Source organism: Mustela nigripes, chromosome 2 (genome assembly GCF_022355385.1).
Source record: "Mustela nigripes isolate SB6536 chromosome 2, MUSNIG.SB6536, whole genome shotgun sequence".
NCBI lineage: Eukaryota > Metazoa > Chordata > Mammalia > Carnivora > Mustelidae > Mustela > Mustela nigripes.
Genome location: NC_081558.1, coordinates 16433892 through 16504320, shown reverse-complemented (window position 1 = coordinate 16504320; position 70429 = coordinate 16433892). Strand labels below are relative to the sequence as shown.

Below are 70429 nucleotides of genomic sequence, written 5' to 3'. Positions count from 1 at the left end.
TTTGGGAAAGTTTATGAGTTTTTCAGTTACTCCATTACTCATCAATACTTGATATTGTCATAATTTTAAAATTTAAATTTTCTAGTGACCATGTAAAAATATTTCCCAATGACTTAAATTCATGTTTTCCTGATTATTGTTGAAATAAGAGTATTTCTTCAAAATGTTGATCGACAATTTGATATTCTCATTTCTGAAGTACTTGGTCACGTCTTTTCCTCATTTTAAAATCTGAGTTGTTTATCTTTTTATATTGGTTTGTTGGAATTTTAAAAATATATTTTCTGTATTGATTCTTTTTCAGTTACATGTGGGACAATTCTATGTTTCATCTCTACTTTGGAGAACTTTACAATGATAAATTTAAATAAAATAAATACATATTACCTAAAATAAAATAATAGAAATAGAGGAAATGAATAGCTTGTTAAAATTATGAAACATTATAATTAACATCTTAAAATATCTGTAATTATTAAAGAAAACTACAAAAACTGGATCTAAGTTGTGACCTAGTTTTGTTTTCTAGGTGAGTGCTATAAAACATTCAAGGAAAAGATAATTTTAACCTTACACAATATTTTTACATGTATAGAAAAAGAATTCATACTTGATAACTCATTTTATTAGCACATTATAACCTTGATTTAAAAAAACAATCAAGAAGACAAATTATAAGCCAATGCCATCTAAGAACTTAATATATATATATTTTAAAAAACCACACAAAATAACAAAAAGCCCAGCAAAGGCAATCTAGCAATGTATTTTAAAATGTATCTCGATCAAGTTGAATTTATGGTAGGAACGCAAGAATGCCTTAATAGAAAGTTTTTATTGTAGCTCACTATATTAACATATAAGCTTCAAAATATACTAAAAAAACAAACAAACAAACAAACACAAATGGGGCATCTGGGTGACTTATTTGGTTAAGCACCTGCCTTCAGGGATGCCTGAGTGGCTCAGTGGGTTAAAGCCTCTGCCTTCAGCTCAGGTCATGATTCCAGGGTCCTGGGATTGCAGGTCATAATTCCAGGGTTCTGTGATCGAGCCCCACATCAGGCTCTCTGCTCAGCAGGGAGCCTGCTTCCCCCCGCTCTCTTTCTTGGCCTGTATCTCTGCCTACTTGTGATCTCAGTCTGTCAAATAAATAAATACTATCTTAAAAAAAAAAAGCATCTGCCTTCAGCTCAGGTCATGATCCTGGATTTCTGGGATAGAGCCCCAGGTTAGCCTCTCTGCTCAACCGGGAGCCTGCTTCTCCTATCCCTCCGCTGCCCGCTGTCCCCACTTGTACTCTCTTACTCTCTCTCTCAAATAAATAAACAAAATCTTTGTTTAAATCTTTTTTTAAAGATTTTGTTTATTTATTTGAGAGAGAGAGAGAGATCACAAATAGGCAGAGAGGCAGGCAGTGCGGGGGTGTGGGGTGTGGGAAGGGGGAAGCAGGCTCCCCACTGAGCAAAGCACCCGTTACAGGGGCTGGATCCCAGGACCCTGAGATCATGACCTGAGCCAAAGGTAGAGGCTTAACCCACTGAGCCACCCAGGTGCCCCAAATAAATAAAATCCTTAAAAAATTAAAACAAATCTAAAAACCCAGTAAAAAACAGTGTTTGGCAAAATCCAACATCCATGTAAGACAAAAAGAAAAAAAATCTTAGCAAACCAGGACTAGAAGGGAATTACTTTGTTTGATGGAGTATCTAATAAAACCCTACAGCAAAATCATTCCATAAGGTGAAACAATAGACGTTTACCCTTAAAAATTCAGAAATGAGACAAGTACACCACCATCATTTAACATGGGGACCTCTAATCAGTGTTGTATTACAACATTGTAATGCAGCCCAATAAGTTGTTAACAAAATGGTTACAGGGATTGGGAAGGGGGAGAGAAAAACTGCAATTATTCATAGACAGTATGACTGTTTACATAGGTAGGGAAAAAATCCCTAAGGAATCTATAGATAAATGATGAGAATTATTCAGATTTCAACAGGTTTCTACATATAGGATGCATAGACCAAAATCACATGCATTTCTATGCACTAACAACAAACCATTAGAAAACAACAAAACAAATTTGTAAGTGACATTTTAAAAAGCAATAACAATAAAAATTAGGGAACTAGGAATAAATCTAACAAAAGATGTTAAAACGTTTATGAAAAAATCCTATAATTTTATAAAAGACTTTTTAAAAAGACCCAAATACCCCTCACCCTAAAGGAGAACTATATCATGTGCATAGGTCAGATGAATCTGTATAAAAATGTGTATTTTTCAAATTAATCTAAAAGCTCAGTGCAGTTTCAATAAAAACTCCTACAGGACTTTTCATAGAACTCTACAAGTTCTGTGAACCTACCTAGAGATATAAGAGAAAGATACCCCTAAAGATTATTAGGAAAAGGTAGAGCCATTAATCCATTTTTCCAATAAATTCAAATCCCTGCCTTACTTTCCTGTAAATTAAGAACCTAATATGAAGAGCAAAATTTCCAAAACCTTTTCAAGTATATACTTAAACAAGACACACAATTTATACATATAACAAAATGTACTATACATCTAACAAAACTTTCTTCCTTAGAAGACACTCTTAAAAATAGGAAAAAGCCACAAAATGGAAGAAGGCATTTTCAACACACCTGAACAAAAAAGGAGTTAATCGCTATATGAAGAACTTTCACAAATCAATGAGAAAAATATAAACAACTCATTAAAAAAGCAAGCAAAAGGTATGAATAGGCAATTTACAGAAGAGAAAGCATGAAAGATCAATGAACATTTGAAAAAATATTCAACCTCACCTGTAATCCAGAAATGAAAATGAAAGTCAAAGCATCACACGCCAACCAGATTTGCAAAACTGGAAACATTGATATACCAAGTGTTTATAAACACGTAACCCATCAGGTATACATATACACTGCCAGTCTTTGTAGAAATTAGAACGCCCACCTTGGAAAGCAGTTCAGTATTAACAATCTACATGCCCTTTTCAACTACTGGCAACTCTACTTCTATGTATACTACTCTGAAAAACACTTACACATGTAGTGCACAGATATAAACCAGATTATTTATAGAAGCATCATTTTAATATCAAAACAATTGGAACTCCTTTTTCCCCTGTGAATAAAGAAATGAATTTTTAGAGTCATCCAATGGAATTTTTATGTATGTATGTATGTATTTTATTCTTCTTCTTTTTTTTTTTTAACATTTTTATTTGTTTATTTGACAGACAGAGATCACAAGTAGGCAGAGAGGCAGGCAGAGAGAGAGGAGGAAGCAGGCTCCCTGCCTGAGCAGAGAGCCCAATGCGGGGCTCGATCCCAGGACCCTGAGATCATGACCTGAGCTGAAGGCAGAGGCTTTAACCCACTGAGCCACCCAGGTGCCCCTGTATTTTATTCTTTCTCGAAGACTTTATCCACTTATTTGAGAGAGAAAGAGAGAGGACAAGTGGGGGTGGAGGGAGAGGCAGAAGGAGAGGGAGAAGCAGACTCCATGCTGTGCAGGGAGCCCTACTCCGTCCTCAATTCCAGGACTCTAAGATCATGACCGGAGTCGAAGGCAGAGGCTTAACTGACTGAGCCATCCAGGTGCCTCATATTTATTTATTTTAAAAGATTGTATTTATCTATTTGAGAGAGAGCATGCACAAGGGAAAGAGGAGAGGAAGAGGGAGAAGTAGACTCCCCACTGAGCAGCGGTCCTGATAGGGCTCGATCCCAGGACTCTGAGATCATGATCTGAGCTGAAGGCAGAGGCTTAACCAACTGAGCCCCCTAGGCACCCCCATCCGGTGGAATTTTATAGAGCAGTACAAATGAATGAACTTGAGTTGAGGTCAGCAAGCTAACACCTGCAGCCAACTCTGGACCAACACCTGTTTTGGTACAACCGAAGAACCAAGAATAGTTTATTAAGATGAACAGTTGCAATAGGAAACATTAACTTTGATGTTAATCAAAAAGAATTTCAGTCTTCTTGTTATTAGACCTATACTACAATTTCCATTCTATTATTATTATAGTTTGAATTTCATCAATAAAAGTTTTGTGGCAATTTGGCTTCCTTCTTGTTATGTAAGTACATAATACCCTCATTTTTGCTTCTTGCTTCATAAAGCCTATAATACATATTACCTGGCTTTTTACAGGAAAAGCCTTGCTGCCTTTGACCTAGCACTACCTATATCAACAGGGACCTATCTTCCAATCATAGCGTTGAGCAAAGAATTCAAGTTGTTGGAGAATAATATAGTGTGATACCACTTATATAAAGAACAGAACCGTAGAACGGTACTCTATGTCACATAGACAACCACTCACTTGCTGTTAGGCATAAGAAGATTCACAAATATAAGGGAGGGTTGAGACAGTCAAGGAGGGGCATGTAGGGGCATTGTCTGTATTGATGATATTCCATTTCTTAAGCTACAAGTCGTCTGATTATTCAATCTTTCCGTATTCATATATGTCTAAAGTATTTTATAATAGATTAAAAGCACAAAGACATCAGATGAGGGAGGCATTACAGAGTCTCTTTAAGGACTCCAAGTTGTGCTTTTTGGCGTGTCCCTGGTCCCCATGCTCTGACTCAGACCTTTCTTCAGGGTCTTTGGAGAGCCGATGGCTGTGTTGGGGTCATGAGCTGCCCCTGCTATGGTCCCGGACAGTGTTTCCATCTCGGGCTGGGGAGGGAGCATGCATGCTTCTAAATGCTGCTGGAGCATCTCTGAGCGAAGGGTGCCACGGCAGCACAGGGAACAGAAAATGCATTGGACTCAAGTGAGAGAAAGTTAAGTGTGACCCTGGGGTCTCTCTGAGCCTGGTTTCCTTTTGGGTCCTGCCTCGTATTACTAGAAGCTGTGCTTAGCCTGTCCCTGAGACCAGCCTGACACAGAGGAACCCACCTGATCCAGGAACATCAGACACACTCTCACCAGCATATATAAAGCCAGGGAGAGGCACCTAGGAGGGAGCCCTGCTCTGTGCCCCCACGGCTGAGCTCCTAGTGAATGCTTAAGGCTGGGATTGGGGAGTGGGAGGCTACCCAGACCAGCGGCTCCTGCCTTCAGCCCAGAGGCAGACCACCAGCCCGAGTCTGCACTTACCATTCCACTGGCTTTGGTCCCAAGGTGCCATCATTTGACTGCTTTATTAAATTAGGTCTCCTTCCTTTGGACTGAGGCCAACCTTCTCTTCCAACGGGAGTGTTCCTAAGGTAGCAGAGAAGCTGATAAAGAAATGTGAACTAGACTACAAGACTACAGAGTGCTGCAGAGCCAAAGGAGAGCTCAAGGAAGGACACACTTGGAAAGGGCCATGTGTCCTTGGCACTGGCAGGGACAGGAGGCCTTCCAAGTGCCTGGGCCACATGGAGGCTTGTACATTGGGCTGCAGGTGAGCGTATGACCCTGGGGCCACAGGTCACTGTGCGCAGACCACGCGGAGGTTTGGAGAGGGAGTCTGGGCACCAGCACACAGCAGGCGCATGGGTCAGGCAGGCTGTGCAGGGCTCCAGGTTGCGAGCTAGAGGGCTGCAGAAAAGATTAGCACCAGACCCAGGCTATCACGGTGTAGCCTGGATGCCGGTCCTCACATCCACCCTGCCCTTCCCCAGCCCTACACTGCAAACAGCCGCACGGCACCTTCCTCCCGCCACGTCCCTCTGGCGCCCTCTACCGAGAAAACTTACTCTAAAATAACCTTGCTCGCTGTAAAGAATGCTGAAGGGTGCATCCAGGGCCGGGAAGTTCTGCTTTATGAGGGACACACATTTTGCACAAATGCGTGACATAACCACACTGACGTGGCTAGGGGGACAAGGCGCCCATCCCACTAACTTTGGAAAATAGCGTTTGGCCTGGACACGGTTGGGCTAAAGATGAAAGGATCTGCAAATATCATACTCTAATTAGTAGATTCATTTCCCAGAGGGGTTGCCAGTTTTTGTGTTTTTTTTTGTTTTTTTTTTTTTAAGATTTTATTTATTTGAGAGAGAGAGAGAGAACGAGCAGTGAGAGTGAGAGAGGTAGACTTCCTGAGCAGGAAGCCTGGTGCTGGGTTTGATTCCAGGACCCAGAGATCAAGACCTGAGCCGAGGTCAGACAGCCGATGGTCAGACAGTTAACCGACTGAGCCCCCAGGTGCTCCCAAAGGAGTGCCATCCTCACATTGTTTCACAGGTGTGCCGGGCTTGAACAAGTAAATACAAGGATGACAAGGGTGGGCCAGGTTGTCTGCGCCATAGCAGAGGGAAGCAGCAGGTGCACGGGAAGGAAGGCTAGGATGGATCCTGAGGGCCGGATTAGAACTGGAGACTGCCGCAGGGAGCTCGTGTCTGCACAGATGGGTAGATAAAGAGACAGCGTCAGTCTGTGGACAGACTTAGGTATGTTCCCCATACACACACCCACCCAGCCCTGTCTGCCAAGAGGTTCTGATAGCAACAAGCACACTCAGTCCTTACAACTTAGTTTCTAAATATCATTCTCTAGGAAAGGAGTGAGGGCACCTTGGGACACAGCAGGACGAAATACGAGATGAGCCGGGAGCATCTTGTAGTGCCAGAAAGGTAAGGAAGGGCTCAAAAATCAGAAAGATGGGGGCAGGGGCACCTCGGTGGCTCAGCGGGTTAAAGCCTCTGCCTTTGGCTCAGGTCATGATCTCAGGGTCCTGGGATCAAGCTCTGCATCGGGCTCTCTGCTCAGCAGGGAGCCTGCTTCCCTTCCTCTCTCTCTGCCTGCCTCTCTGCCTACTTGCATTCGCTGTGAAATAAATAAATAAAATCTTTAAATTAAAAAAAAAGAAAGAAAGAAAGATGGGGGCATGTCAAAGGGACTCCTGGACCAACCTGCCCGAGCTCCTGGATGGCCCAAGTTGGAGCAGTCTGAGCCACAAAGTAACATGGTATGGGATTATAATCCAAAGTAGAACATGAGCATACATGAATTCATAATGGCCGAGTAAATGAAAAGTAAGAAGGGAAGATAAATCTTTCCAGAAGAATTCCAAGTAATACATGTAGAGACTTCCCACTCAGGGAAGTGAGCCTTGGTTCGGTCCCACCAATCTTCTTCTGGGTAGGCTAGATTTGTTTCCAGGGAATAGACCCTCAGCTCTTCTTAGGGGCAGAGCACAAAGTTGTGACTGAGAAGACCAGCGTTCTAGCCTATTGTCACCCCATTTGCTGTGAGCCCCAGGATCTGTCATACCCCTCCTGGCAGAAGGAGATGCTGAGTGAGCATGGGGGGGGGGACACGCTGTGGGAACCCTGGTGGCAGCATTGTTAGAGACAAGGAGGCCGCTAGTCCGAGGTAGCTCCTGTGTTGGGGGGCCCCTACCTACACTATCCAAAATCTAAGCCCATAAATGCCTCAAGGTTTCAAAATGAAAATGATAAGGACGACCATTCACAAATAGCCAGCGGGCCTTTAAACTACAGCCACTCAACAATTCCTGACTTGGCTTCTCGTGCCGGTCTCCGGAGGACTCCTGGGCACTGTTGGCTTGGCGCAGCCCGATTCGGGTGCATTTGTGCTCAGATGAAACTGTGAGCCTGTTTCATATGCCTGAGATTATCTTGTGAGGGTTCCAGTCACGTGCCTGCTCTCGGATGTTGATATTAGCTGCCTCTTCCCACCTCGCTGTCCACTGAGTATCCCCACGAGGAAAGGGATGCTGGTGTGTTGCCAGCCCAGCCAAGGGCTGGAGAAATGCCCCTGGAGTGAAGGGATGGCAGGAGTCCCTCGGCCGCGTCTGAGCCCCAGGGAAGGAGAGCAGGTGGCCAGCTGCCGGGGTCCTCCTCTCCACTGTCAGGGAACTGGCTGAGCTGGAGCCAGTTCCTCCAACTCCTCTGCTGCCACATTGGGAACAGGACCTCTGCTTGTCCTTCTAGAGATACGTTGTGGCTGCCCTTCCCAGGGGGCCCGGGGCTTCCAGGGTCTACAGCTCTCTGCTTTGGGGGAAGGGTGTCTGATCAATTAGAGAGAGTGGGGAGAGAGGCAGAGGAGGGAAAGGAAAAGGAAGGGGGGAGGGGGAGAGGAAGAAAGGGAGACACAGCGCACAGTTGTAGAAAACTTCCACAAAGCAGACCAGACGGCCTCCTGGACCTCGTCACTCAGGCCCTCGTCCCCTGGGGCCAGTGATGGAGGGGAAGAAGCAGGTGTCCCCCTGGAAAGTTCGGCAAAGTTTTCAGGCCTTTGATAGGCCCTCGGGGTGCAGTGGGGTGGAGGGTAGGTACGGGGGATCCCTGGTCTTGGGGATTCTGGCTCAGCCTGGAACCTCCCAGGAAATGCCCTCTGCGGAATTTGGGAGGGTCCGTATTGGTTGGCATTCCTACTATCTACTGTCCCCTTTTCCCTGCATGGCCCCCTTCCCCTCCCCCCCCCGGCCTCCTTTCTCTCCTTCATTCATTCCATCACACATACCCAGTGATCATTCATTCCATCACACATACCCAGTGATCGTAGTGCACTAGCAGCTTTGGTGGGTGGCAGGCAGGACAGAAAGGAAGACTGGAACCCACCTTGCCTTACTGGGCCAGACACCACGTTCAGCTTTTTAAAAAGATAAATGATCGAATCCCCACCGCCACCTTGGAGATCATTGCTCCCCTTTTAAAGATGAGAAAACTGAGGTTCAAACTGGGTAACTGGAAATGCTGCTCCTGTAGGCCCACGCAGGGCTGGAAGCTGAAGGCGGTCGTTCATCTTGTGGCCGGTTTGCGTCACTCTCAAGCTCTGGGTGACCGCCCTGAGATCGCCCCCCCAACTTGATATCATTTGTCTCTGGGGCCTTCCTCCCATTCAGCGCACGAGGGCCCCGCCGTGGGTCAGGAGGCAGGAGAGCTTCCTTGTCCCTGCCCCAGGGGCAGGGGTCTGAAGTGTGGCGGGCAGGAGAGGGGGGTTTCTGGGCACAGACGTGCTCTTGCTCCTTTCACAGTGCTCTCTCCTGTCACTACTAGAGGACAGGCTGCTGCCCTCTCCTCTCGCCTCCCTGTCCTTCCTCTCCCAGGGCTGCACCAGACCTTCAAGCTTCCAAGGACAGTTCTCCAGGACACCTTGTCTCCTGAGTTCCTTACTTAGCCTTTGTGTGGGCAGTGGTGGTCCTCGTGTGCCTTATACGCAAGGTCTCCCAGTTTCTACTCGGCCCATGGTCTCAGCTCCCTCCTCCGCGAAGTGAGCCCCCAGTGTGCACCTGAGCCCATCTCCCATGGGCAGCCACAGCACACACCGTGACCCTGGTCCTGGCAAGGACGGGGGGACAGCGACCTGACTGGGCCTTTGTGTCCACTCCTAGCCAATAATAGCCACAATTAATGTGCCACAAATTATCAGCATGACCACAATGCGCCCTGACCTTTTGAGGAAGAAGTTGTCATTTTCCAAGTGTGACTGCCAACACCCACGGGGAGCAAGGGAGCTCGCCAGCAGGGGTGCGTTCTGTAAAATCTGGGGGAGGGGCTGGGCACGGGGAAGGCTGTGGCCGGAGGGCCTTCTGGGCGGTGGGCACCTTCTGCGACCTCTTTTCTCTGAGAAGGACCCATAACTCTCTCTAGGAGCTGTGTTGGGTCCTTGGAACCTTGACCTCCACCCCCACTGGCCTTGCCTGTGACCTCAGCATCTCTGTGATTGACACTAAGCAAGCAACGGTCCTCCGTGGAGACCGAAATGTGAGTGGACATCCTGTACTTTCCCACCAAGCCTCCTTCCTCACCCCACCACCCCCACTCCTGCTCATTCCCGCTCCCTAGCAGGGAGCCCCAGGGACACGGCGGGGGTAGGCTGCTCTGGACCCAGAGCACAGCTGCAACCTGGGACCTGGCAGAACAAAGCCTGTAGCTCAGTGAGCAGAATCCTTCTGAATCCACCTTCTGGACCACCTTCCTCTGGCTCAACCAGTCTGTGCCCTTGAGCTTTCTGCTACCACCGTCTCTGCTCCCTGCAACTCCAGCTGGGTCCTGGACGGAGGTCAGACTTGACTCAGAGTTTGATCAACAAAGAATGGTAGAAGGTGTGTTCCTCCTGGAGCTGGCAGGGGCTTGGGAGAGCAGGAGGCTGGCCAAGGAGGAAGGAGGGCCCCAGAGGCCAGTCCCAGAGGTCATGGTGACTCGTTCCGGTCTGGAGCCCACTCAGCAGCCCTCAAGGGTGTGGAAGGCTTGTCCTCTCTGCCCCAGGTGCGGGCTCTTGCCCTGCCTCATGAGGTGGCCGGGGGTGGGCGTGGGTAAGGAGACTATGCCTTCTGGTCTCAGCTTTGCCTGGGAACAGGTGGCAGGACCGGCTGGGAACCTTTGATTTGATTTTTCATTTATTTCCTTATTCCTCCTGTGGGCCCCTTTGAAGTCCCTGCTCCATCAACCACAGTTAATCTTGATAAACAGCAGTATGCTGGGGGCCCCAGATCCTAAGAGCTCAGGGCCAGCGTGGGAGGAGCGCAGACGTTGGCAGAGTGTTCTGGGGCAGGGCATTTTGGGCCCTTCTTGGCATTGCCTTCCCCGTGGGGACACGCTGTTTTCTAGGGGAGTAGGGGTAGGGTATGGGGCCTGCAGTTGCCTGGAGGGGCATTTTAGCTTCACCTCACCCCTAAGCCTTGACCTCCTCATCTGTGAGATGGGCAGATTGAGGACAAGGTCCACTGCACGGGGGTGGCCAAGGACCCAGAGAGGAGTGCACGCACCGTATGAAGAACAGGGTCTGACATTGTGCTCAGGAGCTTGCCAGGGTCTGCCAAACATCTTTGCTCCTTCTCTCTCTCTCTCTCTGTCTGTCTCTTCTTTCCTTCCTTCCTTTTCCAGGGCCCATGCTCTAGCTCAAACACCTCCCCCACGGTGATGTGGGTAACCGTGACTCTTGTCCATTAACAAAGATTCATCCCCATCCTTTCTCTCTTTAGCCCCCGACAAGGGTTGACACTTCAGGGAGAGGGTCACTTTTCAGGAAAAGCTTTGTTCTGTGGTTTCCAGAGGGCCCCCGGAGGAGCATTTCTGACACCCCCCCAAGAAGGGTGGTACCTCTGGGGGTGCCCAGGAGGCCCTTCCCAGGACCACAGCCATTCATTACATGGATGTAATAAATGTATGCCTTCATGCTGGTGGCTTTTAAAAATAAGCTTGTTATGCACAAATAACAAACCTCCAGAAAATTGCATCGTTAATATTTTGCAGAGCTAGATGACTTACCCCGAAATGAACCCCCTCATGGGATCACCGCCAATAGCCCACGTTACCAGTACCCCAAAGCCCCACCCCCGTCCCCCGACAATCACTTTCCTGCCTTCCTACTCCCCAAAGTTACCATTTTCCCATCCTGTGGCCTCAGAGGCTAATCTGACCTGTTCTTGAGTTTTGTACACATGCAGGAAAGGCAGCAGGGCTCCTCTGGGTCCCCCCCCTCTTCTGCTCAGCTTTATAGTTGTGGGATTCAGCCATGCTATAGTGGCTCATGGGGACAGGCTCATTCTCCTGGCTTGGTTTATAATATTATTTCTTATTGTGTTTATTTCTTTATCATTTATTCGTTTATCATTTAGGTATTGTGAGTCTACCTCTCAGACATCTGGGATGTCTAGGGAAGCACTCATTTTTTTTTTTTTTTTGAGATTACTTATTTATTGAGAGAGAGAGTAGGAGGAGGGGCAGAGGGAGGGAAAGGAAGAGAATGTCCAGCAGATTCTCCGCTGAGCGCGGTCTTACCACCCTGAGATCACGACCTGAGCCAAAATGGGGAGTCGGACGCTTAACTGACGGAGCCACCCAGGCGCCCCTAGGGAAACGCTCATATGCACATTCCTGTTTATGTTCTTGGTGCTTGTTTCAGTTGGATGTAGTTCTGGGAGACTGTCGAGAATTTGCAAAGTTTTGGGGCGCCTGGGTGGCTCAGTGGTTTGGGCTTCTGCCTTCGGCTCGGGTCATGATCTCAGGGTCCTGGGATCGAGCCCCGCATCGGGCTCCCTGCTCCGCAGGAAGCCTGCTTCCCTCTCTCTCTCTCTCTCTCTGCCTGCTTCTCTGCCTACTTGTGATCTCTGTCTGTCAAATAAATAAATAAAATCTTTAAAAAAAAAAAAAAAGAAAGAAAATCATAAAAAAAAAAAAAAGAATTTGCAAAGTTTTGCCCCATTCTGCCCTTCCTTCTCTTGCATTCCCGGGGCTGCCAAGGTTATATCTGTAATGGTGGAAATTTGGCACAATGTGAGTTACCTTCTCCCTTCCCAGCTCCAAGTTCAGTGACAACTGTCCATGTTGGTAGTGTGAAATCAGTCATGGGGGAGTTTTTACAGCATGCAAATGTTTTACAGATCGAGGCTTGATAGATTTGTTTGGCTGTTGGGCTAGGATGAGCCTGAAGGAAGTGATGGAGAATGTGCTGGCAATGCACGATGGGCTCAGAAGCGTTCCCCTCTAAACAGAGCAAAGGAACTTAGGATATATTACTCCAGTTACAGAAAACTATGGACTGATTAAGGGAAGAAGCACGTTGTTCACACCACTGACGAATGAGTGACATTCGATGCTGTTTCTCTTCCGTGTTACTCTTTATCATCAACAAAAGTATCATCAACCCAAAGATAATTTTGGTGGAGCTGCACTCCCAGAGCCAGTTAGGAAGCGCTGATCAGCCGGCCGGGCACCGGCCAAGGGCGTGTCGTCCCCAGTTGGTCCCCTCAGACCGTTCTCCAAAGTGGTCTTGCCGATTTATACATCTGCTGGTGGGGTTTTAAACAAAATTCAGTTGTACTTTGTACTCCTCTCCCAGGACCAGCACTTTCCTAGAAACTAAGGTTATGGCTGAGCAAACAAGCTGATGTAGGCTTGTTGATAATTATTGGCAAGAGATTCCATAAGCAAATATTACTTCCATAGGGCCGCTATCTGAAGTGTGAGCCAGTCCGTTAGGGCGGTGGGTTGAAGCTGCAACTACTTGGCTTCCTGGGGGGGGCTGTACTCTGAAGGCCCCACCGCTTCAAGTTCGAGTGGGCACGGGGGGCAGCAGGCACCTGGCAGGGTCAGCCTGTGAGTGCTACGGTGTAGGCAGTAGAGCGGGGGCATAGCGAGCTGTGGGCATTTCCATGGGCAGATGTGTCCCTCCTGGGCAGGTGTCCTGTCCTCTGTGCCTCAGCCCCGCTGCCCAACTGGAAGGAAGCCTGAATTGGGCTGTCACTGGGACAGAAGTTTCACTCGAGGAAGCTCTGTTCCCCTCTCAAGGGAACCCCTCTCTTACGGGTTCAATTCTCACGTCTTGTATATCACTGCTCAGATCTAATCTCAATAAATTCTTTTGTGCACTGACATCTGTGAGCAAGACTGAGTGGCCCATAATATGATGAATAAACATTGTCCAGAAATGCACACAAGCCCTTCCGAGGCTTGTGAATGTGTCCGTTGTTCTTGCGGCCGGGGTAGACATTTCCTGCTCTTTCTCTAATGCAGAGGTCAACAATCAATCACAAAGGACTTCTCGCTGTGCAACTCCAAGAGGCAGGCTTTGCATTAGATGTGGACTGTACAAAGAAAAACTTCAGCCTCCTTCTGAGTTCATGTGCAAAGAAAGAACCAACATCCACGAAACAGGGAGATGAGGCAATGGTTGAATGGGAGATTGTCGGCACTCCACAGTCACAGACACAGGAAGGGCGGAGGGTACAAAAAGTCAGAGTGGGGCTTGAAGGAGGGGTTGGGAAAGCTGTGGAATCCCAGACACCCAACATGTGAGAATGATCCACGGACATGTACAGGGTGTTTCATGAGCTCCTAGAGTTGGACACGGGATTTTGCATAACTAGGCATCAACATTACCCTGGGGAGAACAGGGATCCATGGTCCAAAATAAATTTTAGATAAAGTGGCAGACTTCTACCTTTGACTTGTAGCACCAATGCCACACTGGGTGGCAGTGGGTTGGGGAACCTCCTCTATCACCATCCACCTGGAGGTCCAAGGGTCTCTTCTACTGACAGTGTGCAGAACGGAACTTCTGATCTATTCCTCCCAGTCTGCTTCCTCTAGTCTTCCCATCTAGCAACACAAGTCCTTTCTTCTTAACTTCTCAGACCAAGCACCCTAGCAGCGTCCCCGTCTCCTGATGCTACATTCCCTGGTGATGTAAGCAAACCCCATGGTGACCTCCTTTAAAACACATCTAGAATCCAACCTATGCTGCCACTTCCCCACTGTTGCATCCCAGACCAAGCTGTCACATCTCTCTTGCAGATTACTGCTGAGTCCCCACAATTGTCTCTCTGCTCCCCTCCTGTCCCTCCTTCTTAGTCTATTTTTAGGCCCCTCCAATGACTCATCCCTCCCTCAGAATGAAAGCAAAAGTTCTCCCAGCTTTCTGCAAGGTCCCATAATCTCCGATCCCTATAACCTCTCCCTTAATCACTTTGTTCTAGCCAGGCCCACCTTGTGGAGGTTGCTGGAAGATGCCAGGGTGGGGCTGTGTGGGGGCTTTCCCAGCCTCTCCTGGAGCTGCCCCATATGGTGACCCCTCCCCCATTTACAGGGCACTGGGCACAAGCACTGTCTTTCGTGCCTTTTCCCACACATTCTTATCTCCCCTGTGGTAGTAACTCCCTGCTCTCTTGTCTGTTGTCCTTGGGGGGGGGGGGCAGGGACCAAGTCTGATGCAGGTTGGTGACCCACAGTACTTGACAAGGGCTTGGCCCAGAGCAAAGGCTCTGTTGAGATTCTTCAACTGAAGGGAGCTCTGCCTCCCCTCACTCGCCTCCCTCCATTTAGTGCAAGTCAGGAAGCCAGAGTCTGCCTAGCACCGATCAGGGCAGGTCTGAGCAGGCCAAATGTCCCCTCTGTGCTTAGAGAGCCCACTTTTAAAGTAGTATCCAGGGAAACATTCAGCTCTGAAGGTGTCTGATTTTTTGGTTAACTTATTTCATGGGAGCAGTCTCAAAACAAAATATTTCCTAATATCCAAATTGCTCACTTCCGATTCTCTACCATTTCCAAATAACCATCAGGTTCTGGTTCATCTACCAGGTCCCCATCTACTTTGCCCGCCACTTCCTCATTCTACAAGTCATGTTCTGCCTTTGTGTCCTTACAGTGGCCTCTGGCATTCGTGTTGCATCCTGTGGCCACTTTCTCGTCAAAGTGCAACTTCCCTGGTGACCAAGGAATGGTGGTTAAGAAACACCTGGGCCTGGACTCACCTGGGTTCACCTGGGCTCAGTCCTTGGAGCCCTCCAGGGTCCCTGTTGTTGCATACTGATGGGCAGAGCACATCACTTGTCCTTAGTCACCAACACTGTGAACTTCAGCTCCTGGGGAAGAGACCATGTAGCCACATGGGTTCTGGGAAAGCTTCTCCTGTAGCCCAGGGAAGCTTGGAAGAGGGAGGGAGAAAGCATTGTAGAACAGAGATAAAACCTGAGAGCTGAGAGGCAGCTGGCTTAGAGATAGATCAGAAAGTGCCAAGGACAATGAAGAGTCTGCGGTGAGAGGTCACTAGAGGACTTGGAGGCTGTGGAGCTGAGGGAGAGGACAGGAGTGATGAGGGACAGAGAGATATAGAGGGTGAGGCAGAGAGAGAGCTGGAGATGGAGAAAGAGCCAGAAGTCCTAACAGAGAGAGGAGGAGGGAGCAACTGAGTTACAGACAAATAACAGGACAGAACAAAGTATCAGAAAGACAGATGTCCTGGGTCAAACATGAGTGGCATGCTGCCTGGTTCAGCTTCAAGAGGGAGACTGGGAGGAAGGGGTTTCAACTCTGTCCCCTGTCCTACCTGCTCCTCCTGTGTCTCAAAACCCCACTCTCCCATTGAATAATGGGATGCTTAGTTTCTTTCTTAAAAAAAAAAAAAAAAAAAAAAAAGATTTATTTATTTGTTTTGGAGAGAGAGAGCAGTGGGGACATACAGAGAGAGAGGGAGAGAGAATCTGAAGCAGACTCCATGCTGAACATGGAGCCCAACATGGGGCTCGATCTCCCAACCCTGAGATCATGACCTGAGCCAAAAACAAGAGTCAGAGGCTCAACCATCTGAGCTTCCCAGAGGCCCCTGGATGTTTAGTTCTTAAGAGTTCGGAGATTTTTCCTCTTTTTGTTATTGATTTTTAGTTAGATTTAATTCAGATCAGAGAACATGTTTTGTGTGATTTCAGTTTCTTTGTCGAAGTTTGTTTTATGTTCTAAGATATGGTCAATCTTGGCAAATGTTTTGTGGGAACTAGAGTTATATTCTGCTACTGTTGGGCAGAGTGCTCCACAAATTTTGCTTATCTCTTGTTGGTTGATGGTGTTGTTGGGTTCTTCTGCACCCTTGCTGACTTGCTGTCTCCTTGTTCTTTCAGTTGTTGAGAGAGGGGTTTGATGTCTCCAATTATAATTGTGGATTTGTCTATTTCTTCTTTCAAGTCTATCAGGTTTTTTAGGATTTTATTTATTTATTTGAGAGAGAGAGAGAGCAAGTGTGAGCAGGAGGGAGAGGCAGAGGGGAGAAAGAGGCAGTCTCCCTAATGAGCAGAGAGCCCTGAGGCAAGGCTTGATCCCAGGACCCCTGGATCATGACCTGAGCTGAAGGCAGATGCTCAGCTGACTGAGCCACACAGGGGTCTTTAATTCTATCAGTTTTTTCTTCGTGTATTTTGCAGCTCTGTTTTTTGGTGTGTAGACATTTAGGATTGTTACCCTTTTATGATTGCATAATGTCCTTCTGTACCCCAAACCATTTTCTTTGCTCTGAATTTGACTTTTTTGATACTAATACAGCCACTCCTACTTTATTTTTATTAATATTTACATGATGTATATTTTTCTGTCCTTCTACCTAGTTATGTTGTTATATTTTTTGGTGAGTTTCTTGCAGACAGCCAATAGCTGGATTATGTTTTTTTAAAAAATTTATTTGATTGTCAGAGAGAGATCACAAGTAGGTGGAGAGGCAGGCAGAGAGAAGGGCAAAGCAGGCTCTGCTGAGCAGAGAGCCCGATGTGGGACTTGATCCCAGGACCCTGAGATCATGACCTGAGCCAAAGGCAGAGGCCCAACCCACTGAGCCACGCAGGTGCCCCCTGGATTATGTTTTTTAAAATCATTTTGCCAATCCCTGTCTTTTAATTGGAGTATTTAGCCTATTTATATCTGATACAATTATTAATATACTCTAGGGTTGCATCTGCCATTTCATTTTTTATCTGTTTTCTCTGTTTCTACATTTTTCATCATTTTCTTTTTCCTACTGTCCTGTGGGTTACTTAAACATATTTTTACAATTCCATTTTGACTTATCTACAGTGTTTTTGAGTGTATCTCTTCATACAGTTTACTTAGCAGTCATTCCTGTGGCCAGTTTGCATCCATGATGCAACTGGCCTGTTGGGATGAGTAATGGATTACTCATGGATGAGTAACCCCAAAGATGTCCATGTCCTAATTCCTGGGACCTATAAATATGCTGCCTTAGGTGGCAAAAGAGACTTTGCAGATACGATTAAAGTAAAGGTCTTGTGATGGGAAGAGTATCCTGGATTAACCAAGTGGGCCCAATGTAATCACAAAGGCTTTCATAAGAAGGAAGCAGGGAATCAGAGTGAAAGACAGAGTTGGGAAAGTGGAAACAGAAGTGGGAGTGATGTTGGACCAAGACCTAAGGATCTCAGTCAGCCTCTAGAAGCTGGAAAAGGCCAGGAAGTGGTGTTGCCCCAGAGTCTCCAGAAGGAACGCAGCTGTATGTTCTTTAGCTCACTGAGGATGACCTGAACCTCAACATTTAGAACTTGAGGCTGTTAAATCTGTGTTGTGTTAAGCCATGATAGCTGTCATTCCCAGAGTTTTAAGCTGTACTTTGGAGGAGTGAGGAGAGATGTGTCTGTTCCATCTTGACCTAGCACTGGCAGTTGGACGTGCAATTTTGAGGTGCTGGTGAGACTTGCATGTTGAGCTGTCCTGCTCATGGTTGAGCACAACTCCATCAGACTATACAGGAAATCTGGGTGGGCATTATGTTTCCAGGAGTTTTCAACATAGAGAGTAGTTTAATCTAAAGGACGAAGTCCTTCAGGGGCAGAGTATAGGGAGAAGAGAGGAGGGGCAAGGAAAGAAGCCATGGAAGCACTGTGGGCTCTGTGATTTTGAGAGTCCCTTGGGAACAGATGACAATGCGGCAGCAAGAGGTGGAAGGGTGGTCAGGAGCTGAGGCAGGAGCCCAGGGCCATCTCATGACCATGGAATGGAAAGGGGCGCATGGGCATGAAAGGCAGGACGAAGGAAGGTTGAGTGCATTTGGGCACCAGATGGCATCCAGGGAGTGAAGAAGAAGGAGGCATCTGAAAACACACACAAGTGTTGACCTGGAGAGATTGGGAGCAGAGCCCCGCCTTGCCAGACTGAAATGAAGAGAAGACCATAAGGGAGCTAGGATTCCAGAGAGGAAGGAAGACATGAGGAAGAGACAGGAAGGATGAGCAGAGAGAAGCTCTTTGATTGCCGAGTTTCCTTTACAAATGGGGCAACATTGGGCAACATCTCTGTTGGTCAAAGCCTTGCCCTCCTGTATCCACAGCCCCCACCCCTCAGCTTCTTCCAGTCTTCCCTCGAACACCATCCACACCAAGCCGGTGATTGAACGTTAATCTTTTCCCAAATGGATTTCTCTGGTAGTTAAGAGTTAAGACTTTGCTCAAGATCAAGACCTGCTCAGTGGATCAGGAAAAGGGGGCATCTTGGGGCACCTGGGTGGCTCAGTCAGTTAAGTGTCCAACTCTAGGTTTTGGCTCAGGTCATGATCTTAGGTCTTAGCATGGAGTTTGCTTGAGATTCTCTCTCCCCCTCTTCCTCTGTTCCCCCACCCACACAATCACCCTCTCTTAAAAAACATGTCAAATTGCACTTGTTTAAAAAAGAAAAGAAAATGGGGCATCTCGCTTGCCATCTCTGCCCCTCCTCTCACTCAGCGTGCGCACACAGGAGGTTAGGTATGAGCAGACAGAGTGCCCAGGAGAGAACCCCAGGCTAGTGTTCTCTGTAGCCTTGGGAGAGCGCAAGTTCAGTGATAATATACACTCATGGGGTTAAATGCCACGGCTCACGTGCCAGCACCTCCTACAGGGAACTGGGTTTGTGCTAGTTTTACCTCTGTTTTCAGCTGAACAAGAGTAGGGGAGTAGGGGTAGGGAAGAGGAGGATTGACTCTAGAGCTGGGAAGGAGAGGGAAGGTTGGGTATCCCTGGAGCAGAGAGCCCCTAGAAGAAGGAGCTAGAGAAAGCGGTCCTAGGCTGCCAAGGCCCCTCTAGACACTCCAGTGGGCCTTTGGCTGCAAACTAATTCACTAAGATGAGAAAATCTCTGGCCTGAAAAGGGGGGGTGCATTAGGATTTGGGAAGCACTGCCCTCCCCTTCCACAATCTTCCCAGCTCATCACTTTTATTTCCCTGCTGCTCTCCTGGTGTCCCTTCTCCTTGTCTTTGGAAGCTGATGTGGGCTGTAGGGGAGGGAAGAGAACTTTCAGTAGAAGGGGGGGGGCGGTCCTAGCTTCCCTGTAGGGGAGTTCTGGGTATTGGAAGTCATGGAGGAGTCTCTTCTCCAGCCTTTCCTATCAATCCCCTAGCTGCAGTCCTCATACAGATGCTCCTTAGCACTCTCAGGCCCTCATATGCTAGATGCTGCCCAAGGCAGGACAGGGGCAGGACAGGCATGTCCCACCGGCTGGGAGGTCTCTGCAGGGCACGGGGTTGCAGGGAGGGGGAGATAGAGCAGGCAGGTGTCCCCCCCCCCGCACTGGGGCTCAGTGCCCCACTCACTCTCAGGGTCCAGCTTCCTCCTACCTCCACGGGGATGAGAAGGGTAACAATTAGACTTACAACCAAAAGATTTTGGGGAGGGAAATTTAGACCTCTCCTCCTGTTTCTCTTCACACTCAACCCAGTGAACAATCCCTCAGTGAGGGTCTCCCCTGGGCTGGACTTGAGGATCCAGAGATGGGTCAGAGGCAGCCCCTTCCTCCCAGAGCCCAGTGTCAGGGGAGGGGTGCAGGGAGATGGGTCAATGGGATGCACAGCCAGGGTCAGTGGGTTCCCTTTGGCGGGGCACCCTAAAAGAATGTGGACCCGTGAGCTTAGGAGCGAGGGAGGCCAGAGCTGGAGATGGAGAAGGAAGCTAAGGAGAGAGAGAGAGAGGCAGAATGAGAGATGAGGGAAGAGGCAGAGACCAGGGACAGAGACATGGAGAAGGAGCTGGAGAGCAGGCCAGGGTAAGACTGACGCTCTAGAGCACATGGGCTGTTGAGGGCAGCCGCATGCTCTGTTAGAAGGAGGGGCATGTAGGAAAGTAACTCTGCCATTGTTTTGGTTCTAGGGAGCTGTCCCTCCCATGGTGAGAGCTCCCAGCAGCACCTTCCTAGATACCTACACATGGGATAGAGACTCTCAGCACACATAGCCCCTCCTGATGGGCCAAGTGTCCCTAGAGGGCACTGCCTGCTCCCCTGGAGCCCCATGCCTAGTCGGGGCCCACGAAGCTCATGACCGTCCTTCATGTCTGCAAATATGACCAACAGCTCACCCGTACCGAGCACAAGCATTTTAGACATCAGATTTTTAAATTTTTTAAAAGATTTTATTTATTTATTTGACAGACAGAGATCACAAGTAGGCAGAGGGGCAGGCAGAGAGAGAGAGAGAGAGGAGGAAGCAGGCTCCCTGCCGAGCAGAGAGCCTGATGCGGGACTCGATCCCAGGACCCCGAGATCATGACCTGAGCCGAAGGCAGGGCCTGGAGCCACCCAGGCGCCCCTAGACATCAGATTTTAACTCTACCCACTTCATACGGTGGGTATTACTTGTATCCTATTTTTACACATGGGGAAACTGAGTTTCAGAGAGGTTAAGAGACTAGCCCAGGCCAAGGTAGCTATTTAGAGTGGAGCAGGTTCCAACCAGGTGTCCAATCCAAACTCCTACACCTGTAGCCATATTTCCCCTCGCCCTCCTGTCCACCAGGCTGTACAGTGCAGAAGTGAATGAGGGGTGTGTGGGGCAGACGTCCTCCTGGAGCAGGTCAGGGGCCGGCCACTCTTGGCCTGGGGGAGCTGGGGAGGAGCAGTTCCAGCCTTGCTGGGGAGGATGGAAGAAAACAGTGGCTCCTTGCTCCCCTGGGCACCCACCCAACTCCTTCTCAGAGATGGCGTGGAAGGTTTGGGGGAGCAGCCAGCGGAGCTGCCAGAATGCAGCCCCATGGGAGGGACAGCCGCAGGGGCCCCTGGCTCAGGTGCTTCCTGCCTGGGGGTTTCTCTGGCAGGAACCTCATTCCTTCTGGGAAGAAATTTGCATGGCTGGCCCTGGGCCAGCAACTGTCACCCTCCAGGCTCCCTTGGCTGGCACCTTCCAGGAAGACTCTCCCTGGGCCTGGCCTGCTGCATTCTCATCTAGACGTGGTGATCAGGTGCTCATGGAGTTTGGATTTCTGCCAGGGAAATGGGGTTGCTGACCTGGCTGGGAGAATTAAAATCTTGCACCTGGAAAACCTAGGATGTCTCCACTGGCCCTTGGACTACTGGGCAGAATGATGCCATGTCCTTGGGGAGGTCTGCGGGGTGCTGGCCCGAGAGGGGAGGGTCCAGAAGGGCAGAGGGTGCTGATTACGAGGAGAGGGAGGTGGGGGAGAAGGAGGAGGAGGAAGAGCGCTGTCCAAGGACATAGAAGCTCTTTGTCTCTGTGGGTTCTTTGTAAATGGGGCAACATTTGGCAACAAGACGTATTAGTTAATAAAGCCACCATTTTCCTGCCCGCCACCCTTCAGCTCGGCCCCCACCACTCACAGACACTCCTGAAGTCTCACCAGGGCTTTTGACCATATGCAAGGGGCCCACTTGGGGCCCAGTATTCTGGGGACCGTGCTCTGGAGGACCTTGCTCTGGAAATTTTGACCATCACCCTAGCCAAGAAGCGGAGAGCTCTGAACTACCTCACCCTCAGTTTTGTTCACGTTCTGCTCTCTCTTCCAGGTGGTCAGCAAAGGAAGGATGGACAGCCATCAGGGAAAGCCATCAGGGATGGCCGACGGACAGCCATCACTGGCCATCAGGGGTCAGTGGCGGATTTCTAGATCTGACCAGTGGCGTGGCCACGGACGAGTTGCTTTGCCTGGTTCTCCCCATTTGGAAAGCAGGCTTGTGGAGGCACGTCACGGTCCTTCCACAGGGATCAAGAGCCACGGCTGACATGTGGAAGGGGCTGGATGGTACCTGGAGCCACAAGGGGGTCATTCCCTGTGGGCTTTCCTTATTGCTGAGATCAAGAGCTAGGGCTGTCCCTGGACCTCAGCCTTTGCATGCTGAGCTCTGGGAGAGTTCTGGGCCTTCTTGGGGAGCATAGCCTGGCTGTGGGCTCAGGGGGAGACTCAGGACTGGCAGTTCCATCTCTGCATCTTACTCACTGTGACTGCAGGCAACCCTCAGTTTACCTGATTTTAGAGCAATAACCATGACTTCCAGAGCTCTCTGAGCCATGAGAGACAAGGTCACTGGCAGCTCCATTTGAAGTTCAAAGTGCCAACCAAATGCTTCAGGTTATTACCTGGTCTTTCTCCTAGGAGGGCACCCCTGCCCTATATAGCCACACTGACCTGGGCACACTGCCCATGCACAGTGACAAGCCCGGGGCATGATGTTCTATAAACTGTCTCTCCAGGAGAGAAACATGCCCCGATTCACAGCGTTTGCTCATTTCCATGGTGTAAATACTCCCACCATGAATGAGTTCAAGCTACCAATGGTTTAACAACCCGCCACAAAATTCCTGAACATTTAACAAGTGGCTGTCTAGCAAGCCAGTAACCTCCCACCATTGGCAGGGGCGGGCAACCCGGCTGGTGGTCTCCAGTGGGCCAAAGACGCCCCGCTGAGCAGATGTCTGAAGAACTCCTTTCCTTCTTTATTCCTTCTAGAGCTGGCTCTGCCCAGATCCACAGCTCCTTCCCAAAGCCCCCCTTGGGGTTTGAAGCTGGAGGGCACTATAGAGGGCAGGGAGTGGGGCTAATTGTGCACCTGTTGGGAGGGGGCTTTGCTTGGGCCAGTCCTTGAGCTGGCAGAGGGTCCCTGTGTGAATTTCGGGGATGGAGAAGGAGTGAGGATGTGGGAGAAGTTTGTTGGCTTCCCTCACACCAGTCCCCGACATTACACGCTGGTTTGTCCCATCAGCATCCTTCTTTGCCATGCCACGGCCTTGGCATTGCGAAACCTACAGCCTACTTCCCTGCAGGCTCTGTGAGATCTGGCTCAGCTCCTGGTCCCTCAGAAAGCCATGTAGATTGATGCTGAGCCCAAAGGGAAAAGTGGGATCCATGCACACAGACTCTGGGGAGGCCTGGCTTCGCCAGCCCTGGGTCTCCCCCTCTTTCAGATTTGACGATGGCAAGCAGGATGCTTCGTGCTCTGTCCCACCTCCTTGCTCCTTCACTCATTAACCAATATTGATCATCGGGTGTCCATCACACGGACAGGGCTAGCTGGCCAGAGGATTTGAGGACCCCTCGGAGGCTGTTTATTTGGAGGGTTTGGTGGAAGGTGGTAGGAAATCTGAGAGAAGGTGCAGGGCTGGAGTGGGGGATGAGTGCATTTCAGATGCACTGAATTCCAGTGCCCACAGGACCTGCAGGGGGAACTGTCCAGAGGCAGATAGACACCTGGTGTGGAGCTCAGGCCAGAGGAGGTGACTTGGTCAATCCTTCTTCCAAGGAAAGGCCCCAGCCAGAAAGCCCAGATTGACATTTTGTGGTTCTTCGTGCTCAGGTAATTGGTCACTGAGTGCTCACGCTCCCAGGTCCTTTCTTGTCTGTTTCCTCTACCTGAATATTTTTCCTGTAGAAATGCAGCCCTTCCCCCTGCTACCCAGGTCAAATATTATTCCTTGAACCTTTCTGGAACCTTCATGATGGGAACTGGTCAGTCATTCCTCCTCCTACCCTGATTTTGTATATGCTCCTGTGTCTGTGCAGTTGAGGGGTATGCCCCGTGCATGCCCCCAACCATTTGAGAGTTCACTGTGCTGTGAACTCTCAAGGGCAAGGACAGACCCCTCTTCTCCATGTCCCTCCTGGAAGTCACCAGGTCTGGCACGAATAAATGAAGAATGAATGTTGATGATAGTTCTGTAGAACTTCATTGTCTCCTGGGTAGACTCCCACTTTCTGTCCACTTCCTCTGCAGATGGCCCTGGAGTAGCCATGCTCTGCAGGTGTCCAGCTAAGCACATCCCTGGCCTGAGGCCGGGCCATGCCCTACAGACACAGCATACAAGCTGTCTGTCCTGTGACCCGACCTATCCCAGTCCTGCCTCCAGGGCCTATCCCTGGAGCTCAGCCTCCTGATTGTGGCCCCAGGTTCTCCATGTTCCTGCCAACGCTGTAACAGACATAAGAGGCTCCAGAGGCCCCTGAATTTATAAGCCACCCTTTGTAAAATTTGCATTGAGAGACAGACACATGGGTGGTGACATTTCTTAATTCTTTAATAATTGTGGAAGGGCAGAGCTGAGTGGCTAATTTAGGTACCAAGATGCTTCAGCACTCCTGAGAATTAGTCAATTTTGTATTTCTTCACTATTTTTGAAATCGCTTATTGCAATTATCGATGAAAGCAACTTTTAACATTGTGACACTATGTTTCCAAATAATAGGAGGGGCTGGATCTGTCATTCCAAAACCCAGCTGGTGATTCTATTGCTGACCTCCAGGCAAGCAGGATACCTGATCAGACGCTACTCTGTGCCTTGACAGTCTCCATGCCTGGGGCAGAGGGGCCCCACCATCTCCCCTGAGGGTCCCAAGGAGGCCCACTCTGTGACACCCCCAAGCCATGGATGTTGACTTTGCTTCCAGTTGGTTAATGATACACAGTGTGGCCCTGGAGATCCTCATATGTGAGCCGCTGTGCAGCATGGGAGTGCATTTACAAGCTATATTCTTAGTAGCAGAATCCTAGAGTTTACAAACACCTTCCTGAAATAAGATCAGCTTATGTTGACAAAATATGACATTTATCAAAATGAGGTTCTCATCTCCCACCTCATACTGCCACGGAACAAAACAAAAGAAAGACGCAAGTGTTAAGACAGGCTTCTCACTGACAAATGAGGGGACAGGGTGACAGCCGTTGGGCCCTGGGCAGTGGTCGCTTCCTCTGAGACTTCTGGCTCTGTTTTCTGGGAGCTGTATTGTGGTCTCAGTGGGACAGGGAGAGACCCCATGCCTGGGGCAGACTCTGGGCAGGTAGCTGGGTCCTCTGCAGAATTCTGGGCTGGCCGCTGGCCAAGGTGAAGTTGGCTCCCGGGCACTTGGGACTCATCTGTGAAAGGAAAGGCGAGCCTCACAGTTCAGATGATCGCAAATGTTCACCTTGGGATCGCTGCTTTGTGTCCAGTGGTCTAGGAGGCTCTGAGACCCAAGAAAGGACAAGACTGGCAGGCCACGAGTCCCTAGGGACTTGCAACTTGCAAAAGAGAAAGACCATCCCAGTCCCCAGTCACTAGGCAGCACCAGCGGGGACTCACAGAGGTGGCCTGTGGGCTGGGTTTCCTCTCTTACGGCGCTAAGGCTGCTGGGGCACCGGTCCTTCTCTGCTCCCTCCCCTGTTCCCCCTCTGCCCCCCTTTCTTGGCCTCAAGGAACTAGCGGAGGAGGGGTGCGAGAGCGCAGGGCAGGGGATGCGTATTGGGCCACAGGGCGGGGCAAACCCCGTGAGGTCACCAAGCCGTGGATAAAGCAGGGCAGAGCCGGTGGGGGTGGCAGAGCCTTCGTTCGCCAGAGTCGCCTCAGGGACCCAGAATGAAGCTAGTCTTCCCTGCCCTGCTGTTTCTCGGGGCTCTTGGTGAGTGCAGGTACCTGGGAGCGCGCCCCGCCAGGTGGGCGCCCTTGGTCTCCGCGCCCGCTGGCTGGATGCCTGCGTCCCCACTATTCCCCTCGACCATCTACCCCTGCGCCCCGTGGGGTGGGCGTTTGCGCCCCCCCACTCCCCGTGCCCCTTACCCTTCCATCCCTTTGCCTCGGCTCCAGCAGCCCGGAGGCGGTCGGGTCCCGCCCACCTGCTTGGGGAGGAGCCAGAGTAGGGCTCTTCTGAGCGGGCTCCTCCTCAAGCGTCCCTAGAGCAGCGAGCGCAAAGCAACCTTGTCCCATTGTGTCCCACTGGGACCTTTGGTACCTATAGTACTCTTGCAGGCTTTTTAGGTGGGAGGCAAATGAGATCCAGAGACCGAGAGTGACTTGCCCAAGACACACAGGAGACTGGAGTTCAGAACCCAGCTCCTGCCAGGACTGTGTAACTTGGGCAAGACAGAGCCCAGTTGATAAAAAAAAAAAAAACAAACCTAAAAAGCCTGCAAGAGAACAATCCAGCTATCTTCTCAGAAGGGCAGAGGTGGTGGCACAGACCTTCCTGAGGGGACCCCTTCTTCAGAGAGTCTAAGAGAGAAATGATTGATTCCTGGTTTTAAATGCATCCAGGCTAGGACTATCTGAAATAGTTTCTGGGGTGTGCGCAGGGCACTCCACAGTCATGGACATTAGTGACTGGAATGTGTGAGGGCAGGGCCCCCTGCAGTTGGGGGGGTGTGTGTGTGTGTGTGACAGGTATCAGTGCCTAGGCAGTATGTGGGGGGTCGGAGGAAAAGGACAGATGTCCCCTCCCTCCCTGGGCTCCTGCCAGCCAGGGTCAGCCTCCTCCTGCCTTAGAGCATGTACTCACAGCTGGGAGAATCCTGGGTGAAAAAGGGCCACAGAGAACACACTGAGTGTACACCCCCAACCTTAGGGACCATGAAGCCATCCCTGTCCCCATCTTCTGGTTTCCTTCTCTAAATTCCTTCCTATGGGTCTTGTTATCCCTGTCTTCTCTGAGGCAGGATTGGGTCTGCCAGGACCAACTGATCAGGACCAGCTTGCCTTCTGCTCCCTGACCTGTGTATAGCCGGCTGGAAGCAGAGCCCAGGGGTGGGGTCACCTGAGAGAGACCAAGAAGCAGGAAACCTTGCTTTCCTGGAGGAGTTCATGGGCTGTGCTGCAGGATCTGGGCTTAGAGTTGCACCCCTGGGTTCCATTTTGAGGATTCACTTGAATCTTGGGTTGCCGTGGACCCCTGCTTTCGGGGGTCCTTGCCCTGCTCCCCTGGGCGTCCTGGCTGGTGAAGGTTGGGTGGGGTGAGAAGAGTAGCTCCATCCCAGTCCCTGCTCTGGAGGTCAGAGGACTGTCTGTCTGTACACAAGCAATCAGGGGATGCATACTTTGAAGGAGATTCCATCCAGGCTCAGGGGGCAGCATCTGAATGGCTGACAGAGTTCAGGTGTGGGGTTGGGGATACAGGAGGGGGCAGCCCCAGACCTGCTTCAGAGAGCACATGGTCTTGAGGGGGACCCATGGTTTCGGAGGTGGCTGGGGAGGGATGAGTGGGTGTCTGGGGAGGGATGAGTGGGTGGTACATTCTAACCCCGCCCCTGGTGTTTGGGGGGGCTGGGACTGTGGATCTTGAAAAACCCCTCTGTGGTCTGTTATAAAGTTTCCTGGTTCAGCCCTTCCCAAGGGAAGAAACCAACTCTGCCTGTGGGTTTCCCATTCCTGCTGCTATTCATGTCCTCCCCCACCTTGAAGCATGGTCTTCTGTTTTGCCTTTCCTCTACACCCTTTGGTTGCATCTGTCATCAAGCTAATTTCTAACACCACCTCACTATTCCTGCCCCTTGTCCATTCCCAATATTTTTCTGCTTGGTTCCCTGCTTTCAGTCTACCCCTTCCCCATTCTTAGCAAAGCTCTTATCTCTGCTCTCTTCCAAGAGAGAGCTCTACTCCCTCTGGAATAAGACCTCCTTGGACCAGCACCTAGGGCTTTCCATGATCTGACCCCAAACCCTTTACGCACTCCATCTCCACTGTGGTCCGTCTCTAACCTGACCAACCTAAATGGGCGGGCTAACTTTGTGGTAAGAGCAGGAGGTTTTGTGTCTGATTTTGTAGGTTGAAATCCTAGACCCAATACTTCTTAGTTGGGGAGAACTTGGACAAGCCACATAAATAGCTAAAGCTACTATTTTCTCACCTGGAAATGAGGGTGTTAGAAGCACTCACAATACAGGGGGTTGGAGGACTGATGGACAGAGAAGGCGTGAAGTGCTGATCAAAGCGCCTGGCATAAAAGGTGCTTGCAACATTGGGGCCATTGTTCTCACTCTCCTGGACCGCCCTGATTACTGGTTGAGGTCATGGGGACCTCACTTCTGGTTTGGTATTGTTTCTTCTAGAGCATTTATCATCCTTAGCTTCCTCTTTTTTTACTTTCTCCCTCTCCAGAAGGGAGGTAAGATCTAGTCCTCTCTGCTTACATGTTCCTCTGTATGCTGTGTATACAGATGGCATCCAGTAAATGCTACTGGGTCACAAGTGGCTGAATATGACATGGTTGGTTGATTTAAAAAAATATATTTTATTTATTTATTTGAAATAGAGTGTGAGAGAGAGAACATGAGCAGGGGGACAGAGGGAGAGGGAGAAGCAAGCTCCCCACTGAGCAGGGAGCCCGTTGTAGGGCTTGATCCCAGAACCCTGGGATCATGACCTGAGCCGAAGACAAAGGCTTAACTGACTGAACCACTGATTTTATGGCAGTACAGTTGCATGAGAGCCTCATGCTAGATTATATCCCCTGGGATTTTTTGGGACATGGCTGCCCTTGAGCCCCTTCTGACTCTGCCTGGGAGCCTCAAATACCTTGGTGGGTCTGATTATACAGGGGATGGTTCACAATTATGCATGGGTCTGATTATGCTAGAGATGGCAGAGGGCTGAGTGTTCTACTCTAAAGCACATCCAAACGGGAAGGGAACTTTTGCCAACAAGTGGGTTTTGTTTGTTTTGCAATAGCTTTATTGAGGTATATTTTACATATCCTCCAATTCACCTATTTTAAATGTACAATTCAGTGATTTGTAGTAATTTTACCAAGTGGCACAACCATTACTGTAAATCAGTTTTAGTACATTTCTTCTCCCTAATGAGTTTCTTCATGTCCGTTTATAGTTACTTCTCATTCCCACCCCCACATCAGGCCATCACTAATCTATTTTCTGTTTTATAGATGTGCCTTTTAGGAAATTTCACACAAGTGGAATCAAACAATAGGTAGTGTCTTGTGTCTGCTTCTTTTTCATTTAGCATAAATGAAGCTCATTTGTATCATGGCCCATACCACTAGTTCTTTCCTTTTTACTGCCAAATAATGTTTTGTTGTGTGAATGTACCACATTTTTTTGAGCCATTCACCAGTGCCTGGACTTTCAGGTTGTTTCTAGTTTTTTGGGGGTGGGGGAGCTTTTCTGGATAATGCTGCTATGAATATTCATAAAGGAGTCATTATGTGGATATATATTTTTATTTCTTTGGGGTATTTATCTAAGAAGTGGATTGCTGTGGGTCATATGGTAACTCTCTGTTTAACATTTTGAGAAACTGACCATCTATTTCCTAAAGTGGCTCCAGTATTATACAGTGTACAAGGGGTCCCATTTCTTCACATCCTTACCCATACGTTATTCTCTGTTTTAGTTACTATAACTAGTTCCAGAAGGTGGGAAATGAAGATCTCATTGTGCTTTTAATTTGCATTTCCCTGATGATTAATGATGTCAAACATCTTTTCATGTGCTTATTAGCCATTTATGTATCTTCTTTGGTGAAATGTCTGTTCATATCTCTTGCCTATTTTTTGATTAGGTTATTTGTCATTGACTGAGTTGTCAAGATTCTTTGTAAGTGTTTCCCCCCAAGCTGTTGCTTGTGTTTGTATTTTCTTAACTGTCCTTGAAACACAAAAGTTTTGAATTTTGATAGGCCCAATTTATCAATTTTTTTTTCATTTGTGGACTGTGTTTTTGGTGTCATAGCTAAGTAAACTTTGTCTAAGCCAAGGTTGCATTGTTTTCCCCTTGTGTTTCCTTCTGAAAGTATAATTGTTTAACTCTTACACTAAATTTTATGATCCAACTTTGAGTTAATTTTCTGTGTGTGGTGTGAGGTAGGGCTCTAAGTTAATCTTTGTATGAGCCTACCTGTGTGCTAGCACCATTTGTTAATAGACTATCCTTCTGCCTATTAACTGCCTTAGTGCCATTAACAAAAATCAATTGAATGTAAATGTAAGGATTTACCTCACTCAGGACTCAATTTTTTTCATTATCTATATGTCTGTCTCTATGCTAAGATCACACTCTTGATAACTGTAGCTTTATATAATTTTTTAAAAGATTTTATTTTATTTATATTTATAAATATATATTAATATATATTTAAAAATCTTTTTAAATATTTTATTTATTTATTTGACACAGAGAGAGATCACAAGTAGGCAGAGAGGCAGGTAGAGAGAGAGGGGGAAGCAGGCTCCCTGCTGAGCAGAGAGCCCAATGTGGAGCTTGATCCCAGGACCCTGGGATCATGACCTGAGCTGAAGGCAGAAGCCTTAGCCCACTGAGCCACCCAGGAGCCCCTATAATGTTTTGAAAGTAGGAAGCAAAATTGCTCCAGATTTGTTCTTTTTCAAAACTGTTTTGACTATTGAATATAAATTATATGGAAAAATTATAAATATAAGTTATATAAAATTAATTTGGTTATTTTATATCAATTTATTTATTTATCCTATATACATTTTCAAATCTGTTTGCCAATTCCTCCAAAAATAAAAAAGTGGCCTGCCAGAATTTTAATAGAATTTGTGTTGATTATTTGTATCAATTTAGGGAGAATTAGCATCTTAAAAATATTGAGTTTTATAAAGCATGAACAAAAATGTTTCTCCACTTATTTAGAACTTCTTTCATTTCCCTTAGCAAAGTTTTATAATTTTCAGTGTAACAATCTTGCATTTGTTTTGTTAAATATTTTTCTAAGCATTTAATTACTTTTGATGTTATTATGAATGAAATTATATACTTTGTTTCATTTTTGGATCAACCAATGCCTATATGCAAAAAATAGAATTGCTCTTTGTGTATTGATCTTGTATCCTGTGACCTTGTTTTACTTGTGTATTAGTTCTAATCGCATTTTGTGCACTCCTTAGGATTTTCTACCTAGAGGATCATGTAATCTGCAAATAAGGACAGTTTTGCTCCTTTCTCTCCAGTATGGGTGTCTTCTGTTGCTTTTTCTTGCCTTATTTCTGTGGCTAGGATCTCCAGTATTATGTAGAATAGAAAAAGTGAGAGTGGATACCTGATCTTAGGGGAAAGCATTCAGTCTTTCACCATTATAATATAATGTTCACTGTAAGTTTTTCATTGATATGGTTTTTAAGGGATGTGAGCAAATCTGGTCTAGCCTCATTCTTAATTGCATAGATTCTACTAACAAAGCAGTCTCTGCTGGAGAACCAGTCTTCTTGATACAGGGTGAAAGGTGGTAACTCAGACACACTGACCCACTTGGTACACCACTCACTACTACTGAAAAGGATTCGGGTGTGTTTTAGTTGCTTGGGCATCATCTGGGGATATTCTTGTCAAAGCAACAGTCTAGAGGGACTTGGATTCTAGGCTGGATTTTGCCACCGCTGAGCAGACAATCACTCAGTTTCCTCAAGAGCCAGTTTCCACCTTAATAAGACAAGAACAATAATCCCTTTCCTGCTTACCTCTTGACTTCAAGTGGGTCAAAGCAGGTGAGAGAACCTCACAAATGGATGCAAAGGGTCATCATCATTTTCTAGAGGTAGGAAATGTGTCAGGTACAGGAAAGAAAATAATCCAGAGGCTCTGACCATCTCCTTTCATTTACTGAGAGTCACAGCCCTCTGGCCAGCAGAGAATGCTCATTAGACCATCAAGACATCTGCACTCGAGGACAGTGGCCTAACTTTGGCACTGAGTGAGGGGTAAAGGGGAGGAGCAGAGAGATGGAAGAGTCTGGAAAACCCTGTCAGAGGGTGAGGTGGTGTCTCCCGTGGGCAGTGCTCGAACCCTGACTCCTTGGTTTCTCTCTCCCAGGACTGTGTCTGGCCGCGCCTAGGAAAAATGTTCGGTGGTGCACCATATCAAAAGCAGAGTGGGCAAAATGCTCCAAATTCCAACGGAATATGAAGAAAGTGGGGGGCCCTACAGTCTCCTGCACAAAGAGAACCTCCCACCAAGAATGTATCCAGGCCATCAAGGTAAGTCACTGCCGTGTGTCTGGGTGGGACGAAACTGAATGAAGGGAATGAAATGGAGTGAAATAGAAAAAGTGTTTCCCCCCACTTCTTCTGCTTTTCTTTTTGGGTATCTGTTAGTTGGGAGTGCTCCTTCCTTATAGGACACAGGGCCATTTTGAGAGAAGATATTAACATTTCAAAGTTGAGAGACGAAAGGTGGGGAATCTGGGGTTTGCAACACAAATTGTTAAAAAGAGTGTTGCAAACACAGAAGTAGTCACATTGGATGAACAGGCAACATCAGGGTTCCTCTGAAAGGTAAAACCTCCAGATGATCATTACCACCAAACCCTGAACAAAGTAAGATCAGCTGATCTGTCATTACCGGACCACAGGGCTTGGGAAGGGCTGGCCAGGGCACCAGGCATTGGAAGGACATTTGTGCAAAACATACTCAGAGAGAGAGAAAAGGGAATCATGACTTCCGGATGATCGCAGATTCCTTTTGTTTTTTTAAGATATAACATCTACTGAAATAATTTCTACTCATTCACTCAACATATATGTTCTGTGTCCCTTCCCTGTGCCATTGTTGTGGACACTTGACTCTAGCAGAGTGGATAAATTGTGTCTAAGTTTCTAATAATATCTAGAGTTATCAGAACAATACGTAGGGGTAAAAGATCTAGCTTAAACAATGTTTTAGGCTATTGTTTTATAACTATGGCCTGGGGAAAAACAGCACCAGCATACATTGCTCATTTAAAATGCAGAATCTTAGACTTCGTTCTAACCTATTCAACTGAGTACCTGTGATGGGGTCACAGAATTTGCCTTTTTAATAAAAACCCCCTTCAAAATCAGTTCTAGATACCACACATCAAATGATGTCATTGGAAACAGAACACACATTTTTGAAGAACCAAGGGACAGGTTAATTCTCAGAAATTTGGAGGACAAGAATGCTTGTAGCTTTTAAGCAATGAACAAAATCATAAGGTAAACTGACAGATTAAAAAACATAAAAAATTTAATTTATAGCCATTGAAAACATTCAACCAAAAAATTTAGAAAGCACCAGAATGAATATGCAGCAGCTCTGACAAGGGGTTCCTATTTACTGTACACTCTATAAAGAATTAATTCAACCTGGTCAGAAAGGTAGGGTCCTATATGAAAAATAATATGAGCCAAGCATGCTCATAGTAGGAGGGCATGCATAATTACTAAAATTACTAAAATTACATAGTAGTAGGAGGGCATGCATAATTACTAAAAATACGAAATGTTTGTTCCCTTTAGTAACCGGAAGAATATACACCTAAGCAATCCGTTAGCATTTACATTTTTAAAAGTAATAGCAGTAAAACAAAAGCCTGTCCTGCTGGTGATTTTATAGCAAAACTGATCTTCCTGGTCGGTGGGATTCTAAATTGCCATTACGGATCTTCTGGAAAGCAGAAAAACAACAGTGGCCAGGGCCATGAAGATAAACAGACTCACCGTCTGGGTGATTCCCACCCTTGGATGCCTACCCCACGGTGACAGATCATCGGAAGGAAAAAAGAAACCTATGAGGACAAAGCGATCCATAAAAGCATAGATATCATAGCAAAAAAAAAGAAAGTGCTGAACATTTGAGGAATTACTGGATAAGCCATGGAACAACCGCACTATCCTAAAATATGAGGAGGTCAATGAAGTCAATAAAGACTGCAGGAGTAAGAAAATGTCATGCGGTTTTAGATGAGTAAAACAGTGCACCAAATATTGTCTCTACCAGATTGCCAATATAAAGGTGCAGTTGTTAATTGGTTGCCTTCCGCTCAGGTCATGATCCCAGGGCCCTGGGATGGAGCCCCGCATCAGGCTCCCTGCTCGGCGGGAAGCCTGCTTCTCCCTCTCCCACTCCCCCTGCTTGTGTTCCTTCTCTCGCTGTGTCTGTCTCTGTCAAATACATAAATAAAATAAAAAGAAATAGGTAAGTTTATGAGAAGTAATATGCCCAAGAGAATGCACATGGTTTATTAGGATAATTTAAAGATAGCATAATAGTTCTATTTTCTTTTCGATAAAAAAGGAACTTAAAAGAACCAAATATAGAAAAGATGGGAGCAAGCATCTCGAATAAACAAGTTTGGATATAAATGAATGAAATGAATGAGCGATACGGGCAGGGGGTTCGTACAAAAAAGAGAATATAGCGATATGGCTGGAAGATCCTTCTAGCCACAAAGACCTGTGACATCCTGGAACTGAGTGGCCTGGATTAGGGTGGGCTCTCTTCTGAAGCTTGGCTGGCCTCTTTGCTTTCAGGCAAACAAGGCAGATGCCGTGACCCTGGATGGTGGTTTGGTGTATGAGGCTGGCCAGGGCCCCAACAAACTGCGACCCATAGTAGCTGAGGTGTATGGGACCCAAGCAGGTGAGTTCTCCCTGGAGATCCAGAAGCTGGGGTGGCCCTGGTCTTGGCCCTGGGCTCCATGTAGTCAAAGGGGCTGCGTTGTAGAGGTGGGGTCTCAGATAGCATTCCACTTGCAGGGGTCAGAGGTCCTGGGCCCTTTGGGCCAGATGCCCCCCCCCCAGTTAGGGAGGACATGTGTGTGCTCCCTGGGGGACAGAGTGGACCAGAGGAAAAGGTAGCCTACAGCTCCCCTTTTCACCCGGGGAAGGTCAAGGTGGGCTGTTTTTCTCTCTCTAAGGCTTTTAATTATCCGGTTAAGAGCTTTCAGTTCTCTCTGTCCCTCTGCAGAGCAACGAATCTACTATTATGCTGTGGCCATAGCCAAGAAGGGCACCAACTTTCAGCTCAACCAACTACAAGGCTTGAGGTCCTGCCACACAGGCCTTGGCAGGTCCGCTGGATGGAACATCCCGATGGGTACCCTTCGTCCATTCTTGAACTGGGCAGGGCCACCTGAGCCCCTTGAGGAAGGTGAGAGGGCTGGGGGATGGAGTGCCTCTCCGGCGGGGGTCTCCGGCCCAGCTGCACACACAGGTTGCTTGGTACACACGTGTGATGAGCCCAAGGTGGGTCTCTCTGCACCAGCGGCCCTTGGAAGGAGGCAGCTGAGTCTGCCATCGGCCAAGGGCATCTCTGAGCTCCCAGCCTCACGAAGAGGTTGTCCAGCAAGGATAGAGGAAGTGGCTCTCTGCCCACAGGAGCGACACAGGGGGGTGTGACGTGCTGTGGCTGGGCTGGCTCACCCCATGTGGTCTGTTTCTCTGTGTTTGACAGCTGCGGCCAAATTCTTCTCCGCCAGCTGCGTGCCCTGCGCGGATGAGCAACGGTACCCCAACCTATGTCGCCTGTGTGCGGGGACAGGGGGAAATAAATGTGCCTGCTCCTCCAAGGAACCATACTTTGGCTACTCTGGTGCCTTCAAGTGAGTGAGAAGGTCGTCTTCTCCTGAGTGCCACGCGTCCTCAGCCCAGGAAGCCTTTTCTCTGGCCCCAAATACAGCTCAGCCTGCTGGCCGGGCCCGCTGCGGTGTAGACAGAAGTACTTAGTAGAAAGAGGGCATTGACGTTGCCCGGCGAACGTGCCCCTCCAGCCCCCACCCCCGGACTCCCCCATGGTGCCCCTCACCCCTACACCAGTCTGGTGGTGTCCTCAAGATACTCAGACTTTACTTTCTGGTGTAGAGTCTTCAAACCCTTTTATACAGAAAGACCCATTTTGCCCTTTCAGCCCCTAACACAGGCGATGAGGGGGGTGGTCTCTGGCCAGCACCTGAGCCCTTCTTCTTCACCATCTACCTGGACGTGGCTCTTGCTCCCTCCCCAGATGGGGTGCCCCAAAGCCTCAGAGCCTTGACCACTGTGGGTCGGACGCCCACAGGAGACAAACCCCGGGACCCTGTTTCCCTGGGAGGCACGAGGAAGAAGCTGGGGAGGGCCGCTTCGTGCTGACCCTTCCCGTGCTTTCTCATTCCACAGGTGTCTGCAGGAAGGGGCTGGAGATGTGGCTTTTGTCAGGGACAGCACAGTGTTTGGTAAGAGGCAGGAGGAGAGCCTTGGGTACTCGCTCCTTTTATTTTATTCTACCATAATTCTGAGTATTGAGCTAATCGGATGCCTCATCTCTTAGCACACTATTGTTGGGGTTCCCTACAGGACATGCCTCTTTTTATTTTCTTTTATTTCTTCTTTTAAACAATCCTTTTCTCTTAAATCCCCCATACCCACTGCCTTTCTTTTCCTCCTAGACAGCCCCGCGGTGGTACTCGACACGGGTCCTTCGAGACGTATGGGGTCTTGCAAAATGCAGAGCGCCCCTTGTATTTTGGCGTATTAAGACCGCAGACGTTTCAGCATTAGAAACCATGCTGCTGCCCAGATTTTCCACCCAGCATTTTGTTCCAGAGATGTATCTGTGTTTTGGGTCTGTCTAGTTCAGTGGTTCTGTCTGTTGAGGAATGCTCCATGGAATGTGTCTACCAGATTCGAATGCTTTCATTTTCTTCTGTTAGTAGGATTTTGCTGTAGTTGTTGGGATAGATGGCGTCTGTCAAGGTCAAGAACTTTACCAAGTTCTCCATACTACTAGTTTTCTGAAACTAAAAAAACAAACACAAGTAGATGTTGAACATACACGTACTTGTTCTGCATCTATTAAAATTAAGATGATCTCACGGTTCTCTTCCTTTTCTCCATTAATGGCATACATTGCTTTAGCTTTTTGGATGATTGACCATTCTTTTGTTAATGGGATAAACTGACAAACCATAATCCTGATCTGCTAGTTTTTTAAGATGCTCTGTTAGACGGAATTAGCTAATGTATATTTGAGATTGATGCTTTTATGCTCATAAAGACAAGAGGGCTGTCATTCTCTGCTGTACTTCTCTCTCTGATTTTGAGATCAAGGTTGTACTAATCTCATAAGAGGAGCTGGGCAGGTTCCTGTCACTTTATATATTTGGAAGCGATGTATATACGAGATACATCAGCACTTCCAAATCGGGCTGAACTCTCTCATAAAAACAGTCTTTCCCCTTCTTTAGATAGCACCCAGCGTTGGGAAGTGATTCAACTGTATCTCTCGCCGTAAACGTGTTTGTAATTTTTATTCTTTCTAGAGAGATGGGTGAGGCATCTCCCCCGGGATGGCTACCTGGGTTACCTCTGCCAGCTGGCCCTTTTCTGGGCAGAGTTGCCATGAAAACAGATGGGGTCTGGTTCTGCCTTCTTGACCAGCCAGGCAGCAGTCTTGATCCCGGAGCAGCCTGTCTGACCCAGAGGAACACTGGGCTAGCCCCCGAGGCTTTCTGGGCATTGGAGCAATCCACTGCCTTTCTTACCGCCCAGTGCTGTAAAGTGCCTCCGATGTCTCCCCTGACGGAAGCTCATGGTTAGTGCCTCCACGAGGCTCATCTGACCTTCCCTTTACTTCTGCCCTTCCTCCAGAGAACCTGCCAAACAAGGCTGACCAGGACAAGTATGAACTGCTTTGCTTAAACAACATTCGGAAGCCCGTGGACGCTTTTCAGGACTGTCACCTGGCCCGGATCCCTTCTCATGCTGTTGTGGCCCGAAGTGTGGATGGCAAGGAGGACTTGATCTGGGAGCTTCTCCAGAAGGCACAGGTATCCACCCCTCGTCCCCCCCACCCCCATCCCTGGAGGCCCTCCGCACCTCCTTGGATTTATGTGGGGAGGTGCTTTCCTTCCCTAATTTCCTGCTGTTCCAGAAGTCCTACTGCAGCCTCTCTTCCCAAAAGGTGACACATTCAGGGAACTGCCTACCTCGGCGGTGCTCTAGACAGCAGAAGCAATCAAGATCTCTCCAGCATTACTGATGAACATTGTCTCGTGGGCTGGAGCAGAAGCAGAGGGAGGATGGGGCAGTATTCTCAGGACCTTAAGGTGCTGGGACCCTAGCAGCTTTCTAAGAAATAAGCCACAGCAGAACTCCTGCCACAGGGAAGGCGCTGGTCCCTACGCAGGAGGAACAGAACCAAGGATCATCCCCGGGCTCCGGATGCTGTTTTTCAACCTGATATTTTTCCTTTCCTCTCTATTTAACACTGAGACTGTGATTCTTATTCTTCCCGAATTAGGAAAAGTTTGGGAAAGACAAGTCATCTTCGTTCCAGCTCTTTGGCTCCCCTGCAGGGGAGAAGGATCTGCTGTTCAAAGACTCCACCCTTGGGTTTTTGAGGATCCCCTCGAATATAGATTCTGAGCTGTACCTTGGCTTCAACTTCATCAGTGCCTTCCAGAGCCTGAAGGAAAGTGAGTGAGGCCCGGGGCAGGACCTGGGTGAGGAAGTTGGGGGTTGGGGTGGAGGGGTAGAGGGAGTAGGGGGGTGAGGGGTGGGGAGGCAGGCTGGCAGCAGGGGCTGCAAACTGCCGGGGAGACCTTCCAGGAAGGACCCTGCACTCCCTTCTCAGGCAGTGCGGCCCTGCTCTAGAGCGGTCACTTCTCCACTGGAGGCAGAGGCCAGTGTCCTGTCAACCAAGTGGTGACTGCCCAAGGGGAGTTTGAGGATGGGCTCAACATCCCCTAAGCCATCTCCTGGGACTGCCACTGTCTCTGTGTCCTGGAGCTTGTGTCCCATGGGACCGAGACATTAGACGAGTTATTGCACTAAGGCTCAAAGGGTGGATTAGAAACCCGGGAAGTCTCCAAAGGAACGGAAATGAGAAGCCCGGTTATGAGCGCGCCTGGAGAAGGGGTTGTGTCTAGGAAGGATGGCGGGAAGGCAGCAGGTGCCCGGGCGCTTCTCTGGGCTGGCGGGCGCTGGGCAGCGCCGGGGTGTCCCCGCTGGGCTCTGGACCCCACTTCGGCCTTGTTCCCGTGAGCAGAGGCTTCGGAGACGGCAGAGCGGCGCGCGCGGGTGGCGTGGTGCGCGGTGGGCCCGGAGGAGCTGCGCAAGTGCGAGCAGTGGAGCCGGGCGAGCGGCGGGACCGTGAGCTGCGAGTCAGCGCCCAGCGGCGAGGACTGCATCGCGCTGGTCATGGTAGGGGCGCGGGCTCTGCCGGGAGTGGTCCAGGGCCCCGGGACGCTGCGCGCTCCGTTCAGAATTGCTTCTGGTGGCCATTCCACCCCCCTCCCCACCCCGCCCAAGCCTGCTTTGTCGCAATTATTGCAGGGGACCGAGGAAACCTAGACAGGTAGCATGTCGGACACCACTAGCAGAGCTACACCGCGGTTCAGGGGTTGAGAGCTCCCTACCCCCGGATTCCTGGGTACACGTGTGCATCCCGGATTGCACCTGTTCCGTAGGCTTTGAGTCCTTGTCACTTGCCGATACGTCGTGGCCATTTTCCCACGTGAACATAGTCTCTGAAAACACTTAAAAATGATGTTTTGGTATCTTTCCTGTGTCTGTGGCTTGGTTTAGCCATGATCCTATTCTGCTTAGTCCCCTTACTTCATTATTATCTATAATTCGGTGCCCCATCCCTGAATTGAAATCTTCAGCCACGTCTCCAGTTATTTTTAGGAGAGTTGTCAAAAAAAAAAAAAAATTATTACTGAGCCAAAGAGGGAGTTAGTCTTGATGAATCCATGTTCCATTGTTGGAGTGCAGGCTTGTTCATTTCCAGGATGAGGCAGATCAGTCATTTTGGCTCATTTGTCAAAATGACCTTTTTTTTTTTTTTTTTTTTTAAATTTACTGATTTGAGAGAGAGAGAGAGGGAGAGAGCACAAACAGGGGGAGGGGCAGAAAGAGAGGGAGAAGCAGACTCTTCACTGAACAGAAAGCCCCACAAAGGGCTCGATCCCAGGATCCTGGGATCATGACCCGAGCCGAAGGAAGATGCTTAACCCACTGAGCCACCCAGGCTCCCCCATGTGGAACAGCTTCTGTGTAGCTCTTTGAGTGTGGTGCCAATGGGATGAGAACAGACCAGGCCGGTTGTTCGCATGCATTTCCTCCGTGAGTGAGGCTGGTCCGGGAGGGTGTCCCAAGAGTGCTTGGAGGACAGAAAATCTGTGCTGGAAGTGACAGCCTGAAAGGCATAGAGGGCTGGTGGAGAATCAGTAGTGCCCATACATAGTCTTTCCTTGGATGCTGTGTTCACACAAACCCCTGTCTCTTTCTGCTGCTTTATCGGAACACCTGACATTCTCCGACGTATAGCCATGCTCCAAGAGACCCTAAAACAGATGGGCTGGGAGAGAGCCTCCCTGTGTGCTGCTGACGATTTGCTTTGGTTTTGCAGAAAGGAAAAGCTGATGCCTTGAGCCTGGATGGAGGACTTATCTATGTTGCGGGCAAGTGTGGTTTGGTGCCTGTCTTGGCAGAGAACCAAAGTAAGTTGGGGGAGTGTCTTCTCTGGTTTATTCTGTCTGGGCCATGGGAGGAGTAAGCCCACTGGGTGGGGTCCAGGTGGAGATGCTGAGACGGGGGATGCATTCAAACTGGAGAATCGGGGGGGAAAGGGTAAAGGAAAGAGGCTTTTACCTGCTGTGTTGAGAATCATGGATCGAGCATGGACAGAGCATAGATTGGCATGGATTGGCTTCTTCCTTCTCATTTTAAAAAAAGGTTTTAGGGGCACTTGGGTGGCTGAGTTGGATAAGTGTCTGACCTTGACTCCGGTCATGATCTCTGGGTCCTGGGATTGAGCCCTGTGTCAGGCTCCATGCTCAGTGGGGGAGTCTGCTTCTCCCTCTCCCTCTGCCCAGCCCCCAACTTGTGTTCTCTCTCTCTCAAATAAATAAAATCTTTAAAAGAAGAGTTTAGTTTAGTATAATATACATACAGAAAAATGCCCATAGGCGTGCAACTCAGTGATATTTCACAAACCGATACATCCTGGTGTGCTAGTGCCCAGATCGAGACACAGCAAATTCCACGTGGCCCTGGGTGCCCTCCTGCCACCAGCCCCCTTACTCCAGCCAGGGTAATGACCCTTGACCTTGGACAACACAGAGCAATTCTGCCTGATTTTAAACCTTGCATGTGAGGCATGTGCTTTGTACGTCTCTCGCTCGGTGCTCCGTTGGTGTTGTTCCTCCAAAGGATGGACTCTCGTGGCTGTGCGGTGTTCTGTGCCGTGACTCGACCAGTTACTTGTCCCTCCTAAGGCAGAGAGGCATTTGGGTCACGTCCAGCTGGTGGCCGTTGTGAGCGAGCATCTGCGAACACAAGGACGGATGCCTTTCTGGTGCCCGGGGCTGCTGCACCGTCCCTTCTCCTCGGATTTGATCCTGTGTCGTTGAGATTTTAAAAAGTTTGCGATTTCTCCACAAAGCTCAGGGTTGAACGGCATTTTGCTTGTTTTTGTCCTTTCAGAATCACAGGACGTTAATGACGCAGGTTGTGTGGATAGACCGGCGGAAGGTGAGTTGGAATCTGTTCCCTTTCCGGTTGGAGGTTAAGTCCTCATTGCCAGAGGGGGGGGGGATGGCAGGAGCTCTAGAAAAACTCAGAGAAAGGGATGCAGCTGGAGAATCCTGAAGTTCTTTCGAAGATGCATATAATTCACAGATGCGTAATGGTAATGAATGTTCTGCTGAGAACTTTCAGAATGGCTCAATGTGTCCTGATCGCAGGGCAGGAGGGTGGTTACATCCCTGTCTCGTATGGCTGGGTCAGGGTAGGTCCCCAGCCACCGCTTAAAGGCTCGGCTTGTCTTCTTCCTTTCATAGCCTAGCTCGGGCTCGCCTTCACATAGAACAGTCGCTTAAGTTTCCGACAGTGGCCAGATATCTGGGGGGTATCCCTGATTGGTGGGGCTCCTTGACTTGTTTTGGCTCTGGCTGCAGATAGCTGTGCTCAAGTCCAATGCCAGATGCCCCCCGCCCACCCCTCTTCTGTTGTTCCAGGGTACCTTGCTGTGGCCGTTGTCAGGAAATCAGACCCCAGTCTCACCTGGAACTCTCTGAGAGGCAGGAAGTCCTGCCACACCGCCGTGGGCAGGACCGCGGGCTGGAACATCCCCGTGGGCCTGCTCTTCAACCAGACGGGCTCCTGCAAGTTTGGTAAGGCGTCCTGAGGGAGTCGTGCGTGGGTAGGTGCGCTGAGCTGTGGGACCTCAGGGAAGGGGGGTTGAGGGGCCGACTGTGGCCCGAAGGCCTCTCTTGGGGTCGGCATGTTGTCTGTGTGGCAGACTGGACAGCAAGGAGTGGGTCACCCCACCCCAAGATAAAAAACTGGAGGACCAGTCAGCTTCTCTGCACCCTAAGAATAGATACAGGTTCTGAGAAGTACAGAATTTTGTTTAATCTTTTGAAGTGTTCCATCCAAATTTCTCCTAGGCGCACCTGTTTGCCTTAGGAAACAGACTTCCTCCATGCTGCCAGGAAACCAAATTAAGAGCTCAAGGGTTCTGGCTCTGCCTGCTTCTGGGGCCTTCTCTCCCTGCATGCCCCATGTTCCCCCCGCCATGTGCAGGCCGTGGCCCACCTGCTGTGGGCCTGCTGTGTGGCATGTCCTCACCGGGGCTTGCCTCTCGTGCAGGTGTCTCCTCAAGGAGGACGCTGCTGCATTTTGAGTGGATTTGGGAGCCCGGCTCAGGCAGACTTCCATGGGGCTCTTTCCCAGCCCCGTGGCTGCCTCCAAGCAGGGAGAGGGGACCTTAGCAGGTGCTCCCCGGGCCTCTGCGGAGGTTGACACATGGTGTGGCTCTCCCAGGGGCAGGGCCCGCATGAGTCGGATAATGGGTGCTAGCTGCTCATCGAGGCAGGACCTTCTCGTCCCCAGCATGCCCTCTCGCCTTCACCCATACAAGTCCATGTTAACTCCTAAACGTGGGTCAGATCACAGGGGGGGTTAGTCGGATCAAGTTCAGCGGCCAGGAGAGAAAAATCCCAAGTAGCAGAGGCTTCCACAAAGCAGAGGTTTCTTTCTCATGGAAGTGAAACCCAGAGATTAGATTGTCCGGAGCTACTGTGATAAGCTCCCAGGGTCAGAGCCCGGGCTTCAAACACAGAGCTGTGATCTGTGTGGCTGCTGTGCTCAAGGTCCCTTCATGGCCCATATATGTCACAACTGGAGTCCGGGTGCCCACTTTGGCAGGCTGTGTGCAGAAGGAAAGAGAAGAAGGGGAGAAAATCTGGGCCAACTGTCTTCGAAGGGTGTTTCTAAGGAACTTGCTGGAGAGTTCTGTACTAGCCACAGGGCATTTGGTAAGGCCAGTCTTTCTTTATTCTAACGGACCGGATGCCCAGGTAAAAAGGAGGGCTTCTGTTTCTGAAGATAGGGGAAATCAGATCCTGGAAGGCGGCCAGCAGGTTTGGCTGTGGGTCACTGCCAAGTTCATCAGTTGAGTCTCAGCCCGAGGGTGTCACAGTGGGTCCCTCTGCCCAGTACTGGACCCTTTTCTCCAGCCCCCGGGCAGACTTCCTGTCAGTGCCTCCGGTGTGAAGCTCTTCTGATTTCTGCTGGGCCCTCTGTGAGTGGCAGCACCAGCTGGTGTGTGACATCGAGGGTGTGGTGTCCTTGCCAGGCTGTGGAATGGACCCAACCCAAGCTGTATGGCCTGCTGGGTGGAGAGACCTCTGATCTCGACTCAGGTGGGAAGCGCTGACTCCTGTGTTCGTTCTCTCCAGATGAATTCTTTAGCCAGAGCTGTGCCCCTGGGTCAGACCTGAAGTCCAATCTCTGTGCGCTGTGCGTGGGCGACGAGAAGGGTGAACACAAGTGTGCGCCCAACAACAATGAGAGATACTTTGGCTACACTGGGGCTTTTAGGTGAGTTCTGCAGCCGAGCCTGCCCTGGGTGGGGCTTTGTTTTTCATACCTCATCCTCCAGCATCTTGACTATGCGCTTCTAAGGAGGCAGACACGGAGACACGGCCTGTCACAGCAGAGCCAAGGGGCGGCCTGCGGGCCCACAAAGGGGCTGCACCCATCAGGGCCCCTCCACTCCTTCCCAAGGCTGCCACGGGGTTGCTGCCATGGGGCTGCATGACCTCAGCTCTGCCGGGCCCCTCTCTGTGGCCTGGCACCCAAGTCAGCCTCAGTGGGCCTCAGCGTCATTCTCCTCAAAATCAAATGGGTCGTGTCTGTGGCCTCTTAAGTCCTTTCTACAGTTCAATTTTATGGGCAAGAATTCTCTTTCCTGTAGCCGCCAGCCTCTTCACCCTCACCCCCCATCAGGGTTGTTCTTATATCTCACAGTTTACTTTTCTCTCTGATTTCAGCCTTAGAAATGGCCAAGACAAAGCAGTAGTGCATTGTTATTTTCCACAAGAAAGTGAAAGATAAACCAAAAAATACGTTTTTAGAATTCACCAGTTTTAACCACTTAGCAATCCACAGTAATTATCCATAATTCAAAATTGCAACCCCGTTCCTACAGAGGTCGGCTTCTCAGGGGTCCTCCCCAATCCCCTTTTCTCTATTCACCAAGAATATATTGCACTTGGGGCTCCTGGGTGGCTCAGTCAGTTAAGCGTCTGACTCTTAATTTCAGCTTGATCTCAGGGTTGTGAGTTCAAGCCCTGCATCAGGCCCTGCGCTGGGTGTGGAGCCAATAAAAAAAAAAAAAAAAAAAAAAAGGATATTGCACCACCAGATGGCGTCATGGATCTGACAAGGAAAGTGGCCAAAGTGGGGTCTTTGAACTTTTCATATATAAATTCAGTAGCCTTCTCTCCCACAATGGGACGATACAGATGTAACTTTTACTATCGTGTGAGTGACTTATGAAAATATTTTGTGAAAGTATGAGAATATCTTTAAAAGACTAAGGATTTGCAAATAGAAAAGCTGTGATGTGATTCTACTCAGAAATATTGAGTAGACACTGAGAAAAACCCAGAGGAATCATGTGGTTTTCTCTTTATAATCACGGGAAGGTATTATTCCATTGGAAACATCTACACCTTAGTCTTCCTCTTTATTCAAGAAGGAAATGTTTTGTCTTTTGTCTAAACTGAAAGCTGGACCCAGAAGTCCTAGCATGGCTACATTTCTAATTAACATTCTTATATTGCTGGTTCTTAATTTTCACTTTTCAGCTATTTTTCTGCTGACTTTCCATTATGGAAGAAGTTCTAGCCTCTCCTGCAACTCCTGTGTCTGTTCCACTCACAAGCACGAATTTCACCTTTTAGCACCCAACATATTTTTATTTCATGTTCAGTGCTTACGTTATTATGAATATGTAAATATTCTCATATCAAATATGTGGTGTAATAAGGTTGTACTTCTCTTACAGTACAAAGTTTTCGTTTACTCTAGGGTTAGTAAGTGTCTTTTTTTTTTTTTTGCTTCATTGTTTCTTTTTTTATTTTGCTTCATTTTTTGCGTCATGTTTTTTTTGCTTCATGTACTTAAAAAAAATCACTAGTTCATCTAAAAACCCGTAGTCAGTAGTGTAAACCTCCTAACAATACATACCCAGACTGAATACTGGCTCTGGTTCATCAGATGCTGGGGAATCTTGCTCTGGCCAAGTCCCGACTGGTGTTCTCGATGCCTCTTGTACAGCTGTCGTCCTTGGATTCCCCTTGATGGTCATTCTGGGATTTCCCTTCACAATACTTTATGTTAAATTGCCTGTTTCCTGGATTCCATATCTTTTGCTTTCTTGGCTTTGTTGGCACAGAACACATCTTTTTGAGAAAGGCTGAATGGACATTGTTGTTCTTTGAGGATTACATGTCTGAAAATGTGTTTGTACTACCTTTGAAATGATGTATAGTTTGGCTGAATGACTAAGTGTCGGTTGAAAAACATTCTCCCTAGGGATTTTGACAGGATTTTCCCTGTCTGGGAAAGGACAGCATTAGCTATTTTGACCAATCCTCTCACTAAAAACAAGCAAAAATGTTGGAATAGTCCACACGGGCGTGCACACGCGCGTGCACACACACACACACGCACACACATTCTTAAAAATATCAAATAAGTAACAAAGTAGTAAGATTATTAAGGGAGACTAGGAATTCAGAGAAATAAGAGTTCACTTTGTCCTGAGGATATTTACCTGTCGTGACAAACTTGAACACAGAGGTTACATACGGCTTTAAGGTAGGAGTGAGTCAGAAGTAATTTCCTCACCTACTCCTGAGGGCATCAAGTTGTTGGATGCTGAGGAAAACGGAGGAGAATGCACACCAGCCCGGAAAAACTGAAGGCATGAGCCCCCTCCTGCATGGATTTGCAGCTCAAACTTCTATCCCCTAGAATGGTCCAGAAATTCTCAACTAATGAATCTTTTTATTTATTTATTTATTTATATAAAGACTTTATTTTTTTATTTGACAGAGATTCACAGTGAGAGAGGGAACACAAAGCAGAGGGATTGGAAGAGGGAGAAGCAGGCTTCTCGCCAAGCAGGGAACTCGATGCGGGGCTTGATCCCAGGATCCTGGGATCATGACCCTGAGCCGAAGGCAGATGCTTAACTACTGAGCCACCCAGGTGCCCCTCAACTCATAAATATTTTTAAAAGTGGTCCCAGACTAGTGGTCCCTCTAGAAACCTGCCTGAAAGACAGCACCTTGAAGATAGGCCTCAATGATTGTTCAAAAATCCTATCTTTTTTTTTTTTTTTTAAAGCTTTTATTTATTTATTTGACACAGAGAGAGAGAGAGAGATCACAAGCCGGCAGAGAGGCAGGCAGAGAGAGATGGGGAAGCAGGCTCCCTACTGAGCAGAGAGCCCGATGCAGGGCTCGATCTCAGGACCCTGAGATCATGACCTGAGTGGAAGGCAGAGGCTTAACCCACTGAGCCATCCAGGTGCCCGCCAAATCCTGTCTTGATGACAATGAGAAGTACACAGTCAGAAGTAACTATAATAGTATGAAGCAAACACACAGGGGGAAAGTTATAGAAGCAACATCCAGCAGAAAAAACAGTATTTTTTTCTAAAAGAATAAATTGAACTTCTGGAAAGGAAAAAAAAAAAACCATAGCATTTGAAACTATCTATGCCATTGGACAGTTTCACAGCTTAGACATAGCTGAAAAGAGAATTAAGGAATATATGTGAAAAAATTATCCAGAATGTAACAGAAAGACAGAAACTACAACAAATTCAAAAATTTAAAAACATTAATCCATTGTCTTCTAAATCTAGAATTTCCGTTGAGAAATCTACCATTTTAGATTCCCCATCCTTTGTATGTGACTCTTCCGTTTTGAAAAAGAAGTATTTTCGATTTTTCAACAATTTATTTGTAACATCCTTGTTCTGAGAGAATGAGCTTTAGGAGGGTGAGGAAGCATCTTAGACACACAGGTCGACACAAAGAATATTTTGTGAAGAGTAAAGAAATCAGACACCTATGCCTCTCCTTTAAATGTGTATTTCTCTCTAAATTTATAGAGATTGAACAATGAATGAAAAATACTTTTTAAGAAAAATTCATTTGGGGTTTTATCGAAAGTAAGATGCTTTGAAAACAAGTTTCTTAAGTTTCTGAGTTAAAAAAAAAAATCTCCAATGTTCTGAAACTTCACACTGATACTTCTTTATGTGAGTCTCCTTTTAAACCTTTGGATTGGACACTTGGTGGGCCTCTTTTGTCTAAAAGCTCAAGTTGTTCTGTTCTGGGAAATCTTACTTCATTATTTCTTAGATAATTTCTACCCTTTTTCTCTGATTTCTCTTTAAACTTTTTTTAATTCTTAAAATATAGACTCTTGGATTATCATTTCATCTTCTTCTTATTTATTTTTTTTATTATTTGCTTTTCTTTATCTTCCAGTTTCTGGGGTATTTCCTCAGCTTGACCTAATCATTATATCATTTTTGAGAATTTTGATAATGATTTTTGTTTTACTTTCTAAGAACAGTTTGTATTCTGACTGCTCATTTTTAAGAGCTTCTTGTTCTTGTTTTATGACTGCTACAATTTCTTTCATCTCTTTAGCGATATTCATTTGTAGTAAAAAAAATTTTAGGGTCCTGGTGGTTCAGTGGGTTAAGCCTCTGCCTTCAGCTCAGGTCATGATCTCAGGGTCCTGGGATTGAGCTCTGCATCGGTCTCTCTGCTCAGCAGGGAGCCTGCTTCCCCCCACTCTCTCTGCCTGCTGCTCTGCCTACTTGTGTTCTCTCTCTGTCAAATAAATAAATAAAATCTTTAAAAAAAATTTTATTCCTTCTCCTGTATTGTCTCTGTATTTTCTGAGCATAATTAACTATGTTTTTGCAGTCTACATTTTTTCCTAGCTTTTATTCCAAAGATCCAGTAGTTTCTGGCCACTTGTCCATATTTGAGAATAAACACAAACAATAACTGTGAGTTCTGCATCAGGTGCCATGTCTTGGCTTGGTTATGGGGCTCACCTATGGGGCAATTGATTCGTGTCATTTCATTGTGGGGCATCCCCATGTCAGAATCTATAGGAATGTTGTTTTTTTTTTTTTTTTGAAATTTATAGGACTTTTTTTTTTTTTTTTTTTGATTGATCAACTTTTCCAGAGAGAGAATCATCCCATATGCTTCTTGGGAGGCTGAGTTGGGGAAAAAGATTATGATTTAACCTTCCAAAATATAGGTTTTCAATCCACTCTCTGACATCAGTGTTGGGCCTCTGCTCTCCACTGTGCTTGGCTCTTTGTCTCTCATATAATTCAGGTTCAATATCTTGTGAACAAGCCTTCAGTCTTCTGCCAGAGGGTGGGGTGTGCGGAGCCATCTCCCATCCAAATGGAATAGAAGTGCACATAAGCCATGTTTATACACACTCTATCCAGTCCTCCTGTCTCAGCCAGATTCGTGATGCCTGGTACTTCTAACTGATGAACTTTCTGGATTTCTGTAGCACACATCAGTGTTCTTCTGGGCTTCCCTCTCTTCCCCCTTCCATTTACAGCTGTCTCTGCTCTGCTGGTTCAATTACAACTCATTGGTTTGCTCTCCACCTTCCAAAAGTTGTCAGTACTACCTTCTCTCTTCCCCTCCTGCCCTCCCCTGACTCATGGTGTACAGCTTAAAAAACCTCATTAAAGTTAAAAAAAAAAAAAGGAAACCCAAAACCCATCAATTTCACTAATGTCATTTTATTGGGACTCTGGAAGCAGGGAAGATTCATGAACATATGTGTTCAAGCTACCATTTTAAACTCTATGTTCCTGGAAATATTTGTCTTTATTCCATGTTTACTCCCTTTTTCCAGTTTTTGGAATCGATATTACACATATTTATGAACCCTAATCGTTTCTCGTTTGTGGCAATGTGTTTATTTTCCGGAACATTCTAGGTGCCTGGCGGAGAGGGCTGGAGATGTGGCATTTGTGAAAGACGTCACTGTCTTGGAGAACACGAATGGTAAGCCAAGTGTTTCCCTTTCGCGTCTCAGGATTCAGATTTGCAATTGGGAAGTTATTATGACCTTTTCGAGGCTTTGGATCAATTACTTGCAAAATTCTTTACTTAATCATGCCACGTGGTATGTCTGTGAGTGTCACACTGATTTTGAAACCCTATTCCCTCTCTCTATCTCTCTCTCATACACACACACACATCCCAGCCATACACAGTAGCAAATGTCTCCCTGGCTTTGTCTAGTCAACCACAGAAGTACACCATCTCCCTGTCGCAAAGTTTTAAAAAAAAGAAGTAAGGGGACTTCATTCAGACCCATGTGAGCCCTCTGTCTGGAAACTCTTTGGGAGTCTTTGGGGGGACAAAATCACAGGCAGGTACCGATAATGGTATAGTGAATAGTAATTGCCAACTTCTGCACCCTGAGCCATCGGGCCTCCCTCCAAACTGTAGCCTTCTTCCGAACCCCTACTTGGCCCCCAAGGCAGACATAAAAGCTTGGAGTGATCTCAATATCAAATAGAGCCAAGAGAGCGGATAAAGTGTTTGTTTTGGTTTTTGTTTTTTTGAGGGGAGATAGGGTAGAAGGAGAGAAGCAGGGGCCTGAACATTGGATCTGTGTTTGCACATACACAGACATGTGTAGAATTCTACTTCAAACTTATGAAGCGTTAATCCAAGTGATCTCTGGGGATCGATGGATGTCAGGTTTTTTTTTACTGAAGTGTAATTAACATACGGTGTGATATTAGTTTCGGGTGTACAGTATAGTGATTTAACAATCACTGTACATGACTCAGTGCTTACCACGATAAGAGTACGCTCGTTATCCTAGAGCGATGTCAGATTACGGTGTAAGTTTCTTTGGGATTTTACAACTATTTTTTTAAATCGATGGAACATACTCAATAAACTTACAGAAGTTCCTATCCTTTGTCTGGTTATACACTAAGAGCCTTTGAATATGAAAGGAAGGAGAAAACAATTTCTTCTTGAATATAAACCAGATGTTCCTTTTCTAGAAATCACTGGAAAATAGGGCACAAGTGGAGGGCGTTCTTTTTAAAAAAAAAAAAAAATTAACAGCTCTGTTGAGATACAATTCATGCTATAAAAATATGCTCATTCCAAATGTGTGACTCGGTGATCTCTAGCACATTCATGGAGCGTCACACCCACCAGCCCAGCCCAATTCTAGAACACTCTAGAACACTCCAGAAAGTACTCCTGCCCCTTTCCCCACTCCTCCAGAGCTGCCCACCACCAGTCTGCTTTCTGTCTCTGTAGATTTGCCTGTTCTGGACATTTCACAAAAATGGAATCCCGTAGCCTTTAGTGACTGGCTTTTTTTTACTGAGCATCACGTTCTCAGGGTTTGTCCACATTGTAGAGCATGTCAGGGTTTTGCTCCCTTATGTGCCTGGATCCTGTCCCCTAGTGTGGACACAGCACTGACGTCTGCTATATTTGGAGTTTGTATAGCTTGTGCAGACAGCTTCCTTCTCTCTCCCTCGTGTCACTGTGACCCACATGTGTGCATTTCAGGAGAAGCCAGTGGACCCAGAAAGGACCTTTACTGAGGGGGGCAACCCCATGGCTGATGCCACCTTTCTTTATCTCCCCAGGTGAGAACCCTGAGGCCTGGGCTAAGGATTTGAAGATGGAGGACTTTGAGCTTCTGTGCCTCGATGGCACCCGGAAGCCCGTGACGGAGGCTCAGACGTGCCACCTGGCCATGGCTCCGAACCACGGTGTGGTATCTCGGCAAGAGAAGGCAACACACTTGAAGCAGGTGCTGCTTGACCAACAGGTGTGGATCACCAGGGCCTCCTGTCATCTCCCAGCTGCACGGGCTGCTGTGAGGCGGGGTAGTCACAGCGCTAGAGGGGAAGCAGCCCGCCCAGAGCCCATCTTTCCCGTCCCTCTGCATGAAGTTGGTTTCACGCTGAGGAGCTGCCCAGAGTCTCAGTGATGGGAAAAACAGAGGCGTCGCACGCATAATCTCTAGAAAGAACACACCCAGAACTTCTGTAGTTTGAAGGCTATCTTTGGGAAGTGGTTTGCAGGAAACCGTGCAATTTCCTTAAAGTCTGTGATTCTCTTTAAGAGCATCTAGATTTTGTGTTAGAACACCTCATGTCCAGGTGTGATGTAAAGACGGTGGCCCCAGACTGGTAATAATGGGTACAGGAACCTCACTGTGGCATGCTCACTGATGCTGGTAAGATGGGTTCATCACTGAGGTGTGTTGCTCTTGCCCCTCGGATGAGGCTGAGTGACCCACCCGCCCAAGGCAGTGACCTGATCAAGGACAGAGATGATTTCCAATGCAGACTGCCTGTCTGCGAGAGCTGGCCTCTTGGAATTGCTGTAGGTGATCAGCTTTTGTGGGAGTTCTCAGAAATCCTCAGCTGTCACCTAGCCACCCAGAGATTTTAGGGGAAGAGACCGCAGATGGACAAGGAAGGAAAGATGGCAGGAGGTGAGATCAGAAGTAGGGGAGGGGTGCAGTCCTTATCTGGTGTGTCTGTCCCCTGTGGGGCATGGGCTGCTGGAGGACATGGGGCAGGGCGGGGCTCAGCCAAGTGGTGGAAGGCATCCAGAACTCAGCTCCTTTCATTCTGTGGGCTTCCCAGGGCTGAGCCTGGATGGAGGAGGTGTCTTTGTTCTACATTCTCCTGTTTCCCTCGGCTACTCTCTTACTGTCTGCCTTGTTAATATAGAATCAGTTTGGAAGAAACGGCGAGAAGTGCCCAAGAGACTTTTGCTTGTTCTTGTCTGAGACCAAAAACCTTCTGTTCAATGACAACACGGAGTGCCTGGCCAGACTCCAGGGCAAAAACACGTATCAAGAATATTTGGGATCAGCGTACGTCACGGCTGTTGGTAATCTGAGACAGTGCTCGAGCTCCCGTAAGTGCGACACCCCGGGGAAGCTGGCACGTGGGAAGGGTGGCAAGGTTGCTGGGCTGGGTGGCATTTTGGGAGTGAAGATGGGAATAAAAAAGTCACGGCGATGTGCTTTCCTGCTGCCTTGGGAAGTTACGGTGTCACTGACAAGATGAAAGACTTAGGGAAAAATCAGGCACTAGTAATATGCTCAATTTTTATAATGCTGAGGGCCCGTCCTGGGTTTTAGAAACTGATGATACATTTTATCCAGTAGAATGAAATGTGTGTACATGTATGTAGCTATATGTATATATGCTTATACACACGTACATGCACATACATGTATGTGTGTGTATACATGTATGTATTCAGAAAGGACAAATGCTGGTCTCCAGACAGTTACTGTAAATGCCAGCCATGGAAAATACAAAGTCTTAGAAAGCATCTTAGCTAGGAAAATGTATTGAAAAATGATTGCTCCTTGAAGAACACGTGTAAGATACTGCTGAGTGTCGTAAGATCCCAGGGGTGATTCTAACACTACAATGTGCACCACCTGGCCTGGGCATGGGGTCGCCCAGAATCTGGTTCCTGGGACCTCATCGACAGCTGGAGACATCGGGGTGGTGGGGGCTCCAGGGTGGGGTGGGGCCCAGAAGCTCTAGTATCAGTCCTTCACAGCTAGGCGCTGTGTCCCCCACAACCCCGCCTACTGAGGGGACACTGGGCTGTGTTTGGAGGTATTTTTGATTCTTACAACATAGGAGAGTGCAGCTGGTGTCTGTGGGCAGCAGCCATGGTTGCTGCTGAACAAAGCAGAGAACAGCCCAGTCAACCAAGGGCTGCCCGGGCCCCAATGTCAATACCACCGCTGTTCTTTAGCAGGGCAATTTGATCAGGTGGTTCGAGGACTCCGTTCTGAGAAAGAGGCTGCAGGGCTATTCCAGAGTGTGTGCCTCTTGAGGACAGGGCCCGTGCATCCCTGTAGGAACCTTGGCACTCGGCACAGTGCCTCACACCAAGCAGGCCTCGGGGAGTACTTGTCAGTGCCCAAGGGCATGAGGAGGTGATCACTGCTGTGGACAGATCTGCATGAAGACAGGGCATTGACGGCTCCCATCCGAGGACCATCTGTGCCTTGTGAACTTGACTGTGACAGTTGAGTCAATTAGAGGCAAAAGGGGGTGGGGCCTGTGTCACTCAGGCGAGGACAGGAAGTCACCCTGGTTAGTGAGGCCCAGAGCCAAGGGGCCACCATCAGGAGGAGGCTCAGAGGGCCAAGGTGAGCAAGCACGGGCCGCAGGTTGGTGGGAGAAAGCAGGGGAAGGTCTGTGTTTCAGTACCCTCCTTGACTGATATCTTGGTTAAAAAAAAAAAAAAAGAAATCGGTTTTTGACTTTCCTGCTTTGGTGTGTCCCACAGCGCTTCTGGAAGCCTGCGCCTTCCTGAGTAGATAAAACCCGCCAGAAGATGGCCTGGCCTCCCTTCCTGAGGCGCTTCAGCCCCTCGCTGCTCCCGGCCCTTCCCCGGAGCGCTGGGCCTTCTCCCACCCTGGCCAGTCGTCTGCTTTCCCAACCCCGTGCTATCATCCTTGAAGTAAAATAAAAAGAAAGGCTGTCGATTTTCATTCCTTGTAAGGCATCATTCATCTTTTCTAGATTTTATGCTGAAATCATGGGTCTGGTCAGGTGCTGGGCCAGCTGAACCGCTCCTTCTGCATTTTCCAGGCCCTGTGCCTCCTCTGTCCCACAGGCTCTTGGAGGCAAAGGACAGGCCCGGTAGCTGGTTTCCGCAAGGGCATCGGCTGGTTGTTCACATGGTTGTTTGTGTGTGTGCTTGTGTATGTGTGTGTTTCTAGGCCAGGGGGAGGGAATAGGGAGTAGGAATGAAGGCATCCTAAGATGTGAAAGAAACTGGATATCACAAAGATTTTTGGAGTGTTTGGTAATTTTAAATAAAATACGTCGGTACGGCGAATGTACAAGTAATGCAGGCATCATAGGGAGAGGTAACAGCCTTCTGTCCCTTTGTCTTCTGACTGGCCTTATCGTCCGCCCCACCTCTGGCTAACCTCCATTCACTTGTTTTTTCCCCCACTTTCCTCGGCCCAGCTCTGGAGAGCATGGCTCAGGCAGGCTGCCCTCTCGTCCTTCAGCAGGCAGAGTGGGCTGGTCGGGCCACTCTCTCATTCTCTCTGCATCCCACTGTGACTGGGTTCTAACCTGTTCTCTCTCCCGAGTGGTTCTGGAAAAGGACACCCATGCCCTCCCAAACCACCAAGCTTCTCAGGGTTTCCGGCTCTCTTTCCCCGAGCCCCGGGGCCGCTCCTCGAACCCCGTTCCTTCAGCTTCCACTCATCCTCCTCTCCGGCTTCCTTCCCCCGCTGTGTGGAGGACCCGTGCTTTGTCCTTGAAGTGTGCCTCCCCTGTGGCTTTCTTCTCCAGGGTTTTCCTTCTGACCTATGAAAGAACCAAATGACCAGGTCTCAGCTGCTAGTGCAGACTTTCTTCCAGAAACTGGAGCTCAGTGGTGGCCAGGTACCACTCTCTCAGACTGCTAATTCTTCCTCAGGAAGGGAACATTCTCTGGCTTTCAGTTTTTCCATTAGCTCACTGGACCCAACAGGCAAACGCATGCCAACTGGGTGAAGACAAAACAGCCGCCAGACAAGGGTGGCCAGCATTGACCACCACCAATGGGTAGGTAGCTTTGCTGCAGCCTCCACCAGGTTCTGAAATCTGCCAAGAAAGAACATGTATTAGGGTCCCCTAGGCTTTGGAAGAAAACTCACTTTTTGCTACTATGAATTATGGTCCAGATATGCCGTCCCTCCTCACTGAACTTGAGAACATTTTTCAGGGAGCAACATTTGATTCTGTTGTCACATTCATTACTATACGAGCCCCGCAAGGCATAACATTTGGACAGTATGAACCTTCTCGTATAAATAAGATACAAAGGAGAAATTAAAGCCCCACCAGTGAAAAACCCTTTCTGGCCATCAGCTCATGCTAAGTTCTATCAAACAGCAATCTCTTGTTTCTGCCTCACACCCGTGTCTTTCCGCCAGCGACTCTTTCGCTCGTGTCTTTGTTCTGAGACCCGGGCTGAAAGAGAGACGGGGAGGGGTGCCTCACCGTAATTTTTAGAGCTTCTGTAGGACGACAGCATGGTCATTCCCATCACTTCATTGTCCTAAATCAGTCGGGTGGCCGTGACGTCGAGGAGGTGGGTATATGATGTCCCGTAGGGAGAGGCCCAGTGGGAAGGAGCAGTGAACATCTTGGCCATAGGACTCTATTTCACTTCTGTGCCTGAGGCTGTACCTTCATTTAGTTCAACCCTAAGGCTCTGGTCCTTCTCTTTTCTGAGATTTGGTGTTGTCAGCAGAACACACAGGAACATCCGTACATCAGGGTCACAGTCATGAAATGTAGAGAAGGTGAGCAAATCACCATTCTGCTGTGGTCGTGGGTGTGAGAAGCCACCTGCTTCTTCCAACCGAAGGGACAGTCCCACTGGGTTGTGAACACTGTGGCCTGAACCAGGTCATTTCTAGTGTTTGAGCCAGAATGAAATAAATGGGTGAAGTTGAGTCTGGATTTTAGGATGGAAGCAAAGGGTATGTTAAGAAATGGTCGTAAGCTGGGGCGCCTGGGTGGCTCAGTGGGTTAAGCCACTGCCTTCGGCTCAGGTCATGATCTCAGGGTCCTGGGATCGAGTCCCACATCGGGCTCTCTGCTTAGCGGGGAGCCTGCTTCCTCCTCTCTCTCTCTCTGCCTGCCTCTCTGCCTACTTGTGATCTCTCTCTGTAAAAAAAAAAAAAAAAATCTAAAAAAAAAAAAAAAAAAAAAGAAAGAAATGGTCGTAAGCGGCCACAGGGGTTGAGAAAACTGAGCCCTCTACCCTGAGAGTAAGAGTTTGGAGCCAACTCAATCAAGTTGACTCACTCTCCTAGATGAATAAGGGAACTTAGAGTTGGTCGCAGGTGAGGGAAATGTGGAGATGGTGGAAAATCCACTCAGAGAGGACCCATGGGCCTTAGCCTCTCAGATTCTAAAAGAAAATGTCATCATGGAGACAATTCCTGCCCCTGCTGGCCAGGATACTTTATCCTGGACACCTAATACTATCAGTGATTGGACCCATCTTGGCCATCTCCCATCAGGACAGGGTCTGCCTTTGGGGAGAGCATGTGGGGAGCGGATCCCTACTTCTGGAATGAAAGGTGGAGACCAGTAATGAGGGAGCAGAAGGATGTGGGTGACAGGGGGTCGGAAGAGGGTGAGGCTCCAGGAACCTGTGGAAATTTGGAGTGGGACCCTGAGCCCTCTGCAGAGCAGGAGATAGGTACCACGGCATGCGATCTGAGTCCTAAGGGAGGGTGTCGCTGCAGAAACATGACGTGGAGAATCCGGAGTAAGGCAGGGACAGATGGAGGAAGAGAAGAAACAGCCCACCAGCTTCTTTGCTTCAGCTTGGCTGGGATGGTGGTCAAAGCCTCCAGTCATGAGAAGGAACCAACGTGTGCACTTTGTCTTAGCCAAGAGCAACATCCCTCCTTCTGTGCGTCTCAGATCTTCAGGGACACACAAACCCCGAAACTGCACCCGCAGTAAACTGTCTTCGAGCTTGGCACTCATGAATTCTCGCAGAAATGGGAAGTCTGCACATTTCAGTTCCATAACTTCCCGGATGCTCCTTTCTCCTCCCACTTGGGGGGCATCCCACCGAGCGCAAGCCCTGGGCTGCCACGTGACCTTTGGTCCCCACTTTCTTTTCACACTGAAAGGAGGGTGGCCTCGGCTTGGTGTCCCTGCTTTCACTTCCTCCGACCCCTGACTCCTCACAGGCTTCAAGGGAAAGCCCGGAGCCTTGCATTCTGCATGGTTTCCAGCCTGTGTAGCTTCTCTAGGCTCTCTACCCCCTGGCCAGACCTCGCCAGCCCTGCTCTGGCTTGTAGCTGTCTCTGCCTGGCTCCTCAAATTCCCTCTGCCCCCGAGCTTGGTCCCAGAGGAAGACAACCCCCTTTCCTGTTTGTCCTGGCCGCAGACCATGCCCACACACAAGACAGGGGACAGAGAAATGGCCCAAGGAAAATGCATCAGAATTTCATGGTGCTTGGCCAGAGAGCAGTCAGAGGACAGCCCTGCCAGCCTGTACGAAAGCCAGGGAAGGTACCTCTTTCCCAGGGTGTGTACAGGTTCCTGCCTGGGAGCACGGTCTGCTCAGCGACATGGGCTGGATTTCAGGTCCAATGTCTCCCTCATTAGGGTGTGTAGGCAGGAGCCCACCTGCATAGCCGCCCAGGTGCCGCAGACACAGAAGATAGAGCAGATGCCGAATTCTTAAGGGAGGATCACTTATGTCTGAGCACAGATGCCCTCCAGGGAGACCGCTGCTGAAGCTCGTAACATCAGTCATGCTCCCTCGCCCCGAGATAGCATCGTCTCCTCTCCTCCAGGCCACATCTTTAGGACTAGTTTGCAGACCGCTCCCTATCACCCTTATATCCATCTACCCGTGATTCTGAGCACTATGGGTGTAGCAACACTGGACACTGTCGTGTGCATGTATCACTGAGGAAATGAGCAAATGTGCGGATGCTTTGGGGGACCTAGAGTTACCATGAAAGAAGAGAAGAGGACAGACATACGGAATGGAGAAGGTGAGGTGGAAGCACTGGGTTGGGCGGGAACGGGCGGTATCAGTCCCAGCTCATAATTGGAGTACAATTTCTTGTACGTGATCCAGGCCTACTAAGGAGAAGAGTGGAGGTTAGGGGGGTAACTTCTGTTTAATTGAGCTTCAAAACAGATATTTCCCATTATTGAAGTTGATTCCAACATTTCGTCCCCTAAAGCTGATCCGTAGAGAAATTTTACATCATTCGTCTTCAAAAATGTGGCTCAGTTGGTTGGGCGGCTGCCTTCGGCTCAGGTCATGATCCTGGCGTCCTGGGATCGAGTCCCACATCAGGCTCCTTGCTCGGCAGGGAGTCTGCTTCTCCCTCTGCCTCTGCCTGCCATTCTGTCTGCCTGTGCTCACTCTCTGTCTGATAAATAAATAAAATCTTAAAAAAAAAAAATGTCTTGTTCACAAAAGGTGCTGCCGAACACTGAGACCTGCCTGCAAGCGTAAGACAGCACTCCTGTGTACTTATCACTTGGGAGACGTTTATAGATTCTCCACTTGATGTTTACCTTCTAGCCTAGCATGGAGGGTTGCAGAGTGCCCCTCCACTGGAGGTAAAACGAAAGCTCTCCAGTTGCTCAAACTGATTTTAAAAAGAGGGAAATGTCTTTAGTCCTTGCACAGAGGTCTGAAAATCACGGCTAAGTTCAGAAAACATTTTTTAAAAAAGATTTATTTATTTATGGGGGCGGAGAGAGAGAGGGAGAGAGAGAACATGAGAAGGAGAGGCAGAGGGAGAGGAGAGAGGGAATCCCAAGCAGACTTGATCTCACGACCCCGGGATCAGGACCTGAGCTGAAACCAAGAATCAGATGCCTAACCGACTGACCCCCCAGGGGCCCCCAGGAAATATGTCTGATACAAGTTTGCATGAGAACAGAGGTCGCATTTCTGCAACTTAACTTACAAAAAATTGTATTATCCTGCTAGGGCACCTGGGTGTCTCAGTGAGTTAAGTCTCCGACACTTGCTCTTGATCTTGAGGTTATGAATTCAGGCCCCATATCTGGCTCTGCGCTGGGCATTGGGCCTACTTCATTTATTTTATTTTTTAAAAGTATTTTATTTATTTATTTGACAGAGAGAAACGTAGGGAGAGAGGGAACACAAGTAGGCAGAGTGGGAGAGGGAGAAGCAGGCCTCCCGCCAAGCAAGGAGCCCAATGCCTGGCTCGATCCCAGGACCCTGGGATCATGACCTGAGCAGAAGGCAGACGCTTAACTGAGGCACCCAGGGGTCCTTGGCACTACCAGTTTAATGCACATCGTAAATTCCAGTATTTTCTACAGAGAACCACCAACGAATAACCATTGATTTCCTCATTTTTCCCACATTTTGTAAATGTGTCCAACGAAGCCATTTTCCTGCCCAACACATGTTTTAACCCCCATCCATTACAACACATCTTAGCAGATTCCACTTCAGATTGTACTGAATGAGGTTTCTCAATTCCTTCTAGAATAGTCTCACCAGGAGTTATTTCCACCCAGATTATTCATGTAGCAAGTAGCCAAGGAGACCTAGCAAATTCCACAGAGCAAGTCCCTTCTACCTCTTTATCCATAGTTTCCAGCTAGCCAGTTCTTTCAACTACCCGCAAGAAAATGTGCCTAGATAATTACTTCTATATGAATGGGTTGCTTCTGATTTCAAATGTGGTCTGATTGGTTTTAAGGGTATGTATATATTTCTTCTGTTTCCTTGCCTGATTTTTGGAATTTTGGCAGGCTGGGACAAAGCCCAAGTTTTGGAGCTAGTGGCACGTTTGTGTCCCATCCCTGCCACTTTCCAGCTACATGAGCCTAGACCAATTTCCATGCCTCAGTTCCCTCCTTAGCGAAATGAGACACATTCCATCCATACCCGTGGTCAAGTATTGAGGTGCAAAGGGGCTCAGGTTAGCAAACAGCCTTCCACAACACCTGAGACAAATTCGGTGCTTGGAAAATGCTGGTTCTTCCTGTATCCTGTTTTATACACAAATGCATAAAAAAAAAAAAACCCACAAAACAGGGCCAAGTTACAAAAATCAATGTTTATTTGTGCTACCTTAGACAGAAGCTAGTTTACACTAGCTCGGAGGGGAATGGAATGGTTGTGTCCTTCTCTGGATGCCTCTCGTGTAGATTCCTCCCTGGACTGAAGCGGAGGGCCACTGCACACCGAGCAAGGGTGGCAGAGGTGTCTTCTGAATGTGGGGTCGAGGAACGCGTGCAGGAGGGGGTTGACGCAGCAGTGGGTGGCCGCGACAATTCTCAGGATCTGGACGCTCCTGTCCAGGTTGTAGTCGCTCTTGCAGTCATGCAGGGAGAAAAAGTCTTTAAAAGTGGAGAGGAAAAGGGCTATATTGTAGGGTCCCCACATCAGAAGGAAAGCAGCCATTATGGCAAAAACAAGCTTGGAACGTCCAGACCTCCTCTCCCCAGACCTTCGTATTTTTCTCACTCGCACGTAGCAAAAGACAAAAACGCACAGTGGAAAAAGAAGTCCCAGAATGTTCATTTTTAAGGTCAGATAACGCTTCCAGGATGTCTCCTCTGCCGGCAGGAAGTGAGGTCGTCCGAAGAAGCACTTGGATGTCTGGCTTTCCATCTGAGCTTTGTAAAACACAGATTCGGGCAAAATGACCAGAGCGGCTAGGACCCACGCCAGGACACTTGAGACCAAGCCCCACCGTGCTGTCCGGGCGGTGGAGGACAAGCTCACGGGGAAAAACTCCAGGTACCTCTGCACGGTCAGGAGGACGTTGAAAAACACTTCACTGTACAGGCCTATGGAGTAAAGTACCACGAGAATTCTACAGAAGGGGTTGTCGAGAACCCCCCCATGCGTCCCAGTGTAGGCCCAGAATGGCAGGGCCAGCAAGAAACACAAATTTGAAATGGTCAAGTTTAGGAGGTAGATATTTTCCCTGTGCTTGAGTCCTTTATGCTTCACCAGGATAAGCGCGACCCAGACACTGCCCAGGAGACCCGCCAGGAACACGGCGGTGGAGAGCTGCGGAACCACGCGGGCCGCCAGGAACTTGGGGTCGTAGGGGTCGCACTGTTCTGCTTCGCCGCTGTTCACGTCATCCTCGATGAGGACGTCATAGTCATCGTCGGGGGCTGACGTGTAATTATCCATCTTCAGGCTGCCCCGCATGGACCAGTGAGATTCTTTTCCTTCATACAGCTGGGTGGTCCTGGAGTGGGAAAAAAAAAAAAATGGGATTAGTGTCCGTGAAGCCACCTGTCTCTTTGCTGGTGGTTCATTTTACCTAGAGGAGGTCTACAGCTCAGAAGATTGAAAAATAAACATTTCTCTGATGCATCCGCACCTGCTGAGAGCGGCTGCTGTAAATGACCTCCTCGTTAAGCCGGCACGTACTGGACCATGCGCTAATACCACCGGGGAAATTAAGTAAGCATTACACCTCTTCACAGAACTTAAATTCTCCCGGTGGAAACACGGTTTGCCTCTCTGAAGATAATATTTAAGGAAACGCACCATCAAAGAGAGCCAAGCAGCGCTGTTTAGTGTCTTGAAATAAGTATCAGTCCTAATTCCTACGTGTTCAAAGAGTCTGTTCACCCTGGCAGACAGCTTCCTGTGACAGGCTGGCCGAGTTCTTCTCTCCAAGGACAGAAACAAAGGTTTGCAAAAGTGAAACCATCCCCAGCATCAACATAGACGTCACTGGTTAAACACAGAGATGACTTACCCCTTGACAGAGTTCCAGCGGGGCAGGGCACAGCCTCCTGACCCACCATCAGAGCTGCCGTGGGAATGGCCTGGGGCCCCTGAGACACCGGCTTTCTTCTGAGCAGCCCCGGTCTTGACCTTGGGGGCAAGAGAAGCCACTGTTTAAGCCCTGGGGAGCTCTACACCACAAGTCACTGGTCACGGTTTCAGGGACTAACCCAAAGAAAACAACTTGAAAGCTTCTCCGGACCCCTACAGTGTTTCTCAAGCCTCTGAGAGAAACCAGAAGTTGTTTTCTCCTCCCGGTTCCCCCTGGACCCCGCCTTTGATTTCCCCCTGGCCTTTAGACAGGCGTCCTCCTGGCTGTCTCAGATAAGGGAACTGACTTGTCATTGCTCCCCAGTGATACGAGGTGGGGTGACAGCAGGACACTTCTGAGTGGGTGACAGCCAGCAGTGGAGGATAAAGCGTCCTGTGGGAGCTCTGTGTGCAGACCTCAAGGCAGAAGCCCACTCTGTGCATCTGTAGGGCATCTAGAAGGCTCGGGGAGAACCACAGTGAATGGTTGAGAGACCCTGGTGGGGGGGGGGCGTCCCAAGAGAGGTCTGAGGACAAAGGAAGCCACAGAGTGGTGTCACTTGGGAAGGGGGCTGGTGCAGAGAGGCTAGGGATCAGTGAGTGGGGGGCTGCTATGGGAGTTAACAAAAATGTTGTGAAGAAAACCAGGAGTTAAGCAAGCTGTGAAGCGCTGCCCCTGCTCCCAGAAGATTCCAGAAAATTCCATGGAGGTTGGGGGTGGGTCAAGTCTGGGCTACAGAGCCGGTGGGGAGAGCTCCCCGCCCAGGACTGTGGTGGGGGGAAGGGGGAGGTCTGAGGTTGGACAGAAAGGAAGCTGGAGGAGTCCAGATTTCACGGTGGAGGGAGGAAGCAGGGGGTGGTCAGGGGGCAGGAACCAGGCAGGGAGGGTGGCTTGGAAGAAGGATGAAGGGAGAAGAGGAACACCAACCAGCAGGGAAGTCCCTATGGACTTCTCCCAGATCCGCTCTCGGGACCCGTGACTGACCTAATTTGGGGCCACCCCACTGCACCGTGGTTTAGCACTCACAGACCTGGTTCGAGGACATCCTGTTAACGAACGCCAGAGACGTGCCTGAGGTAGCTTTCAACTCAGAGCATGGACCCGTGAAGATGGAAATAGAAGCAAACTATTAAAAGAAAGGCAAAAACAAACATAAAAAGGGCCCAGACGAAAATGTGGTTGAGTGTTAAATTTAACTCAAAGATGACGTTTGTCCTCCGCACGGGGGTTGGCGTCGCTGGGAATCTGGGCGGTGAGCGCCTCCCAGCAAGGACATGGCCCCCTCCCCCCCGGCACAGGCTTCTCTAAGTGAGTGGGAGGTCACTGCCCACTGGAGGCGGCACAGTTCTGGGACCCGTGGACCGTCTGCCTGGGGCTCTCCCTCCCTGGGCTGGGCGGTTCGGGGCCACACCAGCCTCACCCTCTCCTCCCCAGGACCTTGAGTAAGTGATGAAGGCTCAGTAAGGCTTGTGCCTTATAGCCAGCCACCTGCTCACTGGTCCACGCTGGGCAAGACGATGACAGTCAAGTCAACTCGGAATCAGGGAAAGCCCCGTGGATATACACATGCACCCTGCACGGTTAAACGGAGGAAGACAGCAACAGGCGGGACCTCATGTGTGTCACAGAATTCCATGAGATTTAAAGTTCCCCAGGAAAAACACTGGAAATTCAGGACCGCCCCTAACTTCCCGATATCAATGGCTTTCGCTTTCAGTATTATGTTATTTTGGCTGGATTCCCAACATTCTGCTTACCCAGCTTCAGGCCATGGGGTCCTTCATGCCCCCACTTTTTTAAAAATTGAGAGATAATTGACACATACCATTGTGTAAGTTTAAGGTCCACAGCATATTGACTTGTTGTATTTTCATTGCAAAAGGATTGCCATCGGGATGTTGGCTAACACCTCTCTGTCCCATCACGTAACTACCGCTTCTGCTAGTGGTGCGAACTGTTAAGATGTGTCCTGGCGGCAAGTTTGATGTTTATAACCCAGTTTTGTTCCCTATAAGCGCTATACTCTGTATTCACTCTCCACGGCCTTGGGATTCTAGAAACTTCTAAATGGGTAGGAGGGAATGGCTTGGAGGCCCGAAGTGGAGGCAAGAGGAACGTTTTATTACCGTTCTGCTATCTGGAACCGTAATAGTGTCTTCATTGTTGGTGAAAGCTTACCGCATTCTGTGACTTCGGCTTGTGGCTTGCAGACCTTGCCTGCGAGGGTCTGAGTTCTTTATCACTATAATTCAACCCCAATTTCAGCCCAAGAAACTAAGAAGCTTTAACTCTTATTCTCCTGCGCTCGGAGATCATTCCTTCCTTCAGTGCATCGGTTCAGCTAGTCACCTTTGTTACAGCGGGCCTGGCAGGTGCCTGGCCGGGTGAACAATGTAGGCAAAGAGTCTGAGCTTCACAGAGCTTACGTCCTACAGACAAAAACAGAAAAAGTACGTAAGTTGCAGGGTGGGAGGAGGAATGTTCTGCGGAGAAAAGCAAAGCAGGAAGGAGGGTAGGAAGGGCCAGGATGGTTCAGGGGTTCACATTTTGTGTCCGACGGTCTGAGAAAACATGGCGACAGGTGTGTGTAGGGGCAGCGCAGGAGTAGGCCTGATAATTAACGCTCACGATCTCATTCTTTTCTTCTTTTACTAAGTTCTTGTACCAGGGAGCTTGGGAAGCACACAGCCCAGTGGGTTGTACTCGCACCGTCTCCAACAAGGTCTGAGGCTCAGCCTTGGGAGGGAAGGTACCTTCCAAGTGTGTTCAAAGTGTCTGGGTGTTCTGTCTTAGCCTAGAGACGGCTCCTTATATCTGCTGGTCCTATAGCTAGTCCCCTATTACTAGTTAGGAATTCTTCATAGTAAATGCTCTTTGTTCACGTTACTGGTGTGATTTCTGTCTCTCGACTGAAGGCAGGTTGACGTATAGCCAACATTGAACTTAACTCAGTGAAAGGCTGCCAGCATCCCCGGATGGTGAATTGCTAACATGGCGAATTTCTCAGGGATCTACCTTGATACTGAGAAAATGGGTATTCAGAATTTTAGAATTATGATAATTTAATCTATTAACTGACTTCTTCAAATATCAATGCTCTCAGATTATCTATCTGTCTGTCTATCGATCGATCGATCTAAGTTTTATTTGAAAATATTACATTACAGAAAAATTGGGAAATACAGAAAAATAATCTATAATAGTGATATTCACAAAGAACATCTATTATAATTTTTAAATAGCACCACTTCTTAATGAAAAATGTGCAAAAACTGCTTTTAGATGCCTGCTTTCTGTCGGATTAGTTGTTTGGCATTGAGTGGCAGATGAAAAGGGCAAGTATCCACGTGTTGGAATTTTCAGCATTCTGACGGTGTCTGTCCTGCTCCCACATTTTCTCCCACCGACTGCCTAACGACTAACCCTCCGTCTCAGTGCTTGGTCCTTCCAGTAGCTGGCCTTCCTGGGAGGGCAGCAAAATGCCCTGGTAGGGCATTTCAAAATGCGATCGTACTGATAATCAACTCTGAAACACAGATTTTCTATGTACTTACTGAAAGAAAAATTGTTACCTGTATCTAAAAAAACCTCTCTCTAGGGGCGCCTGGGTGGCTCAGTGGGTTAAAGCCTCTGCCTTCAGCTCAGGTCATGATCCCAGGGTCCTGGGATCAAGCCCCGCATCGGGCTCTCTGCTTGTCAGGGAGCCTGCTTCCCCTCCTCTCTCTCTGCCTGCCTCTCTGCCTACTTGTGATCTCTGTCTGTTAAATAAATAAAAATAAAAAAAAATTTAAAAAAGCCTCTCTTGGCGCATGCTCCCTTCATTACACAGTGAGCTAAAAAAGTGTAAAAGAGAAAATCTGGGCGGGGGGAGACTTTGCCCAAGTACGTTTGAAAAAGAGCAAAACTAAAAAAATTTAAGCAAGTGTCTTTACTACAGGACTTCTCAGAACTCTTAATGTGCTCAGAAGCATGGTGATCTTCCATGAGGAAGGGAAGGTCTGTGTTGGGCCCGTTATCAAAAGAACGAGACTGAGACAAAGTGAAAGTTATGTAAAGCTTTATTCTATGCCAAGCAATAGAAGTCAGACTGACCGGCCAGGGCCGCCTCCAAAGAGAGTGACCCCCCTTTGGTCTTAAAGGCTAGTTTTATAGGGCACAACCGCAGACCTCTATGTATGTGGCTTTGGCTGATTGGATGTCTCCTACCTGTGTGTTTTAGTAACGGTTACCCGGAACCAATACTAGTAACTGCTGAGGCGTTTATTAAACAACAAAATGGCCTTGTTTTAGGTAAGAGTTTTAGCAACGGTTACCCAGAACTGGTATCAGTAACTGCTGAGGCATTTATTAAACAACAAAATGGCCACCTAGGCAACATGGAGTCACTATGGCTAAGTAGACCCAGGCAGGCCCTAGGGGTTTAACAGGTTTTAACGTAGAATCGGCCCCAACAGTCTGCAGTGTTTCCCAAAGCTGTTTGATCATGGAACCCCCTTTTTTTTTTTTAAATCTCAGACAGATATTTACGGGCCAAGGGCTCTGCAGAATGTAATTTGAGTAGTGTTGCCTTTGACATTCGTGTGTTACTGTGTCTTGGCATGGCCATGGGGAAGGACCTCTTCATCCCTGAAGGGAGCAGAGTGACCGAGGGTCCCAGCTGCTGCATTCTGAAACCCATCCTCACATTCATGCCAAGGCCATGCCTACCAGGGGCTGCTCCAGCCAGTGACCCTCTTAGGGACATGGGGACAGGCCCAGTGCTGGGAGGTGGGTCTGATGACCTTGGCTGGCACTTTCCTCAGCCTAGCACCCTTCTTCACTTTTTCACTTGAGGTCAATTCTGCTTTGTGATCTGGTGGTTCTCCCAGCTTCTCCCGGCAACCTTGCAATCTCTCAGAGACATTTCCTCTAATACACTTCCTCTACACCACATCCCATTTTGAAGGAGCTGAGCCAACACAGCCTTGGAAGGAGGGCATCTGTCTCTGGAGTCATGAGCCCTTTGCTTGCTGGAGAATGATACACTTTGCAGCACCCCAACCCTCTCCGACAGTCTTGTCCACCATCTACCTGTGGCCTGTCAGGATGGAACTTTCTGGAACACAGGAGACCAGGTACTGCCATCATGCCCCCATCCTGCTCAACTGCTCAGGTCATGTACCTTGTCTTGGTTCCCATCAACATTCTCCTTTGTGCTTCCTCTGCCCTTGGCTCATTTCTCAATGTTTCCTCGCTCCCCATGTTCTTCCTCTGCACCAGTGGAACCTGAACTCCAGGGCAGATGCTCCTTCTGACATCCTTCACGCATTCCAGAACATTCTTAGCATCTCTTGTCTCTTGAGGATACTCCTTTCTTCTCATGCCTACCTCAGACTTGGGCGTCAGGAGGTGACATCTCTGGCCCCAGTGCCACTTGCTGACCATTGCTCCCAGGTATGTAGGAAACCCCTTGAGTCCCCACCTCTCTGACCATGTCACCTTTTGCTCCACCACCAGCCTGATGGCCCTCTTCTTTCATTTTAGCCTTGTGTACCATGGATAACAGGTTTCTGTTCACCCTAGTTTCCTCCACGCCTTTGGAGACCTACCTGCCCGAGTTGACCCCCATTCAGCATCCAGGTCATCACTTTCATGGATTCATTAATTCAACTTCACTCAAGTCTGTTAACACTGATCCACCACTGAACCCTTAAAATGAAATAGCTCATTTTCCTGACGACAGCTCCCACCCCTCTGACCCTCCTCCCCCTCCCCACCATTGGTTGTTCTCTTTCCTTAAGTCTTCTAGCTCTGCCTGCAAGAGCCTTGGGTAGTCACACCCCTCCCGTCTCTCTGAGAGCCTAGTCTATCACTTAGCCACACTCTGATCTATACCCTGCTCTCCCTTAAAGCCCTGCCTTAGATCAACCCATCTGTCCGCTTCTCCCTTCCAATTTTTCTCTCAGTATGTGTTTCTGAGGATAGCTGGTTAAAACCACTTAGCCACAAAGAGAAGACCCATCACTAATTTGTGGTCTCCAGGCTCAGCTAGCCTCCAGAGATTTTTCTCATTTCCCCAGTCACTCTTCTGAGTGTCCTAAATCGTCACCTTCTCCTGTCTTCCGTTGGCTACTCCAAGCCCCCTAAAACTCTTCTAGTGCCTTCATACTCTCACCGCCACCACATTCACTTCTGCTCAGGAGGTGACCTTATCTCCTGCTTTTCTCAGAACTCTCTCCGCTCCCTGGCATCCAGCTCCAAATATCATCATGGTATCTCCATTCCTTCCTCCTCCATGGACAGAGCTTCTCCTCGGCGAGCAGACGCTCGTTTCTCCTCCTGTCTTCTGGACCACACTCTGTCTGACCTCTGGCAACTGTTTCTGACGGTCAGTTCCAACCTCAACTGCGTTCTTCACAATATTGAAATGCTCTGGTCTCTCCTTTAAAGACCATAAACCCATCCTGAACCCCACAGCTCCCACTCCTCTGTAGCTCTAACTACATATTCTCCCTCTTCTCAGGCAGCCTTCATTCTTTGTCCAAATCCATTCATCCTAGTTTGTCCTTGTTCATTTTCTACTCCGTCCCCTCCAGGCTGGCGTCATTCCAGACCCTTTTGCTGATATTGGCCTCCTCAGGGTCCCCAACACCCTTCTGTGCTGAAATGTCATCACTGCTCTGCGAAGCACCCATGAGCAGGAAGTGACCAATATGCCCCTGCTCACAGTGAAGCCAACGATACATCAACATCACCATATCTGGGGCTTTCCAAGCTGAAGCCGTGCTTAATGGTTTCGAAACCCTTGTGAAATCTAAGAAACATTAGTATGGGTTTTCCAGTAAAGATGGCAGAGGGAAGCAGGATCAACGGTCTTGCTCTCCTCTGGTATCTTATCAAATCACTTCAACAAAAATTCTAAAAAGCTACCAGTAGCAACTGAACACAAAACAGGCTGCAATCTTGTGCCAAAACCTTGAAATGCGGTGCATTACAGCGATGTCTAAACCTAATCCTATTACAGACACAGTATTGAAGAAAGAGTGAGAATCAGCAAATCCTGAGAACTATCCTAATACTCTCCTGTCAGAGACAAGTGGGTGGAAGAGGAGTATGTGTCCCTAGGAAAAGAAAGGAAAAACACTGCATAAAAGCCCTCCCATTCCAATAGGGTTTCTTGGACTTCGCACATTCTAAGACAACGGGCGGAGCGAGGCAATAGGACAGATTCCACAGAAGTCAAATATGCCCTTGTACACACTGAGTAACTTCTGGTAGTTATATTCTTTTTTTTTTTTTTTTTTTTTTTTTTTAAGGATTTTGATTCCTTGTGAAAAAAAATTTTTTTAAGGTTTTGTTTATTAGAGAGAGAGAGAGAGAGCATGAGCGGGGCAAGGGCGAGCAGGGAGCCTGATGCGGGGCTTGATCCCAGGACCCTGAGATTCATTACCTGAGCCGAAGGCAGAGGCTTAACCCACTGAGCCACCCAGGTGCTCTGATTCTATGTAAAGATACTTTGAATCAACTAATGACTTAACCCAGTCTTTCAGGGTTCTAGTCCCATGGTTTGGGAGGCCTGCCCTCTGCTACTCTTGGTGCCGTATTTCCTCGTGTGTTTTGTAGCTCCATGTGAGTTCACTTTTATTGGGAATTACTGGTCCTGCAGCAGGTTTTTGTGGCCCGAGGTGGGACCACTCCCTTCCGGAGGAGTTTTGCATTTGTTTCCACCAGGACCACGAGGGGCATCCGTGTCCTGAGCTGAATTTTAGTTTCCGGGTCTCCCGTTTTGAGGGTATGATAACATCGAACTTGATATTTGCACGAAGGATGGGTTTTGGAGTCTTCAGAGATTTTCCGCCTACCGCTTGGAGTCAAGGCCAAGCCAGCTAAGCTTCCTTATGGTCCCCACCTGTGGCTGAGTTTCCTCCCCAGGGGCCCGCTGTCTGCAGGGACCTCTCTGCACCAGCTTCTGTCACACACAGCCCAAGGTCCTGCTGTCTGCTCTGGGTTGGATGTAGGCTCCACAGCTTCTTAGGGTGTGTGCCTTTTGATTTGTTTCCATCGGACAGTGATCAAAATAATAAATATCCACGAAGTGAATATTCAGGGAATATTTGTCGAAAAATGTTATTCATTTCATAGGCATTTAGTGTCTGCTGTTTGGTAAATCCCCCCCCTCTCTGCCCTTCTGTACTCACTCTCCGTCCCCTTCCAGCCTGCTTTGGGTCCTGGGGGCAAATCTTGTTAAGGGCAGAGCTTCTACCCTCTGACCCTCGGAGTCTCAGCTGGGCTTGGCTAATGGGGGCTTTGGGTAGGAGGTTAGAGGCTGAGGTCAAGAGGTTTAGCACCCTGGTTCCTTCCTGGTGGGGCTGGTCTATCTCTTGACCTTGACTTAGGCAGCCCCTCCCCCTGCTCTGGCCCTTGTTCCTAGCAGTTGGAATGGCGGCCGGTTCTCTCCTGCACCGGGCACTGCTCAATGCACTGGGGTTTCCCTACCCCCGTTTCAATCTCAGGAGGAATCCTCTTACCAACCTTCCTCAGTTGCCTTACTGGAATGTGCCATTTGCTTTAGGCAAGACTCTGCAGGACCCATCTCCTGGGTGCCAGGAACTCTGCAGTCCCCGGGGGGAAAAACTGTGAGCAAAGGGAGCTGGGCAGGTACTAACAGGTTGCCATCTGGGGAGTCTGGCGCTGTGCTGGGGGAAGCACACGGGAGCCAGGGGGGCTGTGGGCGAGGACACCTGCCCTGTCCAGAGGGACCTGGGATAGTGTCCCACGGGAG

At 48.5% G+C, this 70429-nt stretch overlaps 2 protein-coding genes across 3 annotated transcripts; one reads left to right on the top strand and one right to left on the bottom strand.

Annotated features, from left to right (window-relative positions):
• Positions 1 to 25728: 25728 nt before the first annotated feature.
• On the top strand, positions 25729 to 53838 carry LTF (lactotransferrin). Its single transcript, XM_059389566.1, has 17 exons — positions 25729 to 25836; positions 31994 to 32157; positions 34453 to 34561; positions 34889 to 35071; positions 35375 to 35522; positions 36076 to 36131; positions 37546 to 37724; positions 38198 to 38372; positions 38945 to 39099; positions 40310 to 40400; positions 41386 to 41433; positions 41919 to 42074; positions 43644 to 43785; positions 49255 to 49322; positions 50945 to 51129; positions 52043 to 52232; positions 53634 to 53838. The coding sequence occupies exons 1-17, from the start codon at positions 25794 to 25796 to the stop codon at positions 53666 to 53668; spliced, it is 2127 nt and encodes a 708-aa protein (XP_059245549.1). The 5' UTR covers positions 25729 to 25793; the 3' UTR covers positions 53669 to 53838.
• A 6083-nt stretch (positions 53839 to 59921) lies between these two features.
• On the bottom strand, positions 59922 to 61976 carry CCRL2 (C-C motif chemokine receptor like 2). 2 transcript variants are annotated; one of them, XM_059387810.1, is made up of 2 exons: positions 61609 to 61976; positions 59922 to 61089 (listed from the first exon to the last, which is right to left on the bottom strand). In XM_059387810.1, exon 2 carries the CDS (start codon positions 61047 to 61049, stop codon positions 59967 to 59969), a length of 1083 nt encoding a protein of 360 aa, XP_059243793.1. In that variant the 5' UTR covers positions 61050 to 61089; positions 61609 to 61976; the 3' UTR covers positions 59922 to 59966. The 2 variants fall into 2 exon arrangements, with proteins under 2 accessions (XP_059243793.1, XP_059243794.1); XM_059387811.1 differs by lacking the exon at positions 61609 to 61976 and adding an exon at positions 61395 to 61579.
• Positions 61977 to 70429: the final 8453 nt, after the last annotated feature.

Coding starts and splice junctions, on each gene's coding strand:
- LTF (XM_059389566.1), top strand. CDS start 25,794: ATGAAGCTAGTCTTCCCTGCCCTGCTGTTTCTCGGGGCTCTTG. Junction 41,434..41,918: donor TGTGGATAGACCGGCGGAAG/GTGAGTTGGAAT, acceptor CTGTTGTTCCAG/GGTACCTTGCTGTGGCCGTT. Junction 49,323..50,944: donor TGTCTTGGAGAACACGAATG/GTAAGCCAAGTG, acceptor TTATCTCCCCAG/GTGAGAACCCTGAGGCCTGG.
- CCRL2 (XM_059387810.1), bottom strand. CDS start 61,049: ATGCGGGGCAGCCTGAAGATGGATAATTACACGTCAGCCCCCGACGAT.